Genomic DNA, 70,237 nt, shown 5'->3' on the forward strand with positions numbered 1-70,237 from the left:
GGTAACCTGCAGGCCTCCCTCACCAGTGAGGCCTAAGGAAATGGGACCAAAACCACTTGAAATACATAAATGTACCTCACGCAGTTATCCCACAAGACTCTCCGAGGACGTGCTGGCACCATTGCGGTTCAGTGTGACCCGTTTTGCCCTCTGTGTGATTCTCCACTTGCAGGCCTGGTTTGGGGGGAGAGTCTCTCCTCTGCATCTGCCTCCAAGGTGGTGTGGGGGTGGGCGATGGGGTACTGTGGTTTGGGGGTGGGTGACAGGTGTTGTGGTATGGGGGTGGGCGATGGGTGGTGTGGTACGGGGGGTGATGGGTGTTGTGGTGTAGGGGTGGGTGATGGGGTATTGTGGTTTGGGGGTGGGTGATGGGTGTTGTGGTGTAGGGGGGTGATGGGTGGTGTGGTGTGGGGGGGTGATGGGTGTTGTGGTGTAGGGGGGTGATGGGTGTTGTGGTGTAGGGGGGTGATGGGTGTTGTGGTATGGGTGGGTGATGGGTGTTGTGGTGTAGGGGGGTGATGGGTGGTGTGGTGTGGGGGGGTGATGGGTGTTATGGTGTGGGGGGGTGATGGGTGTTGTGGTGTAGGGGGGTGATGGGTGTTGTGGTATGGGTGGGTGATGGGTGTTGTGGTGTAGGGGGGTGATGGGTGGTGTGGTATGGGGGTGGGCGATGGGTGTTGTGGTATGGGGTGGGCGATGGGTGTTGTGTGGGGGGGTGATGGGTGTTGTGGTGTGGGGGGGGTGATGGGTGTTGTGTGGGGGGGTGATGGGTGTTGTGGTGTGGGGGGGGTGATGGGTGTTGTGGTGTAGGGGGGTGATGGGTGTTGTGGTGTAGGGGGGTGATGGGTGTTATGGTGTGGGGGGGTGATGGGTGTTATGGTGTGGGGGGGTGATGGGTGTTGTGGTATGGGGGTGGGTGATGGGTGGAGTTCCACCCAGATTCTTTTCTTTTTTCTTTTTTGTGGTGCTGCGGATTAGAACTCAGGACCTTGTGGGTGAAAGGCAAGCACTCTACCAGCTGAGCTGTATCTGCAGCCCCCATCCAGATTCTTTCAGGAAGAGGGTGGGCTCAACTCAGCGAAGCAGCTCTGGAGACCCCAGCCCTCCTGCTCGGGCCTCCCCCCAGCCTCCTGTCCGAGGCCTCCCTTCCTCCCCCTTCTCCTTCTTACGCTGCTCTTTTCCTCTCAGCCCGAGGGTCCCCCATCCTGTTGGCCATTTGGAGGCCTCTTGTGAAAGCCGCTTCATGGTCCCATGGAATGTTCCAGTTCTCTTCTTCCCCAAAGAGGACTGGGGATGAAGGAGCAGAGGGGCCCAGCTGTCCACTAACCAGCCCAGTTGGACCAGGGCTGCTGCCCTCCCCAGGCTGCCCAGGGTCCACCACCTTGGCAGCCATTTCTGGAAGGGTCCGTGTTCCATCACGGGAGCCGAGGGAAGAGGAAAGGCCCTGCCCTCGGTCAGGAGGCCCGTGGTGAGGGCAAGGTCTGTCCCCCCCGACCCTGGTCTCCCCAGCTCCCCTCCACACTCTAGGGACAGTTGAGTTCACCCTGGAGAAGAGGCTCAGGAGACCGGCCAGCTGCCTGGAGACCTGAGGGCTCCACGCGACAGTTTCTAGAATGATCTTTTGAAAGAAGGAATCCAGTCAACAGCATCCTCTCTGCCCCACCCGCTTCAGGGGCTTCCCTCTGCTCTTGGGGTCCAGTGCAGACTTCTCATCAGACCTCTCAGCCCCGCACGGTCCCGCCCACCGATGGAGGATCTCTTTGGGGGATGCCAAGGAAGGAGGAGCCACAGGTCCCCATGTCGTTTGAGCCTCTCAGGGGTGACGTCAGAGCCCGGTGGCCTTACCCAGTCCTCGCATCCCCGATAGCGGGTGGCCCTTTGACCGGTACTCAGCAAGGACACCGGACGGGCTTGTGCGCACACACCTACTCCAGGTCGTACCACCCACTCTTGGGCGACTGTCAGAGAAACTTGCATTAAGTGCCCTGGAGACTGGCAGAGCATGTCCATCGCCCCAGCAGGGACAAGCCACCGCCGGGCTGTAGTCCCATGGTGGTCACTACCAGGCGGTTTCCATGGCCAGGTCCAGCCTCCGCTGTCAGGACGAGCTTCCCGCCATCCTCCTCTCAGGTAGGCACCTGCGTCTCTGGCTTGGGAAATCTGCTCGGTCCCCGCCAGGGACCGTCCATGCGGGCTCACCTGGAGGCAGGAGGAAGGGGAGCTGGGGGCAATTGTCCAACACTAGGGCACCGTCCCGGCCACCTGTATCTCGGGGCTTTTCCCGCAGGTGTCTGCCCGGGAATGGGACAGAACGGACGCTCAGGAGCTCCCAAAACTCAGGTGCTTCTGCCTGACTCTAAAAAATAGAAACTCTTGGCGGGAAATCACCAGGGCCCTCAGCAAAGAAGCGGATGAGAAGAGGCTGCGTCGGAGCCTCAAGTGTGTTGCCGGCTGTCCAGAGGACCAGGTGGCCCAGGAGGGACCGGAGGAGGGGCATGAGCAGATGTGGGTGAGAGGGCAGGGACACAGGACGCGGGTTTGGTGGGTTTTCTGCGTGAGCCGGAGGCCGAGGTAGGTGGGGAGGTAGTTTTTGTCCGTCTGGATCGCAGAATCACAAAGGTCAGAGCCAGAAGGGGCCTTGCTGACCGCTCACTGATCGCCCAAATCCAAGCGATTTCCCAGGGCGTGATGGTGGCCAGGGCGAGTCAGGCCGGGGTGCAGGGTGAGTGTGGTGTGCGCAGGACAGGCGTGGTGCCTTAGGGGGGTCAGGGGACTGATCAGCTGTGAGTGCCACTGAGAAGCCCGCCCTCCCTCTTCTCGTTTTCTGTTACACAAACCCAGAGTCCTCACTATTAGTTTGGAGCCCAGGTGGCCTGTTTATAACTATCTGGGACACAGTTTATGTGACTTTTCAGTACCTGGGATAAAACCTGCTGAGAGCCACAGCCCAGTCAGATGCCTGGCATTTGCCAGAGGGAATGGTTGTCAGGTGACGCCAGCGAACCATTGAGGTGATGCTTTGAGTACCCACTTACCTGCTTCACTATGAAGTGCGGATCCTGGTTCTAAGATCTGATCAGGTTGGTCTACAACATAAACTGAGGAGTGAGGTGCACCTGGGGAAAGCCCGGCCGTCTCAGCGATAACTGCAGGTCACTGAGCCATTTCCCCCTGACTTTAAAGTTCAGGTCCTCCCCTCACTCAGGGCCAGGGCCTCTTGCTCTAGAGACCAGAGCTGCAGAGACCACCTGGAGGGTCCAGGGTGGCAGGATCCAGGAGTCCCCTTTGTGTGCCTATTACCTGGAGCTCAAGGGTAACCCTGGATGCTCCACTGGCCCCACTGAGGGAGTATTTCTTTGGGGGATGTTAAAGGACACACACACACACACACACACACACACACACACACGTGAGTACTCTATGTTGTAGCAATTCCACTCACTCCTAGGTGCATAACTTAAAGAAACTTGTTTGAGTGCACAGGAGAAACCATGGGATTGCTCATAGCAACATTTCCTATAAGAGAAAGAGAAAGCTGGAAGGGAGGAGGGAGAAAAGGAAGAATGAAGGAGAGGAAAAAAGAGGGAAAGAGAAAGAGAAAAGGGAGGGAAGGAAAGAAAGAAAAAAAGGAAATGCATGAATAAAGGGGAAGTGTCTAAATGTCCATCAACAGAAGAATGGGTATGGTATGTCCACACCATGAATATTGTATAGCAGTGAAAAGGAAATGACTAGAATAGCACTTGCCTGCAGAGATGAAGCTCAGAATTTCAGTGGTGAGCAAAAACTGTGTGATGTGATTTTAAAAAGCCATGAAAACAAAGTACTCTACGGTGCTTGGGATGTACAGGTGTATGTAGTGAAAATTATAAAGGAATGCGTGGGATCAGGAAGCCAAGCTCAGGATCCAGGTCTCTTGATAAAGCGGGCTTTGGCTGTAGTTAAGCGTCATTAAACTTGGCGGTGGTCTAAGAGGACTCACTGAACGCCTTTTTTTTTATGCTTCTAAAATATTAAGTAAAAGGGGGGCGAAAAGAGGTACACGAAGCTGCTCACCCTGTTGGAGTTTCTTTATTTATCACTGCAAGGTTTTTGCTCCAAAGTGCGACACCAGACATGGGACCACAATGTCTCATGCGTCTTTTTGTGCTTCGATTCTTGACGGCGACACACACACACACACACACAACAGCATCTGACGACAGGAGACACGGAAGGCAAAATCAACAGCACGTGGACGACGTCTCTCGTGGTGGTCCCCACCCCAGTGTGGCTTAGGCTGCGGCCGCCTTCCCGCCCAGACTCCTTCACATCCCAAAGGAATTGACCCTGGAGAACCCCCCTCACTCCCTCCGCCTCACTCTGGCGGGACGATTTGTCATCCAACCTGCAGCAAGTCCTGCCTCAGACTGCAGTGACGGGAGGCAAGACCTTGGCGAGCAGGTCCTCAGCAAGACCATCCGAACTGGAGAGGTGACCCCTGATTCCTTAATCCCCAGGCCACCTCTGTGGAAGGACCAGGTCCCCCTGTGGGTACCAGTTCAGCCTGAAAGGGTCTCGCTGGATTTCCAACTCTGCTTCACGGCCCCCTTAGAAAATGCTCCAAGCAAGGTCCAGGTGCCCCTTTCCAAAATGATCAGACCTGCTCGCGCAGACTCAGCCGCTCGTTCGGAAGCAAGCTGCAGATGCCTGGTACGCGTCAGCTGGGGTGAAGATGGCCTTCTTGTTTGGCAGGTGACATCTGTGGATGATTTAAAATTCACCAAGAGGGAGTTTTGGTGAAAGAGCACAGCAGTGGCGTGGTCTTCTCTTGTTCCTTGCATTTCTGTGGAGAACTATGGCTCGTCCTTCGTTGGACAGTAATATCAATGTCCTGAATGTGCAGGTCCACTAAGATGACTGGTGTCCTTCCCGCTGACCGTTCCGCCAGGTTTGCTCACTGTTCTGCCAATCACAGGGTCTCTTTCCAGCTCCTCCCATCCACCCATTCTTCCTTCATTAATTCATTCAACAAACACGGAGCTCTATCCTGGGCACGTGGTGGATGCCAGTGAATGCCCAGACAAAACCCAGCAGAGTTGGCCTTCCTTCTGCGCATCCCTGCAGATGTCCCATTGTTGATCCAGTCACCGAGATGTGGTGGGGGTGGTGGCCGACACCGAGATGTCCTGTGGTGGAATGCCATTCCCCATCAGGGGCAACCCTTAGTTTGAATTCTGGAAAACTAAACCTTTGGGGTCCAAAGAAATGCATGGAAGACTGTGGGTGGGATGGATACCCAGGGGCCAGGGGTCCTGTCCAGCACCCCTCACATGTCCTGATGGGGGTCCAAGCAGGTATATAGGGAAAAAAAAAACCCAGGTTTCCTGATTTTAAGTCCAAACCTAAACTTTTGTTTTTGTTTTTGACTGGAGTAGCAGATGTCACCAAGAACAGAGTGGGCTCAGCTCTCACTGACCTGGGGAACATACTGGACTCTGTTTGCCATTCCAAGCAAAGGAGACCGGGGTGGGGTGGACGCTGGGCCTCAGAAACACACCTTAGGGAAACGCGGACGCTGCCTCACCTCAAAACACTTGGCAAGGGCTGGTCCACCTTTGAGGGCAGGGTTCCCCACTCTCTGAAAGACTTGCCCATGGAAGAAGGATGAGGGGCTTTTCCGGTTTTCCAGAAAAACAGAAGCTATTTCAAATGCATTTCTGTTTCTGTATAGAAAGAGCAAATCATGACCAAAGGGTTCAGGTTCCTGCTCAGATTCTCAGGGAGAGTTGAGAATGACCGGCCTCGTGGAGGAAGGAGACCCTGATTCCGTCTAGAAACCCTCCTGTAGGTCAGGGAACTGGGGTAACCCTGAAGTCCAGAGTTTGGAGTTCATCTACAAGAGGCAGAATCCATGGTGGCGGAAACAGCTGCGTGGTTCTGGCACCTTCTGTGTGTTTCCACTGCCAACTCGAAGTGAGAGACAGTGATCTAGCGTAAAGATCACGGCTAGATCTCTTTTTAGCCAACAGCTTTTGGACACCGTCTCGTCTGTCACCTCCCATGCAGACAGCTCCCACGACACTGGTCCTGTTTTCCAGACAGCCACGCTGAGGTTCTGAGGACAATGATGACCACAGAGCACCCAGGAGTCCGGTTCCCCGTGAGAGCTATAGCCACTCAGCAGGTGCATTGTTTAGACTGGATCAACAATGGGACATCTGCTGGGGATGACCAGGTCAACCTGCTGGTTATTTACCATGACAGTGGAAGTCCCCAAAACAGAAGGAGGGAGGGAGGCACAACTGCAAAAGAGCTTGTGTCCTTTTAAAGTTGTCTTCCAACCCTACTTTTGTGTAGCCGGGTGCAAAAGACCAAGTTCCTAACTAACTTCTTCCTGGAGTGGCTGGAAGGCTGAGCAGGGGGCGGGTCTGTCTCACAGGGTCACTTTGGTGATGCTGGTGGACATGGCAACTAACACTCAGTCAACATGCGGTCCAGGGGACCCGCAGGGGATCCCACGAATACTTTGTGGGGGGAGGGTTCCCCAAGTATCACATAAGCCGATCTGAAGATAAAACAATAAAGTTCTTCAGCTAAAAAACAACTACACACAATGCCGTCCAAGAGCAGAATTGGAAAAGCACAGATTTTTAAATTAAGAATTAAAATAAATTAAAAACAGAGGATATCTAAATTCACTCTGACAGTTGAAGAGTCCGACATTGATCTGGGTGCCCCAGGCCCATCAAGGGCTGGCTGGAGCTGTCTGGAATGTTGTAGAAGGATCTCTCCAGCACAGTCCTCCCGCTCTGCGTCGGAATCACCGGTGCTGGTTGAAGGTGAAGGCACCTGGGCCGTGGCCAGGGACACTGACCTAGGACGCCCACAGGCAGCCGGGGATCTGCTGGTGATTCTTCCTGTTCCAGTGTCTGAGAACCGCTGGTCCCTGCCTGGGGTGGGAGCTGGACTTAATGCTGGCTAAGGTGTCACTCACCCCATAACCTGATGGATGGGTTGATATGGGACGGTTTTCTTTATATCATTTTTCAAAATGCTTATTTTTTAAAAAGTCACCATCTTCTTTGCACCCAGAATTCCTCAGCTAAAGCTTCCCCGCCCCTGGCTCACCTCACCTGCAACACCTGCCTGGTGAGGGACTCTCTCCAGGACACAGAGGAGCAGAACTGCCTGCTCAGTGTGGCCCTGACGTCCCGTTTCCACACACTGCCCGGCTGGCTTTGTGGTTTTCTTTTTTATAAAAACGGGAGTGTGGTGAGAGGGGAAGGGTCCTGGGCTTTGCAAACACATCTGTTCCGCCTGCTGAGCACAAAGGAGGGCGGGGCACAAGGGGAGATGGCGAGGACTGAGGACCATGGGGCTGCAGGACCGGGCTGTGCCCCGGGAGGCTGGGCTGGGGGCCCTACAGATGCAGTTGGTGCCACATGGCAATCTGCCTGCGGGGGTTTTTGAGCATCTCCTCCCAGTGGCTGCGCTCTGAGCCAGAGGCGTGCAGGCCCAGGCTGCAGTGGCCCAGGGCCCAGCTCTGCCCCGCCTCGGCCTGGCTCAGCACCTCCAGCTCCACGCTGGACGCCCTCAGCAGGTCGTCGGGCAGCTCGAACATGATCATCTCGTTCCACACGGGGTTGATCTTGTGCTTGGCCCGTTTTGTCTGCTTCTTCTTCAGCTTCTGAGCCTGGTGCTTCAAGGTCACCTTGACAGAGACATCTGAGGAGGGGCAGGGAGGAAAGAGATAGAGAGAGAGACCAAGTGAGCTCCTGGGGTCCTCTCCACTCACCCCCTGGGCCATGTGTTCATTCAACATCTATTAAGTGCCTACCACATGGCGGGCACTGGTCTAGACGTGGGGATCCAGCAAACATGTCTGCCTCTCTAGAACTTTCTCTGAAGCATGGGAAATGGCCGATAGTGGCTGAAGATTCCTTATCCAAAACACTCGGGCCCATCAATGTTTCAGAGCCGGGAGGCTTTTCCGATTTTGTCATATTTGCATAGACATATCTAGATATCTTGGGCATGAGACCCAAGTCTAAACATGAAATTTATTTCAGTTTCATATGCACCTCATGCACACAGCCTGAAGCGAATTTTATGCGATTTTTAAAATAATTTTGTGCAGGAACCAAGTTCCATGGTGTAGAATTTTCCACTTGTGCTTAAAGTTTCAGATTTTGGAGCACTTGGTAGTTTGGGTCTTTGGATCCGGGTGCTTACCTATACCATAACCTAGGATGCTGGTCATTGGATGGTCCCTATTGGGGCCTGGTAAGGTGCCACCAGGAGATGGATATGAAGTCACTTGCTCTGAGCCCGTCCATGTAACTTTGTATCTTTAGATCAAAGCAAGTCCAGAACAATGACTCAGCTAGATTCTAAACTCAGACCAGAAAAGCAATGCCATCCCCAGGTCCCTGTCCCCGTGAGGGTCCCTCCAAGCCGTCTTGTTCACTATTGAGACAGTGGGTCTCCCGCTGCCTGGTGGGGTGCTCACCTGTACTTTCTGCCAGTCTTCCTTTGAGGACTCCAGCTTCCTGTGGAAGGTGAAGGCAGACGGCCTGACCCCCACCCGAGGCTCTGTCCAGTAGCGCTGTCCCCTAGGAACCCACCCATAGGTCACCAGACAGCTCTCCTTATTTCATTAGTCAAGGTTCCGGAAGCTAATGTGAGAATAATTGTTACTGTGTGTTTATTGCTGTAATTATCACCCCCGGGTGGTTAGTTTGTTATTTCAGCAGAGAGATTTCAAGACAAAGTGCTGAGCTATAATTGTTCTTACAGAGCTATGAGAGAGAGAGAGAGAGAGAGAGAGAGAGAGAGAGAGAGAGGCAGAGAACTAACTGGAGGGGACAAGGACAAAGCACGGAACTCTGACCTTGGGCTCCAGAATCTTCCAGCAAGCTCAACCCTTCTGATTTCATTCGCCCAAAATCTTTTGCTCAAAGATTCAGAACACAGTGGCAATTCTATCTTTGTACCCTTCTATAAATAGAGACTTGTTTCTATCTTGTTATGAGCGCTTGGATCCCAGTTCAGGAATGCCCTGCTAACCTGGGCTGCCCTCCCGCTCTGATAGGTCCCCAAGACTTGGGACCTGTGCTGGGGTATCTAGAAGGGAAAAATAAGGCTTCCAAAATGTTGGAAAGGGGCCTCTGTGGATATGTGGGGCACAGATGCCCTAAGCCTCGGGCCTCAGCCTCACCCACACACCTTCTGCCGTCGCCCACACTCAGCGGGTGTCGGGGGGACAGCTGGCCGAGGCTGAGAACAGAGACTGGGGAAGGCGGAGAGTGCAGTGTGGCTGGTGGAAACAGAGGACCTGGCCTTCCCCACAGCACCACCTGCCCCAGAGGTGCGTCCAGCCAGGCCTGGGTTCCCGACAGCCCAGGTGCTCTGCTCCCAGGGTAGAGGCTGATCCTGGTGGATCGCCAAGGTCGGGAGCCCCGGGTAGCTCCTACCTGGGCCCAGGAATGAATGGATGTGGACTCCAAGAAGTGTGTCCTTCAAAATTAGTTAGCCCTTTGGGTGGAGGCCACATCTGGGGGTGACTTGGAGGGACCTGTAGGAGGGCGCAGGCAGCCAGGGCAAGATGGCGAGGGAGGAGGCCGGGGGCAGGGCCAGAACAAAGGAGCACGGAGAGTCTTCTGATGAGGTCACCTCCCTGAGGGACAAAAGTGCTCCGGGACACAAGTGGGGGCCCAGTCAGACAGACACTTCCGTACTCATGCCTCTAAGTGGGATCCAAGAGAAAAACTGAGACAGACACATGGACAGGGGTGGGGGGCGCCAATCAATAATAGTGAGGAGAGCATGGACGGGGGAGGAGGCTGGCCCGGAGGACACTCCAGAGACCATGAAAAGAACAGGTCAAAGCTCCCCCACCAGACTCCCGGCTCCAGGGCCCCGTCTCTTCGGAGAAGTCTGTCTGTGTCGCTTTTGCAATTAACGGCTGTTTGCTCGTCATCTCTGGGTCCTGACCTTTTTATTGGGGGAGGGGCGAGTACCAGGGATTAAACTCAGGGGCACTCGACCCCTGGGTCACATCCCCAGCCCTGCTTTGTACTTTATTTAGAGATAGGGTCTCACTGGTTGCTTAGGGCCTCACTAATCTGCAGGGGCTGGCTTTGAACTCGCGATCCTCCTGCCTCAGCCTCCTGGGCTGCTGGGATTACGGGCGTGGGCCACGGCGCCCGGTTTCTGCATCTTGTTCAATTCTTTGCTGAGACTGTACCCAGCACCCCTAGACGGTAACAAATTGAGAACTGTGCTCCTATTCTGCCTTCCTGCGCTCCGTCCCCATTTCCCCGGCCCCACCCCCTGCACACACCCCGCTGGCAGCCCCAGCCTCTCCCCCAGCCTTACCCTTCCCCAGCAGCTCCCGGGCCTGGCTGGAGTGCAGGTTCTTGGCTTTGATCAGCACCACCAGGAGGCGGTTGGCGGCCGGGAGGTAGCTGATGGACAGGAGGACCTCCCCAGCTCCTGCGGACGGCTCCTGCGACACAAGGGGACATGCGGGAAGGGGTCACTCTTGGCAGTGACCTCTGACCCAGCCACCACTGCAGAGGCCGGGGTCACTGTGGACTGGAATCCCACAGGCGTCCTGCAGCCTCTCATGCGGTCGGGAATGTGAGTCATAAAGCCATTGCTCCACAGTCGACGTCCAGGCCCAACCTGCCCCAGAGCCGAGCTACAACAGGGACAACCCCCCCCCCCCCAGTTCCTGGGTGCCTCTGGAGAAGGTTTAGGGCTCAAGGGAACACAGTCTGAGAGTCACTACGGTGACAGTCGGGCTGGTGGGAGCAGGGGGTTGGTCTTCAGTTTCTTCATTTGAAAAGATGGCGGCAGCCGACCCCGCAGCCCGGGAGACCATAAGGGAAACACAAAGAGGTCAGTGCGACCCCAGGCTCGTGGTGTGGGAAATACACCGGGGACAACGGGCCAGTGACGCACTTCAGAGGGGACCCAGGTGCTCCCAGGAAGCATGGGAACCCACGGGTCCTGCAAAAGCAGCTTCCCAAGTCTCCAGGGAAGGCCTGCGAGGGCTTGTTGGGAATTTCAGCAAAGAAGAAGGCTCCTGCCAGGAGGTGGGGCTGTGGTGACAATGCCAGCCTCAGAGGGGCAGGGAGGAGAGGGCGGGTGGCAGGGCCAGCCAGGCACCAAGGCTCTATCTGAGCAGAAAGCAGGTGGCCTTTCCTCAAGATCCCAGGGCGGCTGCCAGGCAGAGGAGGGGGTGAGGGTTCTGGGAGGGAACAGGAGGCCAGAGGTACCCCAGGTGGCGCGACTCTCACCTGTCCCCTCCCCTCCAGCTTCAGGGCAGCTCAGGGAGGCTCGGGCCGGGTTAGCAGCCACCAGAGCACCTGGGCTTGTCCCTCACCCTCAGCACACGTGGGGACGTCTGCCATCTCCCCCCGGAAACACAGGCTCAGGGGGTGGGAATCAGCCCCCTCTGCACGCCGTGACCTCTGCAGCCAGGGGCTGCCCATCACCAGGTGACACCACGCCTGTGATTCATGACAAAGAGCAGCTCCACTACAAACCCACCGGCGTGAGGCTGAGAAAGTTGTTTGGCTTCTCCAAATGTGGGTTTCCCTGCCAGACACAGAGGGGCGGGGTCCGTTTAGCAAGCATGCATGAAGCGCCCACTGTGTTCTCAATGCCACCATTAAAACACAGTCAGCCTCCAGGGAGCCTGCATCACGTATGGGAGGGAGGCAGGAAGTGGTGAGGGGTAACCTGGGCGGGGCCCAGTGCTGGGAGGAGGAGGACCGAGAACATGGGTGTGGCAAGTCCTCACTAAAGGTCACAAGTGATGACTCCAACGACCTCTGTGGAGACTAACTTCTTAACAACCCAGAGCGAAGCTCCGCGAGGCTGGGAGGACGACTCCAGAGCCAGCTGGGCCTGAGTTCCAGTCCTCCCACTTCCTCCCTGGGTGGCCTTAGGCAAGTTGCTAAACCTTGCTGGGCCTTCATTTCCTCATCAGTGAATGGAAATAGGATTCTTTCTACCTGATGGTGTCAGGAGGATTTTGTTTTCCTCTTTCTGTGCTGGGGACTGAACCCAGGGGCACTTTACCACCGAGCTACGTCTCCAACCTTTTTCTTTTAAAGTTTTGAAATCGAGGCTTACTAAACTCATGAGGCTGACCTGGAACCCGAGGTCCTCCTGCCTCAGCCTCCCGAGTCGCTGGGATCCCATGTGCAGCCCCCAGCCAGGTTTTGAAGAGTTAACCGCCTCGTATTCACAGCAGCGCCTGGAACACACCACACACCAGGACTGTCTGCTGCGGCTGCTGGTCATTCGTTCTCGTGGAAGAGCAATCAGTACTTGCCCAGGTGAACTGGGGAGCCTTACTTTTGGGTGAACAGGAGGCAGCTGGGCTCTCCACCTGCAGTCTCAGACCCCCTGCCTTGGGTCACACTTTCCGCTCAGCAGGACCCCACCGTGACCAGTCATGTGACAAAGTGACTTGGGAACCTCCGCCAAGACCTGAATCTCAGCCAGGAACATTTGTGAAACCCTCCCCATGGTCTCTGGGCCCTCAGGTCAGATGCATCCCCAGCACTTGGCACTTAATGTCACAAGAAAACTTCAAAGGGAAGAGGCCCCATCCCCCTGCACGGCCCTGAAAGGAAGCTGACCTTGTTCCGCTTCAGGCCCAAGCGCCTGGTGCTCAGAGGCCAGGAGGCTCGCGGGCCTGGCTCTGGCTAGGAAGGAGCCCAAGGACTCGGGGAGGCCTAGTTGGCAAGGGAAGGCCAAGTCCTAAACTCGCTGGCCTCCTGCGTGGACAGGCTGCTCCTGCGAGGCCCGGGGAATGTGTCAGGCTCCTGGCCAGGGGCAGCAGAGCGCTCCCAGGGTGTGCTGGGGACAGATCTCCCAACTGAAGATCACCTACAGGGTCCAGGGTGGCCTGGGCTGTAGCCCCCGGTGACTGTGCTCCGTCCACTTGTCCCCAAGACCAGGGGAAGCTGCACTACTTTCCGGTGTGTAGGTAGCCTGGCCCTGCCCGCCATCTGCACTGCAGCCGGAGGCTCCATCAGAGCCTGCCCCCGAGTCCCTGGTGACAACAATGACCCTCTCTTCCTCTCCTGGTCTCTCCACCTCCTCTTCCTCTCAGGCTCTCGGTGAATCACTCAAGGCCGCCCTGGGAGTGGGACTCACTGAGGTCCCCAATGACGCACCTGCTGCTCTGGGCCCCGTGTCTTCCGGGACCTGGAGCGCGGCTGGCACCTCCGTTGACCCATTCTGGCCCAGAAAAGTAAAACTGGGTCGGAACAACCCCCCGGCTTCCACCACGGGGTTCAAATCAGCCAGAATCCTGCACCTGCAAGGGTGGGCGCTGGCCGGCCTGGCCTGGGGCTCTGCTTCACACACCCGAAGAGGACTATTCTAGAATATTCTAATTATCAGCAGTGATGATTATCCAGCTGCATCAGCAAGCTCCTCTGTGGTATGGCCTGGTCCCTGGCCCCTGGCATGGGGCAGGGTGCCCTGTGGGAGCAGGACAGGGTGTTTGTGGGATGAATGAGAGCTACTGCTCTTCCAGGGGACCGAGAGAAGAACGGACAGGGCCCGAGACTCGCCTAGACGCTGACTTTCAGCCCTTTGGGGCCGCAACAAAGCCTCAGAGCCCAGCGGGGGACCCTGTGTGTCTCCAGAGGAAGCTTAATAAATAGGAGTGTCACATCTCCGCCCCAGGCCCCTCTGTGGTCCCACACAAGTCCCCAGTCACACGCTAATTAGAGAGAGTGCCTTGAAGCAGCCCGCTCCATTTGAGAGCTGTGACCCTCCTGTCAGCTTCCCGAGCCTGGGAAGAAAGGAAGTGGGGCAAAGAGGAGGGTCGTCAGCGGGAGAGGGTGGGAGGTGGCAGCGGACCCGCTCTCTCCCCCGCGGTCAGGTATCTGTCAGGGAAGGCGCCTGCGGGTCACACCTCGTGCTTGTCGGGTGCCCGCGTGGCTGGTGACATTGCAGGATTGACAGCTGGAAAGGCCGAGCTCCAGGCAGAGCTGTGCTGGGCCCTGGCCGGTGTCCTGGCTGGGTGACCCGGGCAGTTCCCTATCCCTCGGTTGGTTGATCTGGGAGGTCGGAGGGGGACCTTGGGTATAGTCTGGGCCTCGCACTGACCCTGCGGTGCTCAGACATAGCAGCCAGATGAGCAGGTCCAGCACCACAGCAGCAAGCCCGCGAGGGAGGCCCGGATGGTGACCTCTGGGGCTTCGCGGCCTCACAGTCTCTAGACAGTGCAGCAGATCCCTGGTGGGGACCTTGACCCGGGCCCTCAGTTCCCGCCACTGCTCCCCAGCCCTGCCCAGCCCTGACCCCCTGCTGCCCGGGCCTGTGGGTAAGAGGGTTTCCTCTCCCAGGAGTCCCTCTGCACGGCGCTGGCCTCTCAGCCCAGCGCGAACACCACTTCACACAGCCCTTCCAGAACTCTCCATCAGACACCGGGGTTAGCCTCCTCCCAGATGTCCCAGGATCCAACACACGCCAGAGATCCTGTCCTTGTCATCGTCAGGGGTCTGTGCCAGTCTGCCCACCTCCCCTTGTGTTCCTTTCCCCGTGGTGCCCGGCACATAGTAGGTGCTCAGGAAAGGTCACTGGATTTCAATGGGGATGACACTGCGCTTTCTTTCCTTGACGTCAGGGACGCCTTTACCTGGCAAATGAGAAGCCCCGCGGCAGCGGGCCCTGGGCATCGGGCTGCCCCAGGCTGCCCTGTTCAAGACCCGCCCTGGGAAGGTCTCGGGAGCTTGTTCCCTCAGCTCCGTCCAGCCCTCAGCCCCCAGCCCTCCCAGCTCCACTGACCGGCACTACCGTCCGACTGAGGCAGCCCTACCTTAGCCGAGGTCTTCAGCTCGCCCCACTGGGCGGCCCCCAGAGGCACAGACACCCCGTCCAGGCCCAGGCGGAGCTCCCCGGACACACTGTGGCGGGAGAAGCGGTCGCAGGTCCTGAGGGTCAGCGTCAGCGTGGCCGTGGGGAGCTCCTCCTCTGCCAGGGGGAGCGCCAGGCCCTCCTCCCAGGTGGTGAGCAGCTGCCGCTTCCTCAGGGCCGTCTGGGCCTCCACGGAGCCCGTCCTGTTGGCCACACTGCCTTGCACGTAGCAGTCACAGCCGCCATCGTGGTCACTGGTCACCGCTGCAGGCAAGACAAAGCAACCTGGGTCTGGGTCTTACCGGGGCCTGGGCAGGGGGGCAGCGGGGCCCTAATTAGGGCTGTGGAATCCAGAGTAATGGCCATGACCTTGGGTGTCCGGAAGACCTCAGAGCTGACCGTCCTGGAAACTGCAGCCCTGCCCAGCAGCAAGATATTTAGAAAAAGGAGGCCATCTGGGGAGGCCCACGGCAGTACACGCTAGCCTTCCTGGGACAAAGTGACAAGAGTGACAAGAGTCAATACTTCCTGGGTCCCTCTGGTCTCAAGATTCTGAGATTTCCCCAAGGCGCCAGGGCTGACTTTATTAGTGCTACTGCTGATACTGTGATTCATTTGTTCTGTACTTTAAATATTTACCACAGAAGCGCTTGTGGTGTGACTCACTTGGCTGCTACCTCATGAATGTTTTATGTTTTGAACCTTGGTGTTTCTAATGCATTGCACAACGTGATCATGTCAGCTTTCCGTTACTATAACAAATGCCTGAGGTCGTCAACTTATAAAGAAAAAGGGTTTATTCTGGCTCACAGTTTGAGAGGTTCCAATCCATGACTCCATTGCTTTTAGGCCTGTGGGGAGGAAGCACATCATGGCAGAAGCGTGTGGCTGAGGAAACTGAGTCACCCCACAGCCAGGGAGCTAACAAGAGCAAGAGGAAGTATCAGGGTCCCACAGTTCTCTTTGAGAACCTACCCCCAATAACCTAAAAGCCTCCCTCTAGGCCCCGCCTCCTAAATGTTCCACTCTCCCCACAGCGCTGCCTGGGGGAACAAGCCTTTACCACATCAGCCTTTGGGAAAAACCCTTGAGATCCAAATTACAGCCTTCCCGTGAATCACTCAGCAGATGTTTTTAATGCAGAATCCTGTGGATTTACCCCCAAATTCCCCCTGGTGGTACTCTGATAACTGGTTCTTTAATGAGAGATTGGAAAGTGGAAATGGATTTCACAGGATAAGAACGTGAAGAACGAAGGTGACGTAGCCTAACAGGGCTTCATCCTGGGCTTCCAGGGAGGGTTAGGCCTGCCTCTGCCACCGGCTACTCGGAACTTTCCTGAACAAGTCATAGGAGTTGCTTGACCTCGGTTTCCCAACCTGTGAAATGGGACCGTCATGAAGACCAGATGTGGAGAAACAAAACAACCTGTTATGGCTTAGACCAAAAAGTCCTCCAGAGACCAGATGTTGGAGGTTGGTCCCAGCTGGTGGTGCTCCTGGGAGGTGGCGGGACCTTTCGGAGGGGGGCCTAGGGGGAGGAAGCTAGGCCATGGGGGGGTGCCCTTCACGGGGCTACTGAGACCCCAGCCTCTTCCTCTCTCTCTTTGCTGCCTTCCTGCCATGGTCACAGCGTTTCGCCACCCCGTGCTCCCTGCTATGTGCGCTGCCAGGCCACAGGCCCCGGCCACAGGGCCCAGGGAGCACAACTGACCCTTCTGAAACCGTGAGCCAAAGTAAACCTTCCTTCCTTTGATGCTGAGTCTCAGTGATAGAAAGATAAACAGAAAAAAGGAAATCAAACACAGAGGCCCGATTTATCTGGCCCCGTTGATAGCTCTGGTTTCTTTGCAATGTCTTAGGATTGTTTGCTGATGGCAGAGGAAACTCTCAGGGGAGGGTCACCAAGCCCCTGTGGCCCCTCAGGGACACTGCTGGGTCCTGAAGTGCAGAACTTTTCCCACCTGCTGAAGACCCTCTGCATCCAGCACGGAGCCCTGGGCCTGTCAAGGCACCTGGGGCAGACACAGCGATTCCCCAGCTCACTTCCCCGGCCTGGGCAGCGGCTGGCCGCGTCCTAGGCTCCTCTGCCGTGAGCTGGGCCTGTGACGTGGTTCCAACCAGCGGGGCCTGAGCAGAAGTGGCGAGTGCCACACCCCGGGTGAGGCTGTGCCCGCCCTGGGTCTCCCCCTTCCCCGTGGGCTCCCCAGGACCCCTCCTCAGGGGAGCCCAGGAAGTCGGGTACCTTCCAGGCGGGTCACCAGCAGCTCGGCCTTGCGCCGGTCGTAGTCCACGCAGTAGTGCAGCTTGGGGGCCTGCTTCCAGCTGGCCGCCTTCTCTGGGTTCCAGGTCTCCATGACGCACACGTCCTCCACCACGCCTGCAGGACAGTCAGGGCCGTCACTGCCCCACCCCGGCACCCTTCCCTCACCACTCCTTTCTCATCTCTGCCACCCCAGCCACAGACCCCGACCCGAAGCTTCCTAAAGTTCAATGCACCAAGGCAACCCTGGTGGTGGGTCCTGGGCTTTGCGTTTCAGGGGACTGTCATAGTTCAGCAACCGAGATGTGGGTTTTGCTGTCAGACAGGAGCTGTTTCAGAACACCCAGGTGATCTTGGACAAGGTGCTGGACTTCTCTGAACCTCGGTTTCCTCATCTTTACAATGGGGACGGTAAGGGTTTCTCTTCCCTGGAGTTACTATGCCCACTAAATGCAATAAAGCAGGAGCCATTCTTAGCCCACCGCCTGGTCCATGGTGAGCTTTCGGTAAAGATAACTGGCGCAGCCTGTGTGCCTGGTGGCCGCGTGGGAGGCTGAGCAGCCCTGGCCTACCTGGCTCCGCCCCCCCCAGCTGGCTCCGCCCCTCCCACAGAGCCCCGTGCCTTCTGCGCAGGAGCTCACTGATGGAGACAGAAACTGAAGAACCAGGGAGGAGTAGATGCCAGGGCCAAGGTAAAGGTGGTGGATTTGACTTTGATGCATGTCCAATAAACATTTGATGAGTGAAGAGTGAAACGTATCTTTAATTTAGAAGATCCTAAAACCACAACTATTGCTCTCTCTGCCCCTGACTTACACAGGAGCCTGACATCGGGAAGATTCTCATGAGTCAGACATAATACAAAATCTAAAAGGACCCAGTAGCTCTGGGAGACTCTATTTTAAGGAAACCAGACTTTAAGTTGGTTCTCAGAACTCACTCAGAGGGTAGAACCGCAGAGGTCTACTGATCTCCCAAGGGCCCATTAGTGTCCTGCAAGTAGAAAGAAATTTCCCTAGTGCTTCTGGGATGAGCGGCTGACCAGGGTGTGACCAACGTGTAAAGCGAGACCCAGGTGTAGGTAGGGCCCACTGGGCTTCCAGAGCCATCGCAGGGACAGCCACAGTGGTGTCCACCTTAGCACCCAGGGCTCTCAGCTCTCAGGCGGCCTCAGCCCTCGGCATCAGAACCAGCCTCCACCAAGGGTGACAGGGTCCTGTTCAGATGCAGTAACTGCAGGTGACTCTACTACTGTCCCTCCCTGCCAGGAGGGACCACAGGGCCAGCACCTCCTAGAGATGCAGATGGGGACTCGGCTTCAGGAAGTGAGTCTTTGAGCTCTACAGTGGGTGATGGGTGGCCTGGCTGGTGGGGTCAACACGCTCAGCACATCATGGGGACAGTGGCTAAAAGATCTGGTGGCCCCGCTACGCTCCTTCACCTCTGGTCAGTGTCTGCCCAATCAACCGAGTCTCAGTAGGTTTCTGTACAACATAACTAAGCTGTGCCTTCGGGGGCAGCCAAGAGGAGGCAGAATGAATGAATGAATCCTGAATTCTGCAACGTAAGGCCCGGCTTGGCTCTCCCTCTCTCCTGGGTGGGGTGTCCAGTCCTGGCTTCATCCAAGCTTTGAGCAATCAGGGGCTCCCAGGAGAGGGGGCTATGACTGCACCGATCACCCAAGAGTCTTCCTGCAAATCTCTCCCGCCCCCACCTTGAGGTCACACGGCTGCAGCAGGTCTGCTTTTAGCCCCTGGAGGCTTAGGCCAGCCAGGATAGCCTGTCCACACTGCAGGTACTGCGGGGATCCGATCTTGAAACGCCCGGCTGGTTCCTCACTGTGCTTCTGGGCAGGCCAGGAAGGGGCATCTGTCCACTGGCCAGTGTGGGTCCAGTTGAATCAGCGTGGGGTCAGTGTCAAAGGCTTTAGGCTGCTTCTGCTTCCGCCACCTCCGGCACTGACCTCACAGAGCAAAACTTAGGCCATGTGTGACAGCCATCCCCTGGTTTTAGCTTCTCCTCCCTGAAAAGCTTCCGCTCTCCCTTGGGATAGGGATTGGCCTCTGCTCCATATGTCACCCCAGGGCCCGTGACAGCCATAGCCACCTTCAGATATTGTGTTCTTGATGTTGACAAATGAAAAGGAGAACAGAAAGAGGAACAGAAACAGTGTTTCGATTCTGTCTTTGTGCAGAGGCCCTGATTAAAGCGTCTGATAGGCATTATCATATTATCATATTCACAGCCTAACAGGTAGACAATAATATCATCTCATTTTCATAGAGGAGGAAACTGAGGTCCAGAGAGGTTAGCAGCATGACCAACACCACACAGCAAGTATATAAAAGGACAGAGGATTCAAGCCATGACTTTGAAGCCAGTGGTTTTAGCTGTGATTCTTTATCCCCTCTCCATAGTCACCCACATATGACTTGAAAGGGACACTCTGTTTCCCAGTGCAGAGCTGGAAGCTGTGGGGAAACAGCACGGTGGCATTCAGCAGGAATCAAAGGCCAACTCAGAGGCACCGTGCCCACTGTCAAGTACAGCAACACTGGGGCTTTTGGACAGGCAGGCCATGCCCGGCATCCACTGAGCCGGTGACAGACTCCACTGCCCGCTGCCCACAGAAAGCGGGCTGGGGACTCCTACCATTCTGAGGAAGGATGAACAGCTCCTCCGTGACCTGCCTCTTGAGGCGACTGTCACTGGGGGCAGGGGGGCTGGCAGGTGCAGCAGGCTCCTCTGTGGTCCCCAGTGTGTAGTCTGCGTAGTTGATGACCTCCGGAGCTGTCACCGCAGGTCTGGGGCCATAGATGTCTGGGAACTTGAGAAGAGGGCGAGGCTGGACAGGCTCCGTGGATTTTTTAACGTTGAACTGCAGCACAAATCACTGTGGTTAGCCAGTAGGGGGACTGGCCTGGTGTCTACCCATGGAAGAAAGCAGTGGTGACCCAACCCTTTACAGGAGCCAGGGAAAGATTTGGAATCCCTCCACTCCCAAGAGCACAGCCTGCAAAATCAAACCACCGGAGCCCACACGCCGAGGGTCACGCCAGGGTCCACTGAGATGTGGGCCCTGATCATCCGCCCCTTCCTCAGCTGTGCCTCTGGTGCTCTCAGGCCCCTTCTGGGGTCCTCCCTCTGCTCCTCTGGCCTGTGCCCGGGGCCTCCCGCTCTCTCCCTCCATCTCTATCTTATCCTTCCATTCCTCCCCTTCCCACCCCGTAGCTCAGGAATGTGCAGGCTCCAAACACCCTAAGAACAAACCCCGACTCCTCCCTGGGACCACAGAGCTTGCCTGGATCGCGCCCACCCCGACCTTGGCTCACTCCAGCCACGAGCTCCCTGCTCTTCAAACAGGATGGACGTCCCCAGGGTCAGGCTTCCGTCCCCGGTGTTGTTCCCCAAACTGGCTACCTGCACTTCCACCAGCTCCATCTCCTACCTGAAGCCTGGTCCTGGGATCTAAACCACGGCCCTCCAGTCCGAGCCACGCCCTCCAGTCTAAACCACGCCCCTCCAGTATAAACCACACCCTCCAGTCTAAACCACGCCCCCGTCTAAACCACACCCCCAGTCTAAACCATGCCCCTCCAGTCCAAATCACGCCCTCCAATCTAAACCACGCCTCTCCGGTAAAACCACACCCTCCAGTCTAAACCACGCCCCCAGTCTAAAACACACCCCAGTCTAAACCACGCCCCTCCAGCCCGAGCCACGCCCTCCATTCTAAACCACGCCCCCAAGGCCTGCGCCTCCCGGCACCATACCCCGCCCTTTGGTCGACAGCTTTGTGCCCTCCCCACTCCGTGTTGGTCTCGGGCAGCGAGCGGGTTTAGGTCTCAGCACCAGCATGTGAATTCCCGGAGCATAGGGACCATGCCTTGCCTGGCTCCTGACCTCTCCACGGGAGCTGGGTCAGTCTGGGCAGGTCATTTTGCCTTTCTGGGCTGTCACTTAAGTGACTGGTGATTTTCCTGCTTATCTGGCTCCTCGTTCTGAGCCACTTCTTTAGTCTGAAAGATGCACGAAGTACCCGGTCCGCATCGCCCCACTTACAAGTGAGTCGGGGAGCCGATCAGAAGCCACATGAGTAAATACCAAGTCTTTCTGGCCATTCAGGACCACAGTACAGCAGCGAGCCAGCGGGACATGTGTAGGTGACCACAGAGAGAGAGGGCAGGAGTGCGTCGCTGCAGGGCAGCCCGTCCCTGGGAGGCCGGTCAGGGCTGCGGCATCGGCAAGGGGCCAGGGGGCTAGACCTTGAAGGAGAGGGAGCCGGAAGGCAGAGAGGGGTGGGGAGGGCTGTGCCCTGACACCAGGCAGCCAGGGCCCCAGGGGACCCCAGAGCAAGGCCTAATGCTCCCAGGTCCTTTACCCTCCACCGTCACGTCGGCCCGGGACATCTCACCAATGTCTGACTTCCATTTATCATAGCACTTCACAGCAGGGAAACTGAGGCCCGGGGACGCCAGGGTCATCCAGCTGCTAGTGCTGGGGACGATGGAGCCTCCAGATGGCGTGACTCCAGATTTCATGTCACTTCCCTGCGGATCTCCAGTGCTGGGAACTCAGAGGCACTCGCAGCATCCGGGGGTCCCAGCCAGGCCACTCCCAGAGTCACCCTGCCTGTCACTTGTTGGGACCACATGAGGGCCCTCAGGGAGGTCTGGGAAGCGGTTTTGTGTTCGGTCTTTATTTCTTCCCAGCTCGGTGGCTCTGGGGCAGGGCTGGCCTTCATCCCCAGCTTGACCCCCTGGGCTGGGCCTGCATTTTCAGTGGGGCGCTCACAGCTGGGCTCGGTTCTGGGTGAGGTTCACTCGCAAGGCCTCCAGGCTCTACAGACCCAGGGTCTGCCTTCCTCCTCCTCAGCGGGCCTCAATTCCTGTGTCCCTGATAACCTCCGAAGCCTGCTACAGGGGCTTAGAATGCAGCCCTAGAGCAAAAGACAGGTACTTTTGGGTGGCCCATAATGTCCACTGTGTCCCCCTCCCCGACACCATCACTGGGTGGTCTAGGCTCCGGCCACCCCCAGCTCCTGGGGTGAGTTTTGTCTGTTCTGATCCTGTCAGCTCTTGGCATGATCTTGGTGGCTTTTTCTGGCCCGTGGGGAGGCACCTGTCCTGGGGAAGCCCACCCACACGGAATGTAAGGACCAAGGACATGCATTCCGTGGCCTAGAGGAACTGGCACGAAGCACGGGGCTCTGTCTTGGGACTGCAAGGCGAGTCGGCCTTAGCCCAAGGCAGCATGGTAGCCAGCCGTGTGCAGAGACGGAAAGAACTTCATCCCCAGGGTGACCTCGTGGAGCCTCGCATCTGCGGGCCCAGCAATGGGGCCTCCCCTGCCCTTCAAGTCACGTGAGCAGCGTCCTTCTTGTTGGTTGAGCTGGTCTGAGTTCTGTGCCTTGTAGCCAAGTCCATTCTAGATGGATGCTGTACTTTTCCACCAGCGAATGAACCCGGGGCCCTTACCCCTGGGCCACACCCTCGGCCCTTTTTCTGATTCATCCACAGATGGGGTCTTGCTGTGTTGCTCAGGGCCTCACTAAGTTGCTGAGGCCGGGTTCAAACCTGTGCTCCTCCCGCCTCAGCCTCCTGAGCTTCTGGGATTCCAGGTGTACACCAGGCCCCCAAGGATGCATTGCATTCTGACAAGTATCAGGGAGACCGTGACCCTGCGTCAACTAGCCTGGGTGTCCTCCGTCCTCTCCAGAGTCTCTCTGCCTCCAGGCGAGGCCTCCTCACTCGCTGTGTATCTTCTCCTGCGGCAATGGCTGCCCTCAGCTGAGGATGCCACACAGCCCCTGCCCAGGCCGCGAGCAGGGCTGCTCACAGTGACATGAATCTGTTCAAGGATCAAAAGCACCAGCTGATCACCTCTCCCGTTCGTTCTCTTGGAATCTTATTTATTGCTTTTCAAAGCCCTGATTCCACCGCATCCTCAAATGCACCTTAAATAGCTGCAGCATCCAAGAAGCAGAGGTTTGGAAGCCGGTGGGGGGGGAGCCGGGAGAGGGTGGTAGCTGGGGGAAGGACATCTGGAGGGAAGGGGGCGGGGAGCAGGGCCCTAGAGAAAGAGCCTGTGGAGGCCTGGCCCTGGGTGAAGGAGGGGCAGGCGGGCTTCCGACCAGGGATTCAGAGTCCGCCTGTCCTGAGCCCAGGGAAGAGGACCTGGGGAAATGGATGCAGAAAGACAGGGAAGCTTTCCAGCGAGGACTGGCCTTGAGCAGGGGCTCCCACAGCAGCCCGGCGAAGCGCGTCCTCCCGTGGTACAAGCCTCCCAGGCCTCCCTGGGGTCCCCCAGCCTTTCCTATCTCTGGGGCCTCTGGCCACTGGCTCCCCCCCAGTTTCAGGTGACACAGCACAGTGCCCCATCAGGCCCACCCATGCGCCTCCCGGTCATGCTTCTCGTCCTGGGGCTTCTCCTTGGCTGCTAAGGTGAGAGGCACCCGGGACACCGTCCGCCCCAAAGCAATCCCGGTGTGCAAAGAGTCAGGGCTTCCTGGGGGAAGGCCACGACCAAAGAGAGACTCAAAATGAGTCCAGACTCGAATGGACGTTTCTCCAAAGAGGAAGCACAAGTGCCCACTGAGCCCATGAAAAGACGCTCACTGGTCATCAGGGAAATGCAGGTCAAAGCTGCATATGACAGTGACATAATCAGTGCCACTCCATAGGACCAGGATGGCTATCATAGCAAAAGAGAAAGTGACCAGTGTTGGCGAAGATGCGGAGAAATTAGAGTCCTGTATGCCTCCGGTGGAATTGAAAAGGTGCAGCTGCTACGGGAAACAGTGTGACTACTTCTTTAAAAACTAAAAATAGAATTACCATAGGATCATTCACTCCTTGGTATGTACCCAGGAAACAGGGACATCGGAGATACCTGGACACCCATGTTCCTAGCGACATCATTCACAAAAACTGAAAGGTGCAAGCTATCCAGGTGTCCATCCACAGATGACTGGATCGGGAGTATGTGGCATACACACTGGAATATTACTCAGCCCTAAAAAGGGCGGGGATTCTGACACCTGTGGCCACATGGATGAGCCTGGGGGAGCTACTGCTAACTGTAAGAAGCCAGTCACAGGCTCCCACCTCTGGGAGATGCGTCGAGTGGTCAACATCACAGAGCCGGACATGGCATGGTGGTTGCCAGGGCTGGGTACAGAGTTTAATTTTTAATGGGCACAGAGCTTCAGTTTTATAACACAAAAGCCCCATGGAGATTAGTGGTGGGTGTGTCTGTGCAGCATTATATGGATTCGGCACGAGCTGTACACCTGGGCCAGGATGGCAGATGGCAGACTGTGATGTGTGTCTTGCTATAATTAAAAAAAAAAAAAAAAAAAAAAAACTAAAAAACTTCTGATACAAAAACTCCCTGGGAGGAACTTGACCCCTGTGGGCAGGAAAGGTGCCCATTCCTCTCCTTCCCCTGAAAGGCTCTTCCCAGTGTCTCCAGAAGGTGACTCCTGGAGACCAGCTGTCACCCTGCGGCTGGTGGCTCAGCCCCCAGGATGCCCTAGGGCTCCCCCCTCCCTCCCACAGCTGCCCCACCTCCCCTGGCCCAGCAACCTCCATCCTCAGGAAGAACAGCCCGGAACCCTCAGGCTGTGCCTCTGCCATCAGGTGAGACAGATGGCCCTGGGCAGGCAGGTGAACCGAGCTGCATCTAATGAGCAAATATTGACGGAGGTTCCACGGGCCAGGGCCAGGCTGGGGAGCGCGGGAGAGCGCCAGGCGGCTGCGGGCCCCCAGGACTGGTGTCGGGAAAGCAGAAATTAATTAGGTGGCTAATGATCTGTGAACGACTCTTGGCCCTCCCAGAGACTCTGGGCAACCTCTTTGGTGACATGATTAATCTCTCACCTAAAGACTGTTTATTAATTTGGGGTTTTGTGCTGGGACAACCTCTCAAAGTGGCAGAGCAGCACCCAGGAAGTGCAGGTGGGGAAGCAGACCTGGCCAGGAAAGGGCGTGGACTTGACCCTTGGACTTGACCATGTAGGGGACGGCAGAGAGGACAGAGGTGGGCGTAGAGTATTCACATGGTGCTAACCACAGGCCACTGCTGCTGCTGCTTGGGTCTGGAGCATCGATAAGCCCCCTCGGAGGGGACACTGGCCTGGGGAAAGGGATGTCACTCTGGGCTCTAATTCGGAAATCATGCACACCACTAAACTGGCGTAAGAATTTGAGTTTGAAGTACCTGCTGGTCAGGCACTGAAGGTGTAAAAGCAGATGTCTTGCTTGGAGTTCAGGCTCTGCCAGTTCCATGCTGTGTGACCTAGGGTCTGATTAATCAATCTCTCTGGGCCTGGTTTCTTCATCTGTAAAACCGGGGGTTCTGACAACACCATCCATCTCGGGGGCTGGATGGAGGGTTAGATATGACAACCCAGGTCGAGCGGGTGTGGCACGGAGGCTGGCAGAGCAAAGTCCATTGCTGGAGCTATTGGTTGGCCCCCGTTGCCTGGGCTATGCAAGGGGGGGCTCACTCATTGGACCACTTGATGCACTCTTTTTTGCTTGTTTTGATGAAATACCTAGAGGCACGGAGTGTGTGTATCAAAACAGAACCCAACAAGATCGGTTCCCGTGTCACCGGAGGGTGGAGAGACTCTGTCTCGACCCAGCGTTCTCACTCCCGAGCTGTGGGGCTTGGCGGGGCTGCCGTGGGATCCCCAGGATCCTCTCCCGGGGCCTCCGCACCCTCAAGCTGCCCCGGAGCGTGGCTGGACTTGCTCCAACATCAGGTGTGCACACGTGGCCCAGTCACGTCGGAGGTCAGCCTGCCCAGTAGGGTGCCTCCTCCCTCGTTCCCTGTCACCTGCTCCTTCTGCTGACCCAGGCCACGAGGCCCAGGCTGCCCTGGAGACAGCACCCGTGGCAAGGGACCGAGGCGGGCACGAGGGAGGACCTGGGTCTTGTCGGGGAGCACCCGAGGGGGCTCAGACGCGGAGCTTTCCCCGGGGCAGCCTGAGGTGACCGCAGCCACCACAGCATCTCGGCTGCAGCCTGTGAGTCCCCACACCGGGGACCCCGCCCAGCGGTGACGGGCTCCTGACCCTCAGCACCAGGAGATGGCATCAGTGTGTTAAGCCACTAAATTTGATTTGCTCCACGGCAATAGCAGCCGATAAAGTGGCTTGTCAGAGTCATTCAATAACATTCGAAAATGGACCGTCCATCCACGGGAATGGCTGGAATCGAGAGGACTCACGCTGAACTGGCCGGCTGGTCCAGAGGCAGTGGCCACTGCTTCAGCCAAGACGTTTCTAAGAGTCAGACCCACATGGGCCCCAGGACCAGCGGCTCCACTGCGTGGCACTTATTGATCCAAGAGAAATGACACACGAGTCCACAGAGAGACGTAGAGGTGACCACCGACGGCAACCTCGGTCACACTTGTCCCTAACAGAAGGCAGCCCAGGTGCCCATCAGCAGAAGGAAGGAAAAGGACATCGTGTTGTGTTCTTAGGGCGGAGTCGTCCTCCCCGTAGGACGCGGTGGAGTTCAGGTGACTCACCAGTCACACCCGACCAGGGGCGATTCTGCCCCTCAGGGACACTGGCAATGTCTGGAGGCATTTTTGGTTGTCATGGGGGGTGTGATGCTGTTGGTCATTGTCACAGTAAGGGACAGGAGCTGTCACAGTTAGAGGCCAGGGATGTTAAGCGTCCTGTGACGCACAGAAAAGCCCCTGACACACCTCAGGCTGCTGTGACAGATGACCTCAGGCTGGTGGCCTATAGCACAGCGCTGAGTCCTCACAGTTCTGGGGGCTGGAGGACAAGGTCAAGGCCCAGGGTCTGGTGAGGGTCCACATCCGGGTTCGCAGACGGCGGTCCTCACACAGTGGAGGTCAGAGAGCATCTCTCGTGTCTTGTCAGGGCGCTAATCCCAATCGGAGGGCTCCACCCTCATGACCTAACCACATCCCAGAGTCCCCGTCACACACCGTCACACACCGTCACACACCGTCACACACTGCCACACACCGTCACACACTGCCACACACCGTCACACACCGTCTCACACCGTCACACACTGTCACACTGGGAGTTAGGATTTCAACACAGGAACAGTCACTCCCCAAATCCCCACAACAAAGACTCACCAACCTGGAAGGTCCACCAGGCTCAGGTGGAGGAACCCTGATTCACATGGCGTTCCAGAACCTGGGAAAGTGACCGGCGGTGACAGGTACCAGCGCGGCCGTGGCTTCTGGGGAGAACTGACTGGGAAGATGTGTGGGTCGCTCCCTGGGGGACAAGTCCTGTCAAACCTGGTTTGGCTGTAACTGTGGGGTGTGTGTAGTTCACTGTATGCAAGTGGTACCCAGGAAGAATCTGGAGAGATAGATGCACACACGCACACCCACACACGCACACACACCCACACGCACACGCACACACACACGCACACACATACACGCACACGCACACGCACACACACACGCACGTCCCTCTCTCTAACCCGTGGAACGAGGCTTCTTAGGCCAGGCATAGAAATCTGACTGTTCAGGAAGTCTCCCAAACAGCTCCTGCGTAGAGTCAGCCCCAAATCTGTGGATCTGCATTTGGGACCCACTGGTCTCTGGATTCACACTTCTCAAAGGTCACTCAGGATCAAGGGGCCGAGGTTGTCTGGAGCAACTGGGAATCTCTCAGTCTCTCCCGCTCCGTCTCACAAATCCGTGTGATTTTTGTGTCTGATTCCGAAAGGTTGTTATTATGAAAATGTTCAAAATGATCACAAGGAAAGTTTCCCTCGATTATTTTATTAAATCCCAGGGCACTGATGGGCAGCACGTTCCCTTTACTCCTCAAGTGCTTTGTACGCGCGCACACACACACACGGACGCACACACTCCCACACTCCCACACCCTCCTGAGGCGCGGACGGCAGCCTGAGGCGCAGAGGTCAAGCTGGACTGGCTGAGAAGACCTCTCTGGCTCGGAGGCGAGTCTGGGAGGGGAACAGCCCTCACGGCCCTGGAAGTCCGTCTAGAAGCCTGTCAAGCTGTCCTTCTAGGTACAGGAAAGCCGCTCCTGGAGAGGCGGGGAGGACGGAGGCCTGAGGTGTGTCGGGGGCCTGCTGCCCTGTCCGTCGGGGCGGTTCCCAGGTTGGACTGGAGATTCCCAGGCCCCCAGGTGTGACTCAGCGGGGGTCGGGTGGAGCCTGGGAGCTGGGGGGACCATGATGTGGGTAAAGGTGCCCTGGTGAGGGGGTGACTGCTCACAGGCAACGTCCGGCCTCCCAGGTGGGGGCTTCCGGCTTCCCACCGACATTTATCTTAGGAGCGGTCAATGCCGGGACCCTCTTCTGCCGGCCACTTATGGGCGAATCCCAGAGTGGGGTCAGAGGGGGCAGGGTTTGCTTCAAGCCGCAAGGTTGAACCTCACTCTGAAGAAGCGGCTTGTCTTTGGGTCCAGACAGGAAGCAGTGTTTCCATGGCAACCCTCCCCAGCACCAGCTGCCCTCTGTGAATCCCAAGTCCAGGCCCCAACCCCTCCCCTGCCCCGCCCGCTCCTGAGTCCTTGGCTTAGGGCTCTCCTCTTCCTACTCTCTCCTCCATTCCTAGTTATTTTAAAATTTACAATAAAACTTCTGCGGTGCATCCCTCCCCTTGGCTGGCACCCAGTGTGACAGAAGGGAGACTCTGGGTGGGTCAGCCTGGCTGTCCGCTGGGTCAGTGCGTCTCTCCCAACGCAGAACCGCACACAACCAGGAGAGACACCTGCCCCTCTCTCCGCTGTTAGTCACCATTCAGCCGTTCACTTAGCATTGTTAAGGCTCCAGATGCTGGCACCATGGAGAAACAGCACCGATCAATAATCTACCAGGAGAGCCAAGCGAGCGATTCAGGGCAGGAATAAATACTGTTAAGATCGGGGCCGAGGGCGAGGGAATGAGAGGAAGAGAAGGGGTGTCCTAAGCATCTGAGTGTCAGGTAAGGCTCCCTAAGCTTCCATTTGGAAAAAAAAAAAAACCCAACATATATCACATCTGGCATTAGCCACGTGTCCGTTACTGGTCTGCACGAGTTTCATTTAAAACTCACAACTTCACGAGGCAGGCGTCACTGTCATCCCGACTTCACGTAAGAGGAACTGACGCTCAGAGGAGCTTAGTCTGAAGTCAGGCAGTTAATAAGACGCAGAGCGGGATTTGAACCCGGGCAGGTGCCAGTGGAGCGTGAGTTCTCCACAATTTGGCCGTTGGCTTCTCTGCCTGTCTTGGAGCAAGGAACCCAATGAAGCAGTGGTCAGTTCTCCTTCTGAGGGGTCAGGCAGATGGAGGAGCCCATTGGGCAAGAGGAGGAGAGCCCACCTCCACCTGCCCAGCCCAACGTCACTCAGGCATCCAAACAATCAGCATTCAATGTGAAGAACGTTTTCTGTGACAGCAGCCCCGCAGGCAGGGTCTGCACGCTGTGGTGGGTGGGGAGAGAGGCAGGTGGGGGACCATGTAATATGACAGCTGTAATGGAGACCTGGGGAAGGCCAGACAAGTCAGTAAGATCCAAGCCAGCAATGCCTGGGAGAGAGAGGGCGGGTGGCAAGGGAGGGGAGTACGGGGGGGCCACCGGGACCCTGACTCTGTGCTGGGCGCCCTGGAGCCTGGCTGCAGTCTGACAGGTGGCGAGGTTGGGGTAGACCGGCAGGCCAAGACGGCACCCTGAAAATGTGCAGGGGTTCAGAGAACAGGAGTCTGCAGCCCACAGAGAGAAGTACTAGTGTTGCCAGGACCCCGATATTTCTGGAGCAAATAGAATCTAAAATGGGATTTTTAAAAGACTTCGTGGGACTGAAGACCCAAGAGTGAGACGCGAGCTGGAGGTCTTCTCACAGGTGGGGCCTGCATTGATCCGAATTGCCGCGTCACGATGCCCAAAAGGCTGGACCCTCCCCACGCACAGGACGCAGAGAGCACAACACCAAGGTCACCGCATTTGACCTTCACCCAACCCTATCGGTGAGTGCGGAATACTTCTCTGTTCTCCGTATCCTAACAGCAATCAATAAAACCATGTCATCATTTTCTCTACACAGGAAGAAATTGAGGCTCAGAGAGAGAAATGGAAATTGCCTACGGTCACACAACCACCATGACCAAGCTGAGCTTGGAATCCAAGACCACCCTGAGCCAGTGCTGACCACTGCACTACCCTGTGTGGGTCCCTGGGGCCGAGGCCCTGGTTACCGACCACTATACCTAGAAACGCCCAAATCACTGCTTCTGATTTTCCAGCTGGTCCCACGTCATTAGGCTGAGCAGCCAGAGCTGGGCCCAGCTGCGCTCCTCCCCACCTGCCCGCCTCCCCGCAGCCACTAGCAAGGGGTTGACGGAACTGCCTGGATGATTAGGCATCCGCTTGGGTACAATTCTGTTCCGAATCTGGGTTTGACAGTCTTTGTGCAGAATGTGTTTCACTTGTGACCTGAATGTCAAGGCCCCTGGAGACCCTCATCACAAGCTGGGATAGTCTAAGAACCCCAGGTTACCACTGTGGGTCTCAAACACGCCCCTCCCCCAGCCTCTAGCTGGTCATCAGTGGCCACAGCTGGGCTGGTGGCTACTCGCCTCCCTCCTGAGTGAGCGGACTCTTTGCCAGACTTTGGCTTCTGAAATTCCCACCAGGACCCCACCCCCACTCACCAGATTGCTTTCCTAGGGACTCAAATCCTCCTCGCCCAACTGCCAGGCGGACGTGGGGAGGAGCTGACGGCCTGGTGCTGACATCTGTGACCTGGGACCCCTGGGTCTCTGGGTCTGCCCAACAGTGTTTTCATCCTTCCATTTGTGGCAGCCAGGTTTTTAATATTTGTTTTCCAAAGAAAGTCGTTTTGATATTAAAAGCTGAAAAAAGTGGTGAGATGTCAGGTTCCTTGACACTGAACTTGGGATCTTGGACCAGGGCAGCGATGGGAATTTTGATTCTCTAATCCTCGGGTCATGGATGGGTCCACTAAGACAGCAGTCTTAAAGCCTGTTATTGTGCCTGTTTATTGCAAATGATAGTTAAAGGACTGAAACTTGGTCATTTTTAATCATTTAAAGATTGACTCGAGTACATTCAAGGTAACCATACCTCTTTTACACATTTTCATTATCAGAAGCTTTTCTTAATGGGAGAGAGAGGAGGTGAATTGTTCAGAACCCTTCAAGCATGTAATATTGTCCATCAACGGCGATTCAGTGTAGGAAAGTGCAGAGAATCACTAACCTAAGACGTCCATCCACTTAGCGCAGACACTGGGAAAGTGCGTCAGTTTCTACCATGAAGGCTTCAAAAATAGCCAAGCTGTGCTGGGCGCGGTGACCCCACACCTGTAATCCCAGCAGCTTGAGAGGCTGAAGCAGGAGGATTGCAAATTCAAAGCCAGCCTCAGTAACTTAGTGAGGCCCTAAGCAACTCAATGAGACCTTGTCTCAAAGTAAAAAAATAAAAACCATTGGCGGGTATGGCTCAGTGATTAAGCATCCCTGGGCTCAATACCCAGGAACAAAAAAAAAAAAAAAAAAATCCAAGTTGTAAAGCATGGCTTCAGAATAGGACAGGGACTATTACTAAATTTTCCTTACATTTCAACTTTAAACCCAAATTCACGACTTTCTGGAGCCATGAGCTGAGAACACTATGTCTGAGCTCAGCAGGAAAGAATACTTTGATTGATTAGTCATGTCTGCCATGAGCACAGTCAGGGGAGCTGTAGTAAAACATCAGATTGCAATCCGTCAGACAGAAACCAGCTCACGCCTGCTGCCCACTACCTGCGTATTGACCCAGCTTCTATCCCATGGAAGATACATGAATAAGTCCCTGCCCTCGGGAAGCACAGTGCTCATGTGGGGGTCCAGATATTCCATGATCTACTACAGCTCTCCTGTGCACATGGCAGACATAGCTAATCGATGAAAGCATACTTTCCTGCTGAGTTCAGACACAGTGTGCTCAACTCATGGCTCCAGAAAGTCATTGTCAGTGGATAAGAAGGGACAGGCAGGATGGAAGCTATTGGTTGTTCTTGATGCAGACTTAGAAAAAGATAAGTAAGTACTAAGAGTAGTCTTTTTTCTTTTTTTGCAGTGCTGGGGACCCATCCCAGAGCCTCATAAATACTAGATATGTGCTCTGCCACTGAGCCACAGCCCCAAAGCTGTCCAAAGAGAACAAGGTCTGGACTGTGTGCTACAGAAGACCTTGGAGGAGCCTCTCACCATCGGTGTGATCAGAGGAGGTTCCTGAAGGAGGGATTTCTGCCCAGGATTCAAGGTGACTGATGGGGGACACAGAGGCATCTCAGGGGACTGTCAGCAGCCAATGCAGGGGGAGGGAGCAAGGGACGAGGCTGGGGAATGACTATTAGAATCTGGGTGAAGCCAGAAGGTGGCGTAGCTCGGGACTTCTCCAAGGAACAGGCGATGGATAGGGGTGACCCAGGCCACCCTGGGAGGGATTTGAGAGCAGACCAAGCACACAGCAAGGACACAGCACTTCCCTTTCCAAGGAGAAGAGGCCCAGCGTCACCAGACATCTGCAGCCACAGCGGGGTGTGCAGCAGATGGGTTCCTGGCATGACTTGAACATCTAGTCAACGAGGAAGAGGCTTTAGGGACAGCCAGTGACGAGGCTGCTTCTGCCCCTCCCCTCCCAGCCGCCACTGTGGCAGATTCAAGGCAGATCGGTGCCGTCAGATGGGCTGCTCTTCCCTTTAAGTGAGATGCAAGCCCCCCAGATTCCCCGGCACCTCACACGGGCCAGCCCTGGGCAGTCTGCAAAATGCTGTCATGAAAATAAGATTCAACGACAGCAGGCCAGTCGCACCTAGAGCATGGGCTCATCTCCTTGCTCATCGCCAGCTCCTGAGACGAGATTACAGCCCCAGACTTCCCAGCCCGGGTGTCCATCTGGGGAACTTATCAAAAGCTGTGAAATGTGCCCAGTGCCCTGCCAGGTGCTGGATCAAATGGAAAATAAAAGTGGCTTCTAAAGCATCAAACCTGCAAATAGAGGGTCTTGTCACAGCACTCCTGATCCTTGCCAGTTGAGTGACAGTGTTTGGCGGCACATGGTCTCTGTCCCTTTCTCCTCATCCATGGCTGGGCTGGTGGGGATCCTCAGAAGGGACTGGACACACTATTGCTGAGAGCAGGGGCGGGAACAGACGGCACTTTCACTCTGAGCAAGGAGGCGGGCTTCAGGGAGCAGATGGATTATTTGTTTATTTCATGCTGGGGATTGAACCCGGGGGCGCTTACCCATGGAACCACATCCCCAGCCCTTTTTTAAATATTTTATTTAGAGACAGGGTCTCTCTTGAGTTGCCTAGAGGCTTGCTAAGTAGCTGAGGCTGGCTTTGAACTCACCATCCTCCTGCCTCAGCCTCCTGAGCCGCTGGGATGACAGACATACGCCACCGTGTGGAGGGCTAAGGAGGCCAGCAAGGGTCGGTGGGTGTCCCAGAGCCAGGAATAGCTGGGCACTTCCCTAGGCCTGAAGAAGCAGGCAAGTCACCAGAACCAGGACAAGGTGGCTGGGTAAAGGAGGCAGGAACTAAGCCCTTCGGGTGAGGGACACTGCGGTCCCTCAGCAACCTGGCAGGGAAGGAGGGAGGGGGGCAAATGCCCACCACTCTCCTGATGTCATAAGGCAGGTCTTCCTCGGGGGTTCCCTTGGGCCAGCTCTGCCTGATGCCAAAGGGTAAGGGAGTCTGTCAGTGCAGCTGATGGGGCGGGGGCCTTCCGGGCCAGGACTTCCTGGGGCCAGACAACAGGGCTGGTGTCGGGGAGCAGGGGGAGGCTGAAGCTGAGGCGGGAGGATTCAGCGTGGCTTTGGAGGCACACAGGGTAGGCCCAGCACGTACTGTGCCCTGGGCACGATGCTTGGTGTATTATCTCATTTAATTCCCCCAACAGTTCAGTGATGACAACATGACCTCGCACGCACTCCAGACTGAATGTGGAGAGGTTGTGTCACCAGCCGGGGTCCCATGTGGAAGAAGCGCCATCAGAGCTGCAGCCCAGAGCCTCCCACCTCCCTGCTCAGGAGGAGCGTAAAGTCGAATCACTTTACCTCGGTCTTTAATGACAGCGTAATCACTAATACTAATTACTGATACTATTTATTAGTCCAATTGCCTTTCATTCACGGTTGCAATTAGCACAGCCTCCCCACGGAGGCTGCTGGGGTCCCAGAGCTGGGTTTCCAACCATGGCAGCTGCAGCCAGAGCCACCCTTCTATTTTCCTGCTCAGGACGTGAGGACCCCCGGCCCAGGGGACAGTCGCTGGAGTCTGGGATGTGGCCTAGATGCCTGGCAGTGGTCTCAACCCACTTCTCCAGACTCTGAGCCACCAGTACAGCCTGTCACCAGCTGCCGGTTGGGAAATCCTCCTACGGATTTCAGGGGCCGCGGGCACCAAGGGCTCCCTCTTCGGGGGAACGCTGTGCTTTGCTAAGGGGATGCGTATAGCTCAGTTGGTAGAGTGCTGCCTCACACGCCCAGGCCCTGGGTTCAATCCCCAGCAACACCACCAAAAAAAAAGTGATCCAAGAGCACCACCTGGCACCTGAACAGCGGGCCTCCCAGGCTGCTGACTCATCATTGCCTGCTGTGGCCTCCTCTTAGTGTTAACTGTAAGGAAGTCAAGCTTCACTCCAACCCTGCCCTCCCCCAGGCCCTACCTGCTTTGTTAGGGAGCTAAAGGAAGGTTCTGCATTTCTGACCTGGGGGGCATATTGCTCTCAGGGCACCATGGAGCTAGGAGCACTGTGCCCTCCTCCACAGCCTGCCCTGTTGCAGCCAGCTGGCCACGCCCCCCACCAGGCCACGCCCCTCACCGCCAGGTCACGCCCCTCACCACTAAGACCCATTGGACCCTCTACTGCTCGGCTTTCCAGCTTCCTGGTTGGATTCCACCCCTTCAGAGTCTAAGGAGCGCCTTGCCCCCGCCCTCCCCTAACACCATCTGCAGGACTCCAGCGGGGATCCATCGGGACACTCTGATGCCTGCTTTGTGCTCAGTCACCCACCAGGGCAGAGGCGTCCACCGTCACCAAGCTCAAGTAGGCTCTCTGTCCTGCCTGGCAGTCCTACTGTTTGCCAAAATCCTCCCTCGAGCCCTTTTTTGCATTTCTCTTTCTCTGCCCTCAGATTTCGTCCACAGAAAAAAAGGCAGCCCACAGAATGGAGGCTCTTCAGCTCCTGCTGGGGACGGGAACCGCCACCCTCCCGCACAGTCTGTGTCCTGTCTGCCCCCGCAGGAGTGTCCTCCCCCCACCGGAGCCTGCACCCAGCCACTCGGAGCCTCGGCTACTTCCCTCCGTCTCTCTCCCTCTGTCTTCACTGTTTCTGTCTGTGCTTGAAATCCCAGTGACCGCCTGTCCCCTACGCAGCCACCCCCTCCCCCTCCCCGCCCCTTACAGCCACAGAATCACCTGGACTTGCTGCCCACTCCATGGCCCATTCCCAGAGGCCCCATCGGCCGCGGAAGTTCCGTATTGGTCTCCAAGGTCAGGGATGACCTTCATGGTCTACGTCCCACAGAGGAGGGGTCTTTCGTACTGGACCCCCCAGCAGTGGTCTCTGGCTGGGATGGCCCTCCCCTTGGAGAGCGTGTTTCCTTGTGGTTTTTGCCCCCTCCCGTGTCCCTTAGCCTCACGGCCTGTCCTTCAGCGTCAGTGTCCACTGACACTGTCCCTGGGCGTCTTCCTCCTCGCTCACCTCTCTTCCCAAGTGCTCTCAGGTGCTCCTGGCTGCGACGGCACCCCCGGCACAGACCCCCGGGTCATCTCCCGCCAGCTGGGCAGTGAGTTCCGGAACCGAGCACAGCGGACACGGAGACACAGGAGACCCACGTCCCCTGCACAACAGGGAGCTCTGGCCGCGGCTGTCCCGGGCTCCCTGACCCACCGAGTGCCCCGCCACCCAGCAGGAGGGGCAGATGCTCAGGTCAGCCCTCCTCCTCTCCTCCTGGTGCCATCTCTCCACCAAGTCACCTCCTGGCCGGCCGCCGTCGTCTGACCCAGGGCGCTCCCCGGGTCTCACTTCAGGCTCCCCGGCCAGCCTGCTCTGCACCCAGCGACCGGGGATCGGTGCCCCACCGAAGCCCACCAGTCAGAGCTCCAGAGACCTTTCCATAGTTCCCACGGCTCCTGGGACAAAGAGCTACGCACCTGTGATGGCCCCAAGGTCCTGAGTGGGCTGGCTGGCCTGACCTGTCCCTCCCTTCCCACCAGTCTGCCCTGTGCTGTCTCCACGGCCTCCCTCTGTCCTTTCTAACCTCCCTGCTTCTTCCCCGGGGCCCCTGCGTGGGGCCCGTCCCTGGGGTATCTTGGCCCTCATCCCAAGGCCTTTACCTACTAAATGCCACTCACTGTGCCAGAGGCTTGCAGGGAAGTCCACTGGGAACACGGCACGGAGGTAACGGCATTTTTTGTGCAATTATTTGTGTATTTTTAAGTGACTTTTAGAGCTGACTCTGGAACCAGAGGTGCTCCACCCTGAGCTGCATCCTAGCCCCTTTGATTCCTAGTCAGGGTCTTGCTAAGTTGCTGCGACTGGCCTCAAATTTGCAATTCTCCTGCCTCAGCCTCTGGAGTAGCTGAGATTACAGATGTGCATCACTTGCACCCGGCCTATAACTTATTTTTGTTATTTTTTAAAAAAGGTCTAGTTTACATGTGCTTTACTATGTGCATGATGTATTAGTATAATAGGGCACATATATCAATATACATGTGCTTCACAAAGAATTAAATTTGCACATATGAGGCATATATGCCCCAAATGTTTTTAGTGAAGGGGTCTCCAAGACAGTTGCAGGTCAGAGCACTGATCAACAACCACTGCTTGGGAGCCCCTGAACTCCCTTTGCCACACCCTCCCCAGCTGTCCGCTTCCCCGGATGTGTCTGCAAGACGAGCATCTCTCCCCCTGGAACACGAACTGCACAGGGTCAGGGATGCGGTTCACCTTGTGACTGTGGTGTCCAATGCTGGCTTAGTAGGGCCTTGCACACCGTAGGTTATCAGAAACCCATCAGGATGAAGGAATGTCCTAGAAGTGGAGGTTCCCGCTCCCCTCCCCATACCAGCAGGAGCATTTCATCTTTCACATCTGGGACACTTTTAATATGGTCTCCCCCCCTGCATGGAGACAAGCCACTGCTTTGGCAAAGGAAAAAGAAGAAAATGATTCGGAGACACCTAAACTGTGCTTTGAGGAGTGGCCAGGGCCGAGGCTTCTGGTGCCTTCACGAGAGTCATCTCATTCCATCCTAAACCTTGCCTTAGAGAACCTTATTGCTATCCACCTCCAGTTCATCTATGAGAAAAGTGAGATTCAGCATGGCCAAGGTCATGGAGGAGTCTGAATTCAAGTTCAGGATTTTGTGTCTCATTTGCTTCCTATGATTGATAGATACCTCAGCATCTTCATCATAAAATGAATATTTTCATTCCGAGAGACAATTTTCTCTATTGGGAAGCATATTTGTCCATTTCCATCACTGTAATGAGATGCCCGAGGCTGGGTAATGTATAAAGAAAAGAGGCTGAAAGTTCAAATAGCACCAGCTTTGGTGAGGGCCTCCTGGTGGATGGTCTTATGGTGGGGGCAAGTGTGAGAGGGAGAAATCACAGCAAGACAGGAGGTCAGAGAGTGATTCAGGGCCAGGTTTAGTTTTAAACTAACCACAGGTTCCATGAAACTCTATTAATCCCTTAGGGGCGGACCATGATTTCCTATTAGGCTCCACCTCTTAAAGGTCCACCTCCTCGAAACATTGCCTCTCTGGGGACCAAGCTTCCAACCCGTAAGCCCTCGGCAGTCACCCTCAGAGCTTGTCCACCGCGGCAGCAGGCTGACACTTAAAAAGAATACTCCCGGGGACCCCAAATCGGATGCCCTCCGGCAGCTGGGGCCGGGACCCCTGATGGCCTCTCTAGGTTCTGCACTGTGGCTGTTGCACAGAGGGTGACAGTCACCTTGCTGCTCCTAGGATCCCTCCTGTTGCCTGTGACCAGCTCGTTAGGTGATGCCCTTGAGAGACTGGACAGCGGGGCTGGCGGGTCCTGCTGTGTTTCTCTTGAAGCCACCACACCTTCTCTGGTGCCCTTTCTTCTGCATGAAGTCACCGTGGTGGGGAGGAAGGTGGGTGGCAGGGAGCTGGGCAGTGCCCACGGAGAGGAGGAGCCTTCCGAAGGCGGCAGTGCCCAGGGCTGCCCCAGGGCGGTGGGGGCCTGTGGCTGTTCCCATGAGCCCTTCCCCGACCCCACTTCCTCCCGAGCACCCCTCCATCTGAGCAGCAGGCTGTGCGGCTGCCCCAGCGTCCACCGCTCCCCCTGACGCACCCCCGGCAGCAAGTCCCCCGCTGTTCCCAGTGAAGTGTGGGTGTCCTCCCATCAGCTGGGCAGCTGACCATCTGGGGAACTCTCTCCAATGTCAACCAAGAGAACAGGGACCTGGGGGGGGGACCAAGGACAGGGGGCGCTGCCCGCACCCCCTCCCCTCAACTCCCCCGTTCCCTGGTGGGCTCGGAGCTTCTCCAGGGGACACGGCGCCCGCTCCTGCTGCTCCGTGCCTGCCACGTGAATTTTGGCCCAAGTCCCACAGTCCCCCCCTCCTCCGCCTTCCCCTCTGGCCGCCAGGCCTCTCACGCCCTCCTCCCCTGGCTTCCTGTTACCTCGAGAAGGAAAGGTGGTGAGGGTGGAGGGGTCGAGGAAATGTGTCACCGCGTCCTAAGGTCTCTGCCAGGTGGACAAGACTCAAGTGCACAGAATTCCCGGAGGGTCCTTCTCCCCGCTTTTAAAATGCGTGCTCACATATGCAAGAACCCCTCATCAGACTCCGCCATCTCCTGGAAACGCGCTGGCTGGCCCATTCCAGAAGGCAGGCAGTGCTGCTGCATTATTTTAACGGGAAAGACTATAACGCTTTCCAAGGCCACCCAAAGTCCTGACCAATGTCCCAAGATATCCCTGCAGTGCCCTCCAACACCGAGGATTTCCTATCATATAAAGCAACGAAAGCACATTTGACCTGGTGAGTTGGCACCTGGAGACGCTCCTGGCGTAGAAGACGGGGTGAGCATCGCACCAGCCCCGTGGAGAATGCTCCGACCCCCCCGCCTGGCCCGGCGACATCAGTTAGAAAGGCCGTGGGGTTGAAAGGTGCGCACACCACCTCAGTGGGATGGGAAGGTGACAGGGACATAACAGGCAACATATGTGAGGAAGAGGGCGGGTGCCAGTGTGCTGAGAGGGGTCAGGACTGCTGGGCACTCCACTTCCCCCTGGGACTCAGGAGCCACCAGGTGGCCACAAGGGTCCCACCTAGACTCGGGTGATGAAGCAGTTGAGAGCAAGAGTCTGCTAAAGACTCGCCGGTGACAGAGGAATCTTTCTAAAATGAGAGTTTGCACTCCGTAGCAAAACCCCAATGATCCTATTTGAAAATGGGCAGAACACCTAGACGTTGAGAAGACCCACAAACAGCCAACAGGAGGTGAGGCCACCAGAGGAGACGCACATCAAACCCCAGCCAGGCCTGTCTCACTCCAGCTGGATGGCCACTATCAGAAAGAGAAAAGGGCCAGACGTTGTGATGCATGTCTGTGATCCCGGTGGCTTGGGAGGCTGAGGCAAGAGGACCACAGATTCGAGGCCAGCCTCGGCAACTTGGTGAGACTCTGTCTCAAACTAAAATAAATAAATAGAAAGGGTTGGGGATGTGGTCAGTGGCAACGCACCCCCTGGGTCAATTCCCCAGGACGAAAAAAAAATGACAAGTGTTGGTGACAATGTGGCAAAGAGAACCCTTACCCATTGTTGATGGGATTTAAGTCACTTCGGCCATTATGTTTTTGAAGTTCCTCCAAAAATAAAAAGGGGAACTCCCGTATGAGCTGGCAGTCCCGGTGCTGGGGGTGCATCCACAGGACAGGGCAGAACACGCTGAGACCCGCACCCCACGTTCTCCACAGCCCTGTTCCCACGAGCAAACTGTAGACTCGACCCGAGGCCCCGCCACGGACGGTGGATGAAAAGCGTGGAAAAGATCCACCATGCGACTCTCTCCAGCGTCACTCCAACAGATGACAGCCTGCCCTGTGGGACAGGACGGATGGGCCCGGAAGGCGGACGACCCAGACTCATGAGGACAAACAGCGCCCAGTGCCACTCACAGCGGAATCTGGAAAGCCACCTTCACAGGAGAGAAGGGCGTGGGAAGGCGGTCACAGAGGCCGAGGAGGAGGAGGAGGGACAAGGAGAGGCTGGTCAGTGGGGCCACTGGAGTCCACGACAGTGCGAATCTCAAAGGAGCTTGAGAGAGGCTTGTGGGTGCCCCACCACAGAGAGGGAGGCCACAGAGACGGGCTCGCTACCCCCATCTGATCACTCCAGGACGTGCACACGGATCAGAAATCACATCAGATCCCATAAACACAATTATTGTGCCAATTGAAACAGGCCGGGCACAGTGGCACACGCCTATGATCCCAGTGACTTGGGAGGCCGAGGCAGGAGGATCTTGGGTTCAAATGTCAGCCTCGGCAACTCAGTGAGACTCTGAGCAACTCAGTGAGACCCTGTCTCAAAATAAAATATAGAAAAGGACCCGGGATGTGGCTCAGTGGTTAAGTGCCTCTGGATCCAATCCCTGATACAAAAAAAAAAAAAAAAAAGATTAAAAAAGAAAAAGAGATTCCCACCTCCTACAGAGAATGCTACAGATCAGCAATTATTCAGCTGATCTATAATCTAACCGCTATGTCATCTTTGTTTATATGCTCGTGTACTTGCTAAGTTTTCCAATAACGACTTTCTAAGAAATACATCAGGAGTATAAATCAGAATAAACCTAAAAGATAACTTTGGAAAAGGCTTTGGATTCATATATATATTTGAGAAGCCGAGAAGAGGCCACAGTGAGACACCTTAGCCTCCACCAGGGCAGCTGTGCCCGGAAAAGAACGGAAAGGACCGCTGGGGGCGGGCGTGGGGGTGGGCCTGGATCCTGCTGCTGGAAGCCGGATGACCCGCCCCCAGGAGTCCCACACAGGGTTCCAGGAGGAGCTGCAAGTCGCGTCCTAGCTGTGGACCTCGAGCAGCCGACAGCCCTGCTCACACGGATACTGAGGCGGATGCACACGGCCAAGAGTGACCACCAGCCCGATGCCCAGCCAGGACCGCGCAGCAGGGTGCTGAGCCCAAGAAGCCAGAGACAGAGGGACACACACCGCCTGTGTCCGTTCCTAGGAAACGTCCAGAACAGGCAAAGCCACAGAGACAGGACACAGGAGCGGTTACCGGGGGCCGGGGAGGGGAGCGGGCAGGGGACTGCCTGGTGGTAGGGCTTACTTTGGGGTGACGCAAAGATCCTGAGACCAGGCGGAGGTAGTGTTTGCCACAGTGGACTGACCACCTGTCTCTTGTTTGTTCATTTTTAAAATGGTTGATTTTACGTGGATTCTACTGCAATGCCAAAGAAAAAAGAGCTTTGAAAGTCACTGTGACCTTCGTACCATCAGGACAGGCTCAGTGGCCTTGTGGGGATGTTAGTGAATGATTGAGTCCTGCCTGCCTGAGCTGGCCTGTCTGGGGTTCACGAGGCCCTGCCTGCCCCATCACACACTGGGCTCCCCACACTCGCCGCTCCTCATGTGCACCACCACACCCAGGCCCTCCTCCACACTAGGACCCTCCTGCCTCAGGACCCTTGCACAGGCTCAATCCTCTTTTTGGCACTCCCAACACCCACCCCTATGGCCCTGGTTAACCTATGCTTCAATTCCAGCTCTCAGCTAGGCCGTTGCTCTCTCCAAGAAAGCCTCCCCTGACCTCCCGGATTGGGTCATTTCCACCTTGCACCCTCCTAGCACCAGCACCGTCTCTTACCCCCATGGCAGACTTTCACTTATTTGGACTCTGGTCTCCCCCATTACATCTTTAGTTCCATGAGAACTGACACCAGGTCACTGTGTTGTTGGGTACAATTGTATTTCCAACTCCAGCACTGTATCTGGTATGCAGTAGGTGCTCAATAAACATGATCAAGGAGGAAGGGAGGAGGAGATTTCTCATCAAGTTGGCTGCAGGGGCCTTTCTGTGCTTGGGTGTGTTGATTCCCAGACGCAAGATACGAGCCCTGGGCTCTTGAAACGTGTCCTTCTGAAACTGACCTCCTCCGCCCTCAAAGCAGGGTCCCCAGGGGCACTGGGTGCAGTGAGGTGGTCACTGGGGATTGGACAGGAAAGGGCTCCTCTGCACCGAGGTCGGTTTCCCCCACGCTCTGACTCGGGGCTCGGTGTCTGCCGAGCCCCTCCTCCTCCCTGGCTCCGATTCTCGCCCGTCGGTGGGTTTCCTCTCTTCCTCCCCATCTGCTTAGGCCCCATGTGATTCTCCTCAGCTCTGCCCCTCGCTGCGTCTGGCGGCCTCCGGATCCCCCTTCCTGCAGCCCAGGAGTCCGCGTGACCTGGGCCTTACGGGAACTCAGGTCCTGCTGGAGTGAACAGCGGGCCTCCACGGGGAGGAGAGGCACGCACCCGAGTGGCCTCTACGCTGCACAAGGGGAAGCCCCCACGGGGACAGGGCTGAGGGACACGGACCCAGAGTCCCCGTCCTGGGTGTCTGGAAGCCTGCCGTCTCCCGTGGGTGTGCACCTCTCCCTGAAACCATCCAGGCTGATTTCCTGCTGAAAAATGCAGACTGTCTTCCTGTTGCCAAGCAACCAGCCCAAACATGTCTACTGCGTCTCTGGAGGGTCCTGAGCAGGAGGCAAAGCTCTCCAGAGCACGGGGCAGGCCCGAGACTGCCCTGCCGGGGCGTGTGCGGAGAGCCGTGCCCACAGCCCGCGGAGACGCAGCGGCTCAGGTAAGATCCTGTGTGGTTTTCTCCTGAGCTCCAGCCAGGTGGTCCAAAGTGGGCCTGAGACAGAGCCCGCGACCCCGTCCCAGCTCCCCACTGAACAGAGCCCCTGAGCTTCCTGGGTTTCACTTTCCCATCTGTAAAGGGCAAACGATACCTACGCGGATCTCACAGGGCTGTCGGGAAGGTCGGCATGGATCTGGTCCAAGTGCTCAGAACAGTGACCCGCACAGTGACCGCACAGTGGCCCGTGCCAGGAGGGCTCCATGGGAGTGGACCCCTTGCTGTTGGTGGTGTCTGTGGGGACGAGGGGCCCACCAGTCAGGACACGGGCTCACAGTGAGCTCAGAACGGACCCTTCAACCACAGGAGTAGCTCAGCGGGAGGACGCGCTCCGCCTGGGTTCCAGCCACAAGAAGCAAAGTACACAGAACAAACAAAAACAACCCTAACAAACAAGTCAAGGCTGAAGGGCGGGGCCCCACAGAGGTGGCCTCACAGCGGTGTGGGGTGAGTCATGTGGGGCCAGTCAGTTCCCGGGCTGGGGTCCCAGTTCCTGGGCCACCTGTGGTCATGGCGGGCAGGAGGCCATCACCCCAAGCTGCGGGAAGCTCCGTGAGGCTGAGGCTTTCCCGGGCTCCCTGAAGGGTGCCCACGCAGCACTAGGCGCCGTCACGGCCACGGCCCACTCGTCATCCCTCCCGTCCTGCTCATCCCGAGGAGCAGGGCTGTCTTTGCTCTGCGGCAGCCTTTGCCCAGCAGTGCCCACCAGTGCCCACCGCCCTGATGAGTGAGCTCATTAACACGAAACGCAGCACCTGTGCCCGCCGCGGGCTCTGCCAGGGTAAGGGAGGTGAGGGCGGGGGCTGCCCAGGGTCAAGGGCCAGGAGAGGGACGGGTGGGAGGGTGCCACTGCCCACCGATGGTGCCGAGGCCCCCAGTGCCAAGGGGCCGTCTCTCTGCCCCAGGACAACGGCAGACAGGGCTTGGGAGGCAGCTTATGACCGACCATAGACAGGGTCCTCTCAAGTATAGCCCCAAAGTCCCTCCTGGCCATAAAAATATCAAATCAATACAAACACCCACCACGTCACTCCATGACAGTTTTTAATATGACATATTAAAAATCAATGTCTAACGACGTAGCGAGAAGCTCACACGTCATATGCATTGGGCTGGGCACGTTGTCACAGAGTGACCACACTGTGTGGCCAGCACATGTCATCAGGCAGGGCAGCAGCCAAAGGCTGGACACGGCCCCGCTCCCCAGGGGAGCCCCACCGATACATAGGGCCAGCTTCAGATTTCCTGTCCATGCCTCCCTGGTGCCCACCCTGTCCTGTTCATTCCTACGGCAATACGGTGACTTAGCTCAAAATACACCTTGTCACGTGCCTGACTTCAAGCAGATGTTGTAAGGGATACCAAACAACCAACCAACCAAACAAACAAATAATGAAGGACACACTCTTGGCCTGGGGAGGGGGACCCCCTGAACACACACGGTCTGTTTGATATAAATCTGTCACTTATTTCATCAGATCTCGGAATTGGTATTCTAGCGTCCATGGAAAGCCCCTCCGGGCTCTGCCTCCCCTGGAAGGATGGACTTTTCAGTTTGATGGTGGGAAACGGCCGTGTGGTCACAAGAGGCCCAGGTAGTGACCGCGGCTGAGGCTGAGTGATCTTACTGAGCCTTTGAGGGGACAGCATCAGGGTCCCCTGAGGCCTCTCCAGCATTTCAGAAAACCACTTAAGGCCACCACAAGGTGAGGGCTAAGGGGACCCCGAGACAAGGCTCTCTGAAGACAGGACTGAGTCCTGTGTGACGGGCAGGGGCAGGCCGCTGGCTCTCCAGCTGGTAGGCAGGGCAGAGGACTTCCTCTGAGGGGACCCAGGGCCGCCCAGGGGCAGCCCGCACAGACCAGAGGCAGAGACAACCAGGGTCCCTTGCCACCAGCAAGTGCATTCGGAAGCAAGAAGGAGGTCCTTGTCCCAGCTCTGCCTCCCCAAGGGCTCCCTGCTCAGGCCACCGGCACCCTAATAAGCCAGCTTCCCAGCCTGGGCTGGTGACAGGAAGGTCCGGGGGTCCTGCCAGGCCAAGAGCAAGCAAGGGTAAGACGGAATTCCTCGGATCCCCCGACGGTCGCCGTGCGCGAGGACCAGGATAAGAGAGAGGTCCAGAGCGTGTGTTTAAGAGCCACGAAGAACCGTGGCCCGGGGTGGCTGGAGACACTACAGGGGACCCGTGACCAAGCGCTTCCACCCTCTGCCCCCTCCCCTAAGTAGGGCTTGCTGACCTCTAGGGTTCTTGGAGCTGTCCCCAGAAGCCCAGGGACACATCCTAAGAATGTTTCAAAAAGCAGAAAATAGGAGACGGCGGGGTTCAGAGGAACAGCCGAGAAAGCCGGGCGGTGGAAGGGACGCCGGGCGCTTCCTTGTCAATGAGTTGACCAACAGGGACTGGCAGGAGCCTGGGCGGGCCCCACACTCCAAATTAGGGATGAGTGTGCCCCGTGGTGAAGAACCTGTGTCTGGAACCATCCATGACTTTCCCTGGGGACAGAGTCACGTGGATTGGTGAGACGACTGCGGTTTGTTTTTATTTCTTCCTACAGAAGATGCTGTTCCCGTTGGAGGCAGATGAAAATAAAGTTGTCATTTCTATCTTCCTATCCAAGCCCATGACCCTGGAAACTCTGTCCTCAGGCCCATCAGCAGGTTCAAACCCCTGGGAGACATCAAAGTTCTCTTCAGAATCTCAAGAACCTTCACCTTCACGTAGCCCTCCAGGGCCAGAAATCCGGTTCCCAGGCCCGGCCTGCAAACCCCAGGGGTTCCCCAGCAGGACGGGGGCGCACTGCCCCGCATACCGTCCAGTTCTTGGTCCAGTTCTGGGGGGGGGACGGGGGAGGGGGACGGGGGAGGGGGACTTACCAAACCTCACACCCCTCTGCCAGGCGGAAGGAGTCGGATGCCATTCCCCTCCCCCAGCCCTTTCTCTCTAAGGCGCATCTTCAGAGAGCACCACTGGCCGGGTCTTCTTTGTCCACATCTGCCACTTAGATCACGTCACCTGCCACCCTGCAGACACCGTACGCCTGACTTTCTTTGAAATCAACGGGCCGTCTTTCCTCTATTTACTTTATCTGGGTCAGCGGCTGAAGGAAGCTGCCACCAAGCCATTGTGAGACCTCAGCCTGCCACACGCTATAGACGGAGCCCCAGGTGGCCCCATCCCATGTCCCCCAGGGAACCACGAAGGGGACTGTGGATGGGCAGGTGTCATGTGTCAATAAAGGCTTATTGTGTCCCTCTAGAGCCGGCACAAGACGGATGCACCCACCTGGGAGGCGCTAACAGAGCCACCCCCAAGCTGGCTGCTGGGATGCAGTTGGGTGTGACAGTCTTTTTCTTGGACGCCAGGTGGTTTCCAGACACTGAACCTACTCTGTGCCGGGAATGAGTATTATGCAAGGAGGCGAGAACCAAAGACCCCACTGCACTGTCACAAGTGCTGTGGAAGAATCTGGAAGCAATGGTACGGGAGAGGGTGACCTGGAGACGTCTTGTTTCACATGACAGTAGGCACCCTCCTCCCTGACTAGGTGACACTGACACAAAAGAAACCTAAAGGGTCAGAAGAAGCCATCTGTGTGAAAAGCTAGAAGAGAGGGGAGAACAGAGCTCAGTGTCCTGTAAGAATAATCATAAACCAGGGAGGCGGAGACTGCAAAAGAAGAGGACACTGGCCTGAGCCGGGCTGTAGAGAGAGCCACTCTGGATCAGGCAGGTGAGGGAGCACTGTGGAGCAGCTGTGGGTATGGACTCCAAAGTCAGACCAGTTCTGGAGAGCTAGGCTCTAAAACTTCTCTGTGTGACCTCGGGCAAGTTACTTACCCTCTCTGAACCTCTGTTTCTTAATCTTTTGATGGAATCATCCCATAGCTTCTGGACGGATTGTTAAATGCATTAATAATGTAACGCACTCATAAGAGTGCCTGGCACAGAGCCTGTGCCATGGTTTGCTGTGACTTATCTAATGAGATGTGTGGACAATCTTAGGCTGGGCTGAGACTTCCTGCCTTGTCTTTAGCAGATGATCGCCCTGGAACCAGCTACTGGTTGTCAAAAGGACAAAGCATGGGAGGGGTCACTTAGACCCTGCTTCTCCAGGGGTCCTCTCCAGGAAGGGAGGACACAGTGCCCAGAGAGCCATCCCTGACAGGCAGCACAGTGGCCGTCCCTAGGTGCCCTGGGCAGGAGAGGAGCTTGAGAGGCAGCTGGGCTCCATCACTTGTGGAAAAGGGTTCCTCCAACCCCTGCCAGCGGGGATCTCCTACTCCCACTTCTAGATCATTCCAGCCTGACGCCCCACTGCCCTGCAGCTCCTATTCAACCAGAGTCAATGTCACTTTTCTTCAGTTGTGAGAACTCAAACCACTTTCCCTTCCACGGTCACTTATGGTGACTGGCACAGGCCCCGCACACCTGGACCCCGTGGCTTTGGATAAATTGATTGGGAAAAGGAGGATGGAAGCCCCGAGGTTGAGTGCCACTCCAGAGCCCTGTGAGCTCCGGAAGGAATCTAGAGGGACTTGGGAGGTCATTTAAGTCACCCCCCCAGCACAGGGCCAGCCTTCCTCAAAGCACTCTGACAAGGCACCTCCTGGGGTCCTCCAGGGAACATCTGGCACCGTCCCTGGAGAACACCCTGGAGGTCACAGCTGCTGGGGGCTAGACCCCTCCCGCCCGCTGCCGCAGGGCACCCTGGGACTGCAGCCCATTTCCTGCCCCAGGAGCTCTGCACCGAGCAGATGCCAGGGGGAACCCTCCTGCTCCAGGGGCCTTCAGAGGCCGCGGCGACCCCTGGCTGGCGGGAGCTGGGACAGGAAGCCCCTCCTGGCGTCGCCTGTCCCACCCCCGGCCCCGGCTGGAGGAGGAGGCGCGGGCGGGGGGGGGGCGCAGCTCCCTTTGGGTTTTCTTCTCCGCCAGGTCCGCGGCCGCCCAGCTCCCCTCCTCCCTCCGCAGACCCACTCCTGTCCCCGACCTGTCGCTTCTCCACTGTCCCTCTCAGCCCCCCCCCCCCCGTTCCTGCAGCCAGGCTCCGGGCCCCCTCCCACGTCCTCTTCCGAGTGCCCTTACCCCCGCAGCCCCCGCAGCCCCCAAGTCCCTACGCTCCCCTGGGTCCCCATTGCTACCGGGTCCCTTCCCCTGCCCTCCCCTTCAGCCCTCGCTGCGGCACCCCACCCCTCTCCGTGCCTCTCTGCACCCTCACCCCCAATTACCCTTCACCTCCCTCCGACCCCCCCAGGCCTCCCCGACCCCTGGGGCCCCCTCCCAGCCAAGTGCGGGAGCGAAGGGAGCATCCGGCCGCGGCGCCCCCGCCCGCGCCCCCAGGTCCCCGCCGCAGCCCGGCGACCCCGCCTCGCGGGAGGGCCCGGCGCCGCCGCTCACCTGTTGGGCGGGCTGGAGCACCCCCGGCCTCGCCTTCTCGGGGTCCGGCTCTCGGTCCCGCGGCAGCAGCCCCTTCTTGGGGTGCATGTGCCGGCACAGGCAGGTGACCCCGCACAGCGCGAGGATGCTGGTGGCGGTGCCCAACGTGGCGCCCAGCGCGATCACCGGCACCGACAGCACCATGGTGCCGGCTCCCCGCGCGGGGCTCGGTCCCGCCGCCTCGCACCACCCCAGGTCCCGGCCGCCGCCCGCCGCTAAGCAGCTGCCGGGTCCCCGCGAGCCAGCAGCTCTCCCGCCGCCAGAGGGGCGGGGAGCGAGGGAGAGAGGGAGGGAGGACGGCGGCGAGGACGTCAGAGAGGAGGCCGACACCGAGCCGCGTCAATCAGCCGCCCCCCCTTCCCGCCAACATGTGACCGGACCCCCACCCAACAGCAGCCCGGGCCCTCCAGGTGGAAGGAAGCTCGGATTGTCTCAGGCTGGGGACAGTTGGGCCCCTGGGAGAGACTGGACCTCGCGGAGGTCGCACTGCGGAGCGCAGGAATCAGGCCTGCGACTTTGTTTTTAAAGGTTCCCTTTAAGAGACATCTCAATTTTTGCTCATCCTCTTTCTCCCCCAGGGGCTGTCCCGGGAGGTGACAGCATAGGCTGGGGGGGGAGGGCACTTTGCTGACATGTAAACGAGGGGCTGAGGTTCCTCTCCCCCAGAGGGAAGAGTGGGCAGCAGGCAGAGGGCTAGCACTTGCTTTGGCTCAAGACTGTCCTGTGTCCTGCTGAAGATGGGCACAGCCCCTCTGTGATCTGCAGTCCCCTTGGACTGGGCCGCAGTTTGCCTCGGTGACCTAATCCCATCTGCAGGGGTGCTCCTGCTCATGGGTCCATGGAGAGGCCAGGCTGGGAGGAGACAGAGACAGGGTCATCTTGCACTCAGATTCCAAGGCCACACTCAAGAGAAGGACTTGTCCTTGGAGGACAAAGAGGATCTGCCTCAGCAGCTGGGACACCCTTGATTCAGAAAGAGGGAGAATGAAAGTGGTCTTCGAGGGCAGGGAAATTGGACTCCTCGGCTTGTGGGGACTGTCTAGCGGTCAGTGGGCTTTTGTTCTCTCATCACGTGGAGCGTTTCACTCGGCAGGTGCTGGGTGCCTGTGGGAAGGGGCAGAGAGGATTCCGTCCACAAGGTCCCGTGAAGCTGCTGACCCCAGAGTCGGTGACCTCCCCTCCGGACCTTTGCTGCTGAGCTGCGGATGCCATCGAGGCCTGGTTCCATACCCAGCCCACGCCCTGCCTATTTGCCAGTTAACTGCAGAAAAAGGCCCCCCGTGACTCAGTGGCTCGGAACACTGATTCCTCTATCTACCATGATTTTGTGGGTTGCCTGGGCTCAGCTGGGTGGTTCGCCTGCTCAGCGTGATGTCTTTTGAGTCTGCAGTCACTGGGCGGTCCCACCGGGCTGTGATGATCCCTGGCTCCCTCACGTGGCTGGCAGTTGCTGCAGCTCTAGGGGGTCCCAGCTGGGCTATGCGTTTCTTCAAGGGGTGCACTCTTGTCCTCCTCCAGGTGGCTTGTCCCTGTAGCTGAAGCGTCTCACAGCATGGCGGGCAGGTTCCAAAAGGAAGAGGGTCAACTGCCAGTTTAAGGCCTGGGTTCAAAAGTTGAAGAGCCACTACAAACAATGTTTGGCCAAAGCAATACGGTTCCTCTAATTCTTTTCCTTTGGGACATCCAAAAGGGTGTTTCTGAAATGTCACACTGATCCTGTCAGTCACAGGGACTATAGCTTTAAAGGTTCTCCAGGGATATGCCCCAGAGACAACTGGGATCCAGAGCCCTTAGGGACACAGTCCCTGCTAACCCCTCCAGTCTCCTCTTAACGCATTTCCCAGCATGACCGCTCCCAGAGGGTTGGGATTCATTCAACAAGCTGACATCTTTAGAAGCTCCCTATCACCATCCGTGGGTGCATGCAGTAGGCACTCAATAACAGTGGAATGACTCACACGATAATCTCACGCAGTAAGGAATCCCATTTGCCGTGTGAGCTCCATTTTATTAAATTGGCTCTTCCACAAGTATTGATTGTGTGCCTGCTGTATACCGGACGTATTGTCCTGCTGAGCCCCATTTGCTAACGATTGTAGCCCTGAAGTGCCGCATCCCTGGTGTCTGAATTAGCATTCCCTCTCATCTGAGCTTCCCTGGGAGGTTTTCCTTGGCTGCCAGGCCTGGCAAATGCAAAATGTTCCGGGGAAATAAGAGGTTTAATTAATGCTTTCAGCTCCGGGTCTCCAGGGCCTGGGCTGCTCCCCCTGGGAGACCCTTAATGCCACAAATCTGAATAGGATCCGGGATAGGGGTAGGGGGGAGGGTAAAGAGCACTTAATATCAGAAAATGTCTGGCAGAGATCAGACACCTGCCGTGTGGTCCACGGTTACTATGGTTACCAGGATGCAGGCAGCTGCAGTGGCCTTCATTTATAAGAGGACCCCAGCCCAGGAAGAGGAGCCTGCCTCTCTCGAGGGCAGTGAATCTGTGGCAGATTGCAGCCCGGAAGGCTGGACCCCGAAAGAGTCCTGCAGACTCTGAGGTGCCTTTGCCATCTGACCGGGCATCCTTGCCCGGTCATCAAAGAGTGGCTTATGCTTCTTGCTACTGTCTCTGGGCGGGGACCTTTAATGACAACTCTCTAAGAAAAAGTGTCAGTGTGTTCCTTTGAAAACTCAGATCACATCTACTGACAGAGGCGGCTGGGGGAGGGGGTGAGAGACTGAGGATGTGGCCTGCAGATAATTGGGAATGTGGGGGCTGCCAGGCTGCCAAGGGCAGACGAGGGCAAGATGCCGGGGAGCTCCTGCAGGGCTGAGGGGTGGATCCCTGGAGGCTCCCAGCTTCCTGATGAAATGTCACCATTGTTATTTTGATCAATATTGTGCTTGTTGGATGTCTGGATGTTCTGAAGCATCACTGGATTTCTAAGGTATTAAAGTTCTTTGATCTGGGAGAAAAGATTTCAAATACGGTTAAGCATCTCTTGACTATGGGACTCATCATTAGGCAATTCCTTTGTTGTGGGGACACGATAGTCTTCTCACACAGACCTAGACGGCACAGGCCTCTGGAACACAGCCACAGCAAATGGGTGAGGCTGCCGTCCAACAGTCCAGCACAGTGTTCCACAGCAAACTCTTTTTTAATAAGTAAGGGTGCACCCTAAAATAATCATAAAACATAATACATAAAGCAGTGACCGTGGTTTATTTTCATCTTCAAGTATTATGTTCTGTACACGATCTATGTGTTGCACTTTGATGTGACTGGTGGCACAGTAGGTTCATTTATACCAGCATCACGGCAAACAGAGGAAGGCATTACTCCACGATGTCTTCTTAGCTAGGGACACCACTCGGAGACGGGAATTCTCCCGCTCTGTTATGATTTTAAGGGATAATCATTGTACCTGCTGACTCTCATCGACTCACACACCATTGTTATGCCATGCCCAGCTATAAAGAAGGTTCTCTTGTTTGGCAAACATCTATGGTGTCTGCATATGGTGCCAGAAGAGCGGGAGACGTGCAAACACAACGATTGAATTTGAACATTGGAAGGAGTTTGGTGATCACTTTCTGAAAGCCTTTTATTTTACCAGTAAGGAAACTGAGCTCCAGAGAGATTGCAGCTTGCCCCAAAAGTAGAAGAATAGGAAGCTGGGTAGGTGTTTTAGGTCAGAGTAAGTTAGGCCTTGCTGCAGTAACAAATAAGCCTGCAAACACTCAGGAATTATCTCATTAAAAGTGTATCTCAGATTCATTCCACTGCCTTTCCTTTTTCTATCCCCTTCCCTTCCCCGCCTTCCCCTTTGTCTAATCTACTGAATATCTATTCTCCACCCGCCACCCTGCCAACTATGGGTTAGCTTCCATGTATCCACAAAAACATTCGACCTTGGCTTTGGGGGACTAGTTTATTTCACTTAGCATGATAGTCTCCAGATCCACCCATTTACTTGCAAATGTCAAAGTCAATCTTCATGTATAACTAAAAAGAACCAATTTTTTAAAAAGTCTATCTCCCTGCCGTCTACATCCAAGGAGGGTTGGGTCGCGCACAGGACACTCTTCTCCAATCAGTGGCTTCGGAATCTAGGATTGTTCAGTCCTGTGACTCCTTTGCTGCCAGCCACACAGAGAAGAGAGAAACCACGGTGGTGACATTTTCGAGGCCCTGGTAGAAATGGAGTCGATGGAGAGCTCCGTTCCGTGGGCCAGAATCTGGAAACAGGACAAACCTCACAGCAGGCGGCTGGGAAGTGAGGGGGAGGATGTGCATGAGCAAGAGTCCTCTGTTGCAGATGCCAAAGCCCAGGGTTCTTCATGGGGTGTGTATTTCTCCAAGTGGTTCGGTCACTGGGCAGCTGTGGTGAGTTGGCACCACCAGCGAGCTGAGCCCCTGAGAGGGCCCTGGTTGTGAACGGGCCCAGGCTGGTCCCTCGCGCCACGCGGAGATCAAGTCCCTCTGGGAAGATGGCAAGTAATCATCCCTCCCACAGGTAGAATCATAAGTGCGGCACAAGCGAAGAAGAGAACATTTGTGACAGGGATTTAACCTACTCAGAGGCATCAAAGGAAGCTTCCCGGGAGAAGTGACAGTTGTGCCAAGGTCTGGAGAGCACGCTGGCTCAGCACGGAAGGAGGAGAGCTCGTCCCAGACAGAGCAGGAGCGTGCACGAGGACCCTGGGACAACACGGTGCCGTGGGCACGGGGCCGCAGTGGCCTGGTCAATCCACTCTCCAAGAAAAGGAGCCTGGTGTTTCGCATTGATTGTTTCTCAGATGTGAAGGGTGTCCACCGTGGATGATGTCCAGCTGTGGAAACGTCCCTGAGTTTGCCGGTGGCTCTCGAAGGCAAGGAGGAGCTGGTTCCTGCACACACCAGAAGCTCTGTGTGACATAGCCTGGGACATAGGGGGCAGGGTCAGCAGCAGGCTTGCTGGCCTCGAAGAGAAGCCACTGAATGCTTGTAGGCAGGGGAGCTTGGCTGATGGGATTTGTGCCCTGAGGACCGCTCCGCTGCAGAGTTGAGAGAAGCTGGGGTCTGGGGGAGTAAGAGGAGACCCCAGCCGGCCTCCAGGGAGGAAGGCCAGCTTCCCGGAGGCTGTGCTGCTTGTTGGTGGCTGCAGGTCTGGCTGGCCTGAGGAGACGCACGCACCCTGTGGGCGTCCCTCCCCCTCCTCTGGCCTCCGTTTTCAGCCCTGTGCGGTTGGCTCTCATTCGATGGCTTCGTGGTCCCCCTGCTAACTCCCCGAGCTCAGGTCCCTGCCCGAGATGGCATGTGCAGGAGACGTTTCCTGGGGGAAGAGGAGATTCGGGTCCCAGGACAGGGCCTTGCCGAGCTCAGAGAGTGGGCCGCTGGCCGCAAGGGCAACAGGAAGGACAGCGCAGCCTGGGGCCAGGAGGGAGCTGCTCCAGTCACCTGTTGGTGACTCTGAGCAATTCTAGGGCCACATCTTAAGGCAGGAAGGAGAAAGGGGTCCCCAAGGCCCCCGATGCAGAGCTCCAAGTCTGACTTCGCGAATATTCTACCACCTGCGGCACCTCAGGTGGACCTCTGCCTGTTGTCGGCCACCGTGGTGGGCCTTGTCCACCACCCAGGGTCCTTCACATTCCGTCTCTCACAGAAGACACAGCGTTCGGCTTCCGGAGCTCAGCTTCGGGGTCCATGCAGTGTCTCCTGGAATTAGCCGAAAGGCTCCCTTTTCTCTCTAAGTTCAGGGCACACAGAGATGACAGGTAGTTCCAAGGGTCTGTCTGCTGGTGGGGAGGAAGGCCAGGAATTTTCCAGAAACGTGGTACTTGACTGCATCAGTCACTTCTTTGAGAATCTAATAAACACGAATCCCTTTTCAGAAAAATGCCTGAATGCAAAATGCAGATGATTTTATGTGTAACCCTGAATTGTCCGAGTTTGTGGGCCCCAGGTTAAGAAGGGTCTAGCACCTGCAAAAACAGCCTGAGAACAGGCGACGTGGGACTCCCTCCCCAACGAGAAGAGAGAGAAAGAAGACATGGGCTCGAGAACTTTGTCCTATGTGTCCTGGGCTGTGCGGTGCATCGGTAATAACCTGAGTGTTTCTCAGCCTCAGTTTCCTTATCTGGAAAACGGGGCACCTGTCCCCACTCCACGGGGACGTTGTAAGGATGGGAAGAGCGTCCCACCGATGGAGAAGATTCCCAAGTAGTACTCATTGGAAAACTTAAAGGGTCCGTTTGCTCCAAACCCTTTCATTTCTTAAGAAGGCGGCTGAGCCTGGGGGAGAGGTAGCTGAGGGAGCCCCGGCTGCGGCCATCCTGGCTCTACAGCTCGTGGCTGGGAGACCTGGGGAGGCAGAGCCCCTAGACAGGCCGCAGCCTCAGCTTCCTCAGTGTAAAAAAGACGGAGGGGGTCCTTCGCGGTTCTCCCCCTTCCTGTGTCCAGACCCCTACAATGTGACCTGCCAGGGGGTGGGGCCGACTGATCTCCCCCGTCCTCTGGGCTGGCCTCTGCGTTGATTTGGTTAATTGACTGTGACAGAAATGACAGCAGGCCAACTCTAAGCCTGAGTCTCAAGACACCCCGGAAGCTTCCAAGCCCCATCACAGAATCCTCCCTAGCCACCATGTGCAGAAGCCTCGTCTGTGCTGTGCGACACGAGGGAGCCACCGAGCAGGTCACCCGTGACCCCAGCCTACAGGGACCCCCGGCCTCTTCCGGGGAAGTTCCCGGAAGCCGAGCTCTCAGCCAACGGGCAGCTCACCGTAGACACGAGACTGAGGCCAGGCGAAGCGAGAAGAGCTATCCTGCAGGACCCAACCAGGTCACCATCCACAGAGGGACGAGCTGAATGACGAGTCACGCAAGCCCCTGGGTTTTGGAGAGCTGGCTTAGGTAGAGAGCTGCCTGTTTACAGGGGCCATATTCACATCCGTGAAAACATGGGGCACTAGCTTTTATAAAGCACCCAGAAGAGGGGCTTTAGGTTGCAGAATAAATTGCTTTGATTATTATTCCTGCCTCCCAAAGACAACTTGGCCCAGCACTGCCGGCAGTGACAGATGCACCGGCCCCTGGTGATCACAGAAGACGTGATCTTGGGCCGGGCACAGCAGCCCACGGCTGTAATCCCAGCAGCTTGGGAGGCTGAGACAGGAGGATCTCGAGATCAAAGCCAGCCTCAGCAACTTAGTGAGGCCCAAAGCAACTCAGTGAGACCCTGTCTCTAAATAAAAGGTTAAAAAGGGCTGGGGACGTGGCTCAGTGGTAAAAGCACCCCTGGGTTCAATTCCCGGAACAACAATAATAAAAAATTGATCTTGTAAATTCCAGCACTTAAGCCAACCTCTGTTGAACTGACTTCCCCTACATGCTCACTTAGGGTTTGCGGTATTTGTTTCTGTTACACTTTGCATCTGGAATGTTCCACAAAGGCTGGCCCCTACCTGATGGAGCTACTGGGTGGTGGTGGAGACCCGAGGAGGCAGGGTCTGGTTGAGGACACAGGTCATGCGGGGTGTGCCCTTGGAGGGTGTATTGGGACCCTGGTCCCCTCTCTCTGCTTCCTGGTCACCAAGAGGTGAGCGGCTTTGCTTCCCCAGGTGCCTCGCCCAGGCCGAGCTGCCTCACCACAGCCCCAGAAGCAATGGGGCCAGTCACAAGGGACCACAACCTCCAAAACCGAGAGCCAAAATAAACTTTTTTCCCTGCCTTTAAATTCACATCAGGTACTTTATCACAGTGATGCAGACCTAACGCAGTCTCCAAATCTTAATGCCAGTCGGTCTCATTATTGAATTATATAAGTTAATACAGGGGTAATTCCACAAATGAATTGAACTGCAAAGGAGAGCTGGCTTCATGAGAACCAAGGTGAGGGCTTTGCCAAGATCCGCGCAGCCAGGTTGCTTTCAGAACTGCGTACAAACAGGTCTGAGCAAATTATCTGTGAAAGGTTGCGGGGAAATCCTCAAATTCTAGGATTCTGCAACCAGGTTTTTAGGTGCGTCTCTAAGTTCTTCCTCTGCTGCCAGGAACAGGAAGCGGGGAGTCATAGACGGGATGTTGTGGGCGCAGGAGGTAAAGGTGTTGATGTCTGATGGGGCTTCCCACGGGCAGGTGCAGCCATGAGGTTTTGTCTGCACTAATGTACTTGGTAAATTTTAGAAAGGTGACACAGAATTCTAATCCTCCATAGGTGGGAAAAATCATGTAAACTGTGACTTAGGTTAAAATAAAATGTGGAAGGTGTGGGTGGCATCTTGAACTCATTCTTGGAGTCTCACCTACACATCACTTGGGTCCTAAGCACTGCTTTACACAGTGAAGGCACCTGTTTATCCAGCTCCGAGATAAAAAGACAGAACAATACGCACACCCCAGGAATTCCTCCTGCATTGTTTTGGATGCTCTCCTTTTGAGGGTATTTTTAGATGGACCCACAGTGGACACTCCTCTGGGGCCCAGAAGAGGAAAACTCTGGCCACGTTTGTGGGTGGTGAGATGCTGCCACCTAGGGGATGTGGGGGGAAATGAGCCCTGGGCGCCCAGTGTCTTTCTGAGGCCTTCTTAGGCTCTTACCTAAAATTACCAGCTTCTCACCCCGTGGCCGCGTCACTTCCTGTTCCGTTTCCTTGCCTTCCCTTTCCAACCCATTATCATATTTAATATTTCCAATTAATATTAAAAATACTATTTCTTAATAATCATAGTTAATATTGCACATAATGCTTCTTATCAGTCCTGTTGGAGGGCCAGTTCCCTTTTTGGAAGGGCAGGAGAGGGGTCTGTATTCTCTGGAGTGTACTCCCAGCCCTAGAGCAGCCCCGGCACATCACAGATCCTCCGTAAGTCTGCCAAGGGACAAACAGCCACCCTGTCCCTGTCCCACTCCCCAAGTCTTAAGACTTGGCCTCACCTTCGAGTATAACTCCTTTGCTATCCACGCTACGGCTCCCCGCCACCTGCCCTGCTCAAGGGAGGCTCCAGGAACCTGGCTCTGTTAACCCCCCAGGGCTGGGGTGGGAGGGGCCTGGCCTGCGTCACACACAGCCTGGGCTGGGGGTAAGTTGGGCTGGAGAATAGTGAGTTCTGTGTCTTAATCGAACCAGACACCTGTGTCAACGGTCTACACCCCCAGCAAATCCAGGCCCCACTGGGGAACCTGCCGGGTGGCCTTGGACAATGCACTCTGACATCACAAAATGGAGAGAATAAAGGGGTATAATGGACACAAAGGGTCAGCTCCGTGCTGACAGGTGGCCAGCGCAGGAAAGTCGGGAGTTATTACCATTATTTTAAAATGTTGATGCTGAAGGGAGAACAAGCTTCATCTGCAGCCCAACTTGAAGGACTTCAAATTGCTGCAATGAAACACCTGGTGAGGTCCCCCCAGCTACCTGGAGTCCCGGGGTGCCCAGGGAGCCGCCTCCAGGAGGCCTTGAGGGGACTCTCCTCCCTGGATGGCTCAAGTCCGAGAGTTTTCCAGTTGCTTTCTCAGGGTGGTGTGGCTGGGGCTTCCTACACTGAACCAGTGAGCCACCATCCAGGCCCCAGAGTGACCTGGCACCCAGTGCCCACCCTGACCCACCAGCCTTGGAACTCTGTCTCTGAGATTGGGTGACAAGGATAGGTTAGCTGCCAAACCTTGTGCTCCCCCAGCTCCACAGACATGTCTACCCCAGGGAACCTTGATGGTCATTAACTCATGTCAATCACCCACTATTCACAAGACCTTAGGGAGGACGAAGCACTGTGGCATGGTCTGGGGACAGCAGTGAACAAGAAACACTGGCCCCTGCCCCTATGGGACTTATATTCTAACTTAGCAATATTCATATTTGGGGTGTATGTTTGTTGGAAAGAGGGGGCTGTCCATGCTCTGGGAATGGTTAGCAAAATAGTAACTCCTGCTCTTAGTTGGGACCACACAACTGTTTCCAGGCATTGCCAAATTTCCCCAGAGAGCAAAGCTATCCTCAGTTGTGAATCACTGGAGCAAATATACCCCCATCCACTTAGAACCCTCCATCTCCTTCTTTCTAACTGAACTAATTGCTCTCCAGGACTATTTTTTTCAGCCTAAGCCCTAGAACTTCCCTCAGTCCCTCTCCCATAGTTACATATTACATTTTTCTCTTTCTTGGTTTAGTCCATGAAACATGTCTTTATTTATGGAAGGACATCCTTAAGTAACTTTCTCAGAAAAGGTGTGTAAGAAAGAAATAGCCGAAGTCCTGGTAAACCTGAATATGTACTTTTTCCTCTTACCCTCAGACCCTGTTAAACCCTGTTGATCACTTGGCCTCACGATTCTAGATTGAAAATAGTACCACAATTTTAAAGACTTTGCCCTGTTTTTTCCTAGTGCGAGAGTTTCTGGGGTCCATCTCAATTTAATTCCTTTGATGGTGTCCTTTCTTGTTTGTTTTTGTCTGTCTGTCTCCCTCTGGACGTTTCTAAGATCTTCTTTATATCATTGATGTTTGGAAATTTTACACCATGCTGTGCCTTTCAGTCACTGTGCCGGTCAGTCTGTGGCCCTTTGATCTAGATACTGGTGTATTTAACACTTGTGTACTTAGATCAAAACCCTGGGGAATGGTTTTTTGTTTTTTTGTTTTTTTTTTCCCCTTCATTTCCTCAAAGCGTTCTGAGGAAGTTTTGGAAACTATTGCCTGATACCTGAACTGTTCCATTTCATTTAGTTTTACCACTTATTCATCTTATGCTTTCTCTTTTTTAAAAAAAAAAATGCATTTTTTTTTTCACTTTTCTTCCTGAGATTCACCATTTTAGATGTTAGCTTGACTGCAGGAGATGTCCAGAGAGCCAGCAAAGCGTCATTTCCAGGCATGTCTATGGGTGAGTCTGTCTGGACTCCGTTTGTCCCCCAAATTCATGTTCTCTATTCTGGATCCCCATCATTGCAATATTGGGAATTAGGGCCTTTGAGGAAGGAGAGCAAAGGCAAATTTCCTCTCTCTTCTCCTACCCTTGGACGTCAGAACTCCTATTCTCCAGTCCTTGGACTCCAGGATTTGCACCTGGGCCTCAGACTGAGGTTCACACCACCTGCTTCCCTGGCTTCTGATGCCTTTGGACTCGGACTGAGCCGTGCTGTGGGCTTCCCTGGCTTTCCAGCTTACAGAAGGCCACTGTGGAACCTCTGGGCCTCCACCACCAGGTGAGCCAGGTTCCCTGCCAATACCCTCTCCTGCCTGTCCATCTGCCCGTCCAGTCCATCTGTCTGTTTGTCTGTATATCTATCTGTTCATCCATCCTACTGGCTCTGTCTCTCTGGAGACCCTGGCTAAACCAACTTGAAGCATCACTTACTGATCTGCCAGCCTGGTCTCCCTCTTGGGGCACAGGGGCCTCCTAAATGCCAGGTTGCTGAGCCCCCACTCAGGAGCCGAGGCGGTCCCCAACACCGCCCCTAACCAGGTACCTGCCGGCCTCAGGGAGTCCCTGCCCCCTGTGAACCTCAGCTTCCTCCCCTATATAATGATGGTGATGAACCCGCTTCTTTCCTTCAAGGTTTGGGGTAGAGACCAGGTAAGTGAGTGAATCCCAGGCACAAATCGTGCAATGCTATGAAATCTAAGCAACTGGTATCACAGGGTCCATCTTTTTTTTTTGTACCAGGGATTGAACTCAGGGCACTCGGTTACTGAGCCCCATCCCCAGCCCTATTTTGTATTTTATTTAGAGACAAGTTCTCACTGAGTTGCTTAGGGCCTCACTAGGTTGCTGAGGTTGGCTTTGAACTCACAATCCTCCTGCCTCAGCCTCCCGAGCGGCTGGGATGACAGGTGTGTGCCACATGCTCGGCTGCAAGGTCCACCTTATTAATCATTTTGACGGATTTCTTCCTTCCTTCCTCCATTCCCTTCTTTCCTACCTTTCTTCCTTTTTTTTTTTTTTTTCCTGAGCAAAAGAGTCTCTGAACTTTTGCTTTTTCAGAAAACAAAAGAGAACTAAACTAATGGGCCTCCCTCTCCTGCTGTGGGAACCGGATGAGCCGGGGTGGGGCCGGCCCTTCTCTGGAGCCTGGGGATGGAGGAGTCTCACTTTCTTAATGTTTGCTCAGTGCCTGGGGCCTCTGGTGGGCTGGGGAGTCTCCAGCTGAGTCTAACTGTGATTGATGGTTAGTGGCCATAAAACCCCATTTCCTGCCTGCCCCCCAACTGTCAGCCAAGCATCTGCAGCAGCCTATAAACACCCCCTCCCGCCAGGGCTTACTTCCCAGAGCCCCTGGGGCTGTTAACCAGCATCAAAGCCGGGCAGCTTTTCTGTCCCTCACCTTTCTGACCCGCTCCCCTGTCCCGGCCTCCCCAGGCCTGGCTCTCCCACTGAGGGTGCCTGCAGCAGCCCAGGAGAGGCCCAGCTGTGTGCAGAGAGCAGAGAGCGAGTGGCCTGGAACTGGATGTGACTGGCCTCTTCTCGACACACACATCTCAGTGGCCCATCCAAGGGCGCGGAGAGAGCGGGAGCCACCGTCCCGTGAAGCCTCCCCCATCGACCAGGCCTGGCGCAGGCTGCACCCCTGGCCGCACTCTGGGGTGGTCATTCACATTCTGAGCCAACAGCAGTGTCTGGAGCATCTTCAGATCCGGCTCCATCATCCTGAGTCTTGGGAGCTCTGTCATTTGGCCAAGGCAGGCCTTTGTGTTCAAGGTCACTGCGTCCTCCAGGATGGCTGCCTGTGGGTCAAGCAAGGGGACTGGCGCCAGCTGCCTCTGTGGGGTCTGGGGGTACTGAGGGGGCTGATTCCGGCTCCTTCAGCCTGACAGGAAGCTCCCGCCATTCAACAGCCACCCAGGGCCATGCTCTTCCCGCGGTCTCAGGAGACAAGGGACACAGACTCCTTTAACCTAGTTTAAGAAACCAAGAGGACTGTGAGCTGCTCACCCACCCAGGGACAGGCGGGGACAGGCTCGTCCCAAGGCCTGTGGGTCAGAGATTGAAGCGGGCCCAGGGTCCTTTCTCCCAGGGTCTTCACTTCCTGCCCCTCCCCCCAGGCAGCTCGCGGGCGTCCTGAGGGGCAGGTTCTCCTTGACAACGTGTGTGTGCGCTCCCCGGGGACGTGGCGGCCTGGCGTGGGTGGCCTACAGGCCCGTGGGCCCGTCGCGGGGCCTGTGGAGGGGAGAGCGGCCCACCTCGGGTGGCCAGTGCCTTCCCTGGTGGAGGGGCCGGGAGACGAGCCGCAGATGAAGCTCCAGCCGAGAGCCGTGAGCTCGGAGGGAGGACACGGTGAGGGACTCTCTGCCAGGGGGGAGGTGGCTCTGGTCGCCCTGAAGCCCCTTCCCGCTGACAGCAGAGTGTCCAGAGGAGGCGGCCTCAGGTCCTCTTGCCTTCACATTGCCGCTCTGCTGAGGGTGGGCCGCCCTCCTGCCTCTGTCCTGTCCCTCCAGCGACCAAGGGCAGCACAGGGAGGGTGGCCAGGGGTCTGTGAGAGAGATGACCAGAGGGCGGCCCTCGTGTGGCAGCCAGAAAGGGCTGATGAGGGGCGCCCGGTGACCCCAGGTTCTCCCGCAGTGAGGTCTGAGAAGGCCCCAGGGTGAGAAAGCGCCTGCCGTGGCCTCTGCCCAGACCAAGGGAGCCCGAGCATCAAGCAGCAGGGGGGCCTGCGGAGCGCCCCCATCACAGAGCTGGAGAGACGCTGGGGCTGCGCGGCCACCTGGAGCCTGCTCTGGGCAGGCGGCGGCCTCCTCGACTGGAGGACCTCCCCTCAGGCTGCAGGCCCTGCAGGACCCCCCCTGTGCCAACAGCAGGGAAGAGCCCATTCTCGGCCACCTCCTCCTCTCACCCTGTGCCGTCAGGTGAGGGGGCAAGGTGTCAGTGGACGTTTGACACCAGGACGAGCAGGTGGCCGAGCAGAGCACATTCTGTGGTCTCTATCTATTCGGTGTGGCTGACCCTCGGGACATGGTAAGTGGCCGCTCCCACTGCCTGGGGGTGATGTGCTCTGGGCTGTCTCCTGGCGCCCCACCCAAGTGTCTGCTATGGCCTGGATGCCAGGTGTCCCCCCAAAGCTCACGTGTGAGACAGGGCAAGAAGGTTCAGAGGAGAAAGACTGGGCTGTGAGAGTCCTAACGCCTCAGTGAATGACCCCTGAAGGGACGGTCTGGGTGGTGGCTGGGGGTGGGTGTGGCTGGAGGAGGTGGGGCTGGGGCGTGGCTTTGGGCACATATTCTATCTGGTGGCTGGAGTCCCTCTCTGCTTCCTGACCGTGATGGGCCGCTTCCCTCCAGCGGGACCTTCTGCCTCACCTGGACGGATGGAGACCGCTGTCTGTGGACTGAGCCCTCTTCACCCTGAGCCCCAGGTCAGCTTCTCCTTCACACTGTTCTGGTCAATCTTTAGCCACAGCAGCCCAAACGCTGACTAGACAGTATCCATGTGGTCCTGTCACAGTGGCCTTGTCCCCAAGACAGGGGCCCCTCAGGCAGGCTTGCTCTCCCCTGCTACTGCCCCCGCGCATCACTCCCAAGGTGGCACCAGGAGCACCCTGGCCTCTGGCTCACACTGTCCCCAGAGCTCCTGCAGGGCCAGAAGCCACAGTGAGAACGGCTTGGGGGGGTCCCCACAAGACTGAGATCCAGGGCCTCAGCAGCTGGCCACCCCCGACTCAGGACAGTTCCTCTCATCCTCACACCTCAGGCCTTCCCTGTCCTGTTCCCAAGTCCCCCCTGTTCCCTGGAGGTGACAAGGAGCCATCTTGGTCTGGCACCCCGTGCACCTGCTCAGGAGGGGAGCTCCCGGGGGCGTTCAGTCACTGGATGAACCAGACGTCTCCCCAAGCACTTCTCTAGGGGCAGCCAGACTGAGGCCCGCGTTTCTTCTGTCTTAAACAGAGACATAATTCACATCTGGTAAAATCCACCTATTTTTACGCACAGCTCTCGAAGTTTAGATACATGAATACTGTCACGTAGCCACCACCACCATCAAAACACACAACATTTCCAAACTGTCCCCTCACCCCGTGCCCTTTGTAACCATCCTGTCCTTCAAACCCCTGTCACCCACAGGTCCGTTTTCTGTCCTGTATTTTTCCAAACGGAATCAGAGAGAAGGAAGCCCTGCGCGCCCGGTTTTCCCACTTAGCGGGCTGCCTGTAAGGTGCGTGGTGAGGCCGTGTGCAGGAGACGCTGGTTTCTTATCCTGTGACGGTGTGTGAGCACCACAGCCCGCTCCTCTCTGCACCCGCTGAAGGTCGCTGGGGCTGAGCCAGTTCTTGGCGATTATGAAGCGACAGTCACGGGAGGGTTTGGTGAACACAAGCTTCACTCCTCAGGGGTCAGTGGCAACCGCTTCCCATGCGAGGTGCCGTCCTGCAGTCCCACCGGCTGCGGGGGGCTCTTGCTGCTCTGCATCCTGGCCAGCGCTCGGCATTGTCCCTAGTAGAGGCCAATCCATCATCTCAGAGTGGCTTAACGCTGCCAGGCTCATGGTCCTGGCGTGTTCTAGAAGGTACACCATCTTGCTCAGCCCCTCTCCAGCTCCCTCACCCTCTGCCCCTTTGTCCCCTGTGCCCAGGCCCAGCCTCCAGGTCAGTCTGTCCTGCAGGAGGCCCCGGGACCCCCCACACCTTCTCTTTGCTGGGCTGCCATCGCCCGACCGTCCCCCGCAGCTCTAGGGTGATCCTCAGCAAATGTTCCTGGTGTCCAGCTTGACCTGGGCAGTGACCTACTCTCCCTCCTGTGCCCCTGGGATTTCCTTGATGGCCCCTGTCTCAACCAGGAACACACATTTATTTCTGTGGTGGTGACATGGAGGCCCTCCTGTCCCTGCGGCCCGTCATCTCGGTGACAGCAGAAACGGCACCGTTCCATTCACCTTTGCTCCCCGAGTTTCTGGAACAGTCGATAAGAGTTAGTGGCGGTACAGAACGGATGACCAGGGGCCGCAGGTGACCTGGGCCTCTGGCAGGCGTCTGAGCTACGGTGAAGGACAAGTTTCCCACAGTCCCCGGGACCTGGCCCGCCACTGTCACGCCCAGCAGATACCCGCACCAGAGGCAGAGCAGGCGCTGGGCTTCCCTCCTGGGCCTGGGTCCTGTCCAAGGTGGGCGTGGCCATCTGGGGACAGCCTCCTCAGTCCCTTCATGGTGGCCCCAGCTGGCCTTTGCAAACAGCCCTGCTCATTCTCTACGGGGCTGTGTGTTTTGTTTTAATTACTCAATTCGTAAATTACGGAATATTTTGACGTAGCAAAAAATAGTTCAGAGGATAACATAACGAGCGCCCGAGATGGAAAAGAAACCGTGACAGTCCAGTTGAAAGCCCCTGCACACGTCCCTCCCTCCCTGGAACCTCGGGAACGTGGTGGTCAACATTTTCATGCGTTTTCCTTATTTTTACTGCATATGTCTATTTTTATGTTCTGTTTTCACATTTGAAGCTTCTATGCACCTGTTATAGGACGGCGAATTTTTAATTAATCAACTTCCCTGGCTCGGCCTCCCGCCCAGGGCTGTGGTGGTGGATTTTTCCACCTTGCGCCTGCGGCCGGGGCTCATTTCTTATCTCTGGTGTTTAACCTGCTGTTATTCAATCGCACCATGAACTGCTATCTGCTCTCCTGCCGCTGGGCAGTGAAATTGTGTCTAATGTTTACTGTAACAAACAACATTGAGCTGAGAACATTCTTGCACAGGAGTGTGCAAGGTGTGTGTACAAGGAGTGCACCCGTGGGCCACGCTGGAGGAGACGCCTGCGCTTTCTGCTATGGGGAGATGACACTTGGGCGAGGTGACCTGACCCTCCTCCTCCCTTTGCCGTCCCTGAGGTCACCTCACTTACATTTTGTCAATCATGGGGGGGACTGGAAACTCATAACCAGAGTGACTTGTACTCAGCTGATGGCCCACGAGACGGATCATCTTTCCACAGGGGCCTTGCCTGCGGCTGCCTGAGAAGCGCCTTCTTGCGGGAGGCAGACTTGGCTCTTCCACTAGGAGCCATCTGGCTTTTGGGCCTCCTGCAGGCCAGTCCAGGGTCCTGCTGCTGATCTCACCCCAGCCCTCCTCCTCTGTTGTTGTCTCTATCCCTGCTCCTAATTCTCAGTCTGTCACCTGTGTGGAAGGTTCCCTGTCCCCATGACCGGCTCAGCCCTTCACTTTACTTAAGGTGCGTTTTTCTTTTTTGGCACCAGGAATTGAACTCAGGGGCGCTTGACCATCGAGCCCCATCCCCAGCCCTATTTTGTATTTAATTTAGAGACAGGGGCTCACTGAGTTGCTTAGTGCCTTGCTTTTGCTGAGGCTGGCTCTGAACCCATGATCCTCCTGCCTCAGCCTCCAGAGCCGCTGGTATTACAGGTGTGCACCTGGCCATTTATGTGGTTTGAATACACAAACATTTTTAATGTTATTTTAGTCAAATCTATAAACTTGTTTCATGGCTGTACGTTGTGTTTAAGAGCTCCTTCCCTACTGCAAAATAAAATCCTCCTATCTTTTATTCTGAAAGTTTTAAACTGCTGTTTTCCACGTTAGGTCATCAGTCCTGCGGCCATGTCCCTGTGTTTGGCTGGGGGTGGGCATCTAATTCTATGTTTATGTAAAGAGGATCAATTGTCCGTCGGTGACTGATGGACTACTCCACTCTCAACGCTGATTTGGATGCTACCTTTGGAAAGAATGACGTTTCCTTTCTCAAGTGAGAACAAGACGCCTTCCTCTGTGTTTCTGGACTCTGTTCTATTCAGTCAGTCTGTCCGTCCATCCACACTCCCACAGCACACCATGGACATCATGCTGGCCTGGTATTAAGTTCTACTTCCTGCAAGACGAGCTCCACTTACTGCAAAACTCTCTTGACTCTTTTGCTCTTCTGTACATATTTTTACAACCACTTCTCAAGTTCAATGGAAAACCATTTGGGGGATTTTGATTGGAACGAAATTGAATTTAGAAATTAATTTGGGGAAAATTGGCATATTTATGAGGTCAACCTTTCCCGCCCGTGAACAGAGTGTATGTCCCCATTATCATAGTGGCCTGTTTAATGCCTTGCAGTCAAAGTTTTACTGTGTGCTCCACAAAGATCCTGCTTATCTTTTGTTAGACTTATTCTTTGTTGACTTATTTTTATTGCTGTATTTAAGTGGAATGTTAAAAATGCCTTTTTCTGGCTCTGTGATGCTCTGATATAGAAATGTGTTTTATCCTGGTTTATTGATCTTACATTTGGCAACTGTGCCTTATTCTCTTGATGCCAATGATTTGTAGCTTCTCTTGGGTTTTCTGTGTAGATAATTGTGTTTCTTTCTGTTCAACGCTGACTTATTTCTTTCTCTCTTATGACTGTGTGACTAGGACTTCCAATTCAAGATGGAATAAAAAACATAGGAATAAAAAACATAGATATTCTTTACTGATGCAATTCTTTTAAGGAGAAAACGATGTAGACTTTTCAATATTTTTCCTTCTTTATGTTTTATTTTACATATTTTCTATAACTGGTGTGCATTACGTTTCCTTTTGTTATCTGGTCCTTTTTATTTTCCTTAGAAAAATGTCAAGCTCCCAGTAAATTAATGTGATCGACACCCACATGCATCCTAACCTACCTTTCACATTGTGTCACGCTGGTTCCTTCCCACTCTGTCTCACACACACACACACACACACACACTTCCCTTTGCCCTTCATAAGTAAGTTACAGGATCATGGTCCTCGGCAGGCATCTCCTAGGAACAGGGGCACCATCACTACCACACCTGAGGACATCAATGTTAATCCAGAAACTTCGGCTGGTTTGTGTCTTTCTCCCCCCGCTCCCCCCCGCCCCGGGGTCTAGAGGGGTCTCGCCCATCTTCTTGCTTCTCAATGTGACGAGCGTTACAATGTGGATTCATCCATGCTGCTGTGTGTAGCAAGAATCCGTTATTCTCACTTCTATTCCACAGTCTCCTTGCCCACACTGCCGTTGGTGACCAATGCCCGGTGTCCAGCGATTGCTGTTATTAGCAGTGATGTTATGACAATCCTATGTGAATTTCGTGGGGGACACAGGCACGTACCCTGGAGCGGCACGGCTGGTCATTGGATAAGCACGCATTCAGCTCTCGTGGCCACCCAGTGTCCCCAGTCCTTCCACCAGCTTGTTCTCCCACTGTCCAAGCGTCAAGCCTGAGCTTGTTCCTCTGAGCTTTCCTTATCTTTTTTTAATATTTATTTTTTAGGTGAGGATGGACATCACACAACGCCCTTTATTTTTATGTGGTGCTGAGGATGGAACCCGGATCCCGCCCGCGCTAGGGGAGCTCTCTACCGCTGAGCCACAGTCCCAGCCCCCTTTCCTTATCTTTTAGGTTAGGGTCTTCTAGAAGGTGCCTGATGGCTGTTTACCTTGCCTTCATTTGACTCCCTTCATAACTAATTAAAACGTGAGCCCCTTTTCCCATGTCGCAGGACGGGGCTGGGGAGAACTTCAGCTGCAGCAGCTGATGGTCTTCTGGTCGTCTTTTGGTTACTGATTGCTTGCTGGATTCCAGGGTTGTCAGAGAATGTACTCCAGATGCTTCTAATTTTTTGAATTTTTGAGGTTTCTTAAAATAAACCAGCATATGGCACATTCGGGTAAACATTCTATGTGCATTTGGAAAATGTGTGGATTTTGTCACTGTGACATTGTGATTTATAATAACAAATATGTATATTTGGGTCTTTGTCCCTGGCTCCTGGCACAGAGTCCCCGGAACCCTGGGGACTCCTGAGTGCTCTACGTTTCCGTCTCCCACCCCCGTTCCTGACACAGAGCCCTGATCCCTGGGAGCTTCCCCCGTGAGAGAGGCCTCGTTTGTCCTCATGAGGTGGCTCCTGGTGGGCTCCTAGTCAGCAGAAGGACCAAGCCATGAGTAAAAGCTTGGCACTTCCAGCCCCATCATCCCCTGGGGACAGACGGAGTGGTCCAGCTGGGTGGGAACAGACACGCTGCGCTCAGGACCCCTCAGGGTCTTGCCCTACGCATCCCTGCACCTCATCTGCGCCCTCGTCACATCCTTCATTAACTTAAAAACTCATGAAGCCTCCCTGGGTTCCACGAGCCAGTCCAGCAGATGAGTTGACCCCAAGAAGAAGGTCCTGGGAGCCCTGGACTCCTCGCCCACTTGGACAGAAGTCACGGGTGACCACTACTTGGAACGGTCATCCAAAGCCGGGCAGCCCCTCTGGAGGGACTGAGCCCGCCCCAGTGAGATCTGACTCACGAGTAACTTGACTGCAGGGCGTCCACAGGGTGTCCGTGAAGACCTGCTGGGTGTCCAGGGAAAAGCCCCGCACATTTTGGTGGTGACCAGAGTGTTCTCGGCTTGTTGAGTGTGAAAGTACAAAACAAAGTCCTTTTTCCTATCTCCTATACAGTCACTGTCACACGCGTGTGCGTATTTGGGTCAATTGTAACTCTTTTTTCAGATCTATATTCTCAGTAGTTTTTATTTTTTTAAATCTGTTCTATCAGTAGGGACATTAAAGCCTCCCGTTATGATTGCAGATGTGTGTATTTCTTTCACTTTTAAGTGCTATCAGTTAGCGCTTTACATATTTTAAAGTCTGGATCTCTGGGGTTGCAGACCAGCTTGGCGGTGTCTTCTGGTCCCTACTTACCCTTTACCTTTATATAACCATCAACCCTCCTGTGAAATCCTCCTCGTCTGAAATACAGTCTTTGATGTTTAGTTACATCCTTTAAAAAAAAAAAATCTGGTTCTTATTTGCATAGCATGTCATCTCCAGTTCTTTTACTTTGAAAATGTCTGTCTTCTTGTGTTTAAAGAATGTTCTAGAACACATCTTCCCTTTTGGAATTTTGACTTTGCTTGTGAGTTTTTAAGGTGACCTACCTACTGCTTGGTCCTGAGCCCAGGTGCTGTCCTCCACCTACCTGCGCTGTTAGAACCTGGACTCTGCCCCCAGGGTAGAGGGACGTCTTCAGAACAGACGCAGGGCCAGCGGCCATCTGGCTCTGGCTCCCCTTCCCGTCCTCTGCCCTCTGGTGATTCCGCTGGCTGCTCCAGCTCAGTCATGCTTCAAAAAACATTTCACTTTCCCTGCCTCAAGCATTTTCAGATCTTTCTGTGCTGAGATGGGTTTCTTGAAGACTGTGTTCCAAACTGCTTCTGAAAGTGGGGGGCTTTGCCTACTATTCCCCGCTGGGCCGGGTGGTCATGTTTTCAGACCACTTGGTATTGTCAAGATCTCTTCCTAGCGGGAGTGCGCCGTGGCGTGTCCTCCTAGAAGAATCTTTGTCTTTTGCCCTTGTTTACAGTGTCCTTTTTAAGAGAGAAAGTTTTGATAGTCATGAAATTAAACGTACCCCCCCATTGGGGGGGTACCAGGGACTGAACTCAGGGGCTCTCAGTCACTGAGCTCCATCCCCAGCCCTTTTTTATATTTTATTTAGAGACAGGGTCTCACTGAGTTGCTTAGGGCCTTGCTGAGTTGCTGAGGCAGGCTTTGAATTCGCGATCCTCCTGCCTCAGCCTCCCGAGCTGCTGGGATTACAGGCCTGGCATGCCCACATTTTCTTAATGATATTTGTATGTCAAACTTTACCCAATAAGATGTTTTCCTCTCTTATATTGTTTGATCTTTTTAAAGTTCTAATTATTCTATGAAAAATTTAATGACCGAAAATTCTGATTGTGTAGACTATATAGAAAGGATATCACTTCATTTAGTTCTGAAGCAGAGTCACTCACACACATGGAGAAAATAAGT

At 55.7% G+C, this 70,237-nt stretch overlaps 1 protein-coding gene across 1 annotated transcript; it reads right to left on the bottom strand.

Annotated features, from left to right (window-relative positions):
* Positions 1–7,402: 7,402 nt before the first annotated feature.
* Positions 7,403–48,662, bottom strand: Syt13 (synaptotagmin 13). Its single transcript, XM_076844358.2, has 6 exons — positions 48,480–48,662; positions 19,786–20,011; positions 17,116–17,250; positions 14,834–15,135; positions 10,360–10,489; positions 7,403–7,707 (listed from the first exon to the last, which is right to left on the bottom strand). The coding sequence occupies exons 1-6, from the start codon at positions 48,660–48,662 to the stop codon at positions 7,403–7,405; spliced, it is 1,281 nt and encodes a 426-aa protein (XP_076700473.2).
* Between the last annotated feature and the right edge of the window lie 21,575 nt (positions 48,663–70,237).

The sequence above is a fragment of the Callospermophilus lateralis genome, chromosome 2, assembly GCF_048772815.1.
Source record: "Callospermophilus lateralis isolate mCalLat2 chromosome 2, mCalLat2.hap1, whole genome shotgun sequence".
In the NCBI taxonomy this organism is placed as follows: Eukaryota; Metazoa; Chordata; class Mammalia; order Rodentia; family Sciuridae; genus Callospermophilus; species Callospermophilus lateralis.

Excerpts from the sequence above, each read along its gene's own strand:
- Syt13 (XM_076844358.2), bottom strand. The coding sequence starts at position 48,662 with ATGGTGCTGTCGGTGCCGGTGATCGCGCTGGGCGCCACGTTGGGCACC. Across the intron at positions 15,136-17,115 it reads GCTGGTGACCCGCCTGGAAG|CGGTGACCAGTGACCACGAT; the intron begins GTACCCGACTTC and ends TCTTGCCTGCAG. Across the intron at positions 7,708-10,359 it reads CCGGGAGCTGCTGGGGAAGG|ATGTCTCTGTCAAGGTGACC; the intron begins GTAAGGCTGGGG and ends GCCCCTCCTCAG.